Raw genomic sequence first — 72,089 nt, forward strand, 5'->3', positions numbered from 1 at the left:
TTCCATACAAGGTTATTTCGATGAAAAGTGGCTCCCACATGCATGTGCCATTTTCTTAACTTTTGGCCAATAGCCTAAAATAAGTTTGAAAGACTCAGGACCGAACCAAGGGCCCACCAAACCTAAAATCGACATTTTGAAGCTAATGAAACTTTCAAAATTGTCATACAAGGTCGTTTAACTAAAGTTTTCTACCATTAGCCAATTTAAACTAGGGAAGGCTTCAAAATAGGTAATTGGCTCTAAAAACCAAACGAGCTAACCGGTAACCGAACTATTGATTCCAGCAAGCCATAATGTCTTAGGGCAGCTATATAAAAGCTCTAAACAATGAAAATGAGCGTAAATATAGAGAATGACTTGGAGGGTCATTATAATATTTACTACTTGAAAAAATTCCATCCGCAAAATTAAAGGACCGGGATGTACCTGAAGCCTCATACAAGTGAGGATACTGGATTCGTATCTTGCTCTCGATATCCTAAGTATCCTTCTCTACTGGGCGGTGCCTCTACTGAACCTTACTACTGGAATCTCTCTAGTGCGCAACCATCTGACATCGGTATCCAAAATGAGCATAGGCTCCACAACAAAGATCAACTACTCATCCAACTAAACTGAGTCCCATCTAATCACATGAGACGAGTCAGGAATATATCACTGCAATATAGAAATATGGAAAAACAGATGAACAACAGCAAAATTTATGGGTAAGGCTAACTCATAAGCCACCTCACCAATTGTGCGAAGAATCTTAAAGGGTCCAATATATCTTGGTCTGAGTATGCCTTTCCTCCCAAACCTCATCACAACCTTCATGGACGATACATGGAGGAATACCCGATTACCAACTCCAAATGTCAAGGTATAAAGTCTACGATCTGCATAAGGCTTCTGCCTAATATGAGTTGCCCTCAACCTATCGTGAATCACCCTAACTCTATCCAACGACTCCTGAAATAAGTCAGTACCACAAGGTCTAATCTTAAAAGTCTTAAACTATTTAATCGGAGAATAACATCGCCTACCATACAAATCCTCAAAAAGTGTCATATTAATACTCAAATCATAACTATTATTATATGCGATCTCTGCCAAGGCTATGTGGTGCTCCCACGGAGCTCTAAAATCCATAACACGGACTCAAAGTATATCTTTGAGAACCTGAATAGTCCACTTCAACTGTCTGACGGTCTGGGGATGGAAGGATGTAGGAAGATCTACCTGAGTACCCAACTCCTCCTAAAAAGCTTTCCAAAAGTTAGACCTCGGTCTGAAATGATAGATATAGGCACACCATGAAAACAGACTATCTCACTAACATAGACATGGACAGATCTCTAAGCACTGAAGGACATCTGAATAGGAATGAAGTATGTCAACTGGCTCATCAATCCATAATGATCTAAATACCATCGGAACAATAGGAAGTCTGAGGCAACCCACAAACAAAGTCCATGGTAATCTGCTCCCATTTCCACTCGAGAATAGGCAACCTCTAAATTAATCCACCAGGTCTCTAATGCTCGGCCTTCAGCCACTGACAACTTAGACAACAAGGTACAAAATCCACCATATCTCTCTTTATTCCACTCCACTAATAATGTTGCCTCAAATATCTATACATTTTAGCTATACCCGAGTGAATAGAATATCTGAAGCTGTGAGCCTCATACAAAACCAACTAAATCAAGTCATCAATCCTCAAAACATAAATGCGACTTTCAAATCAAGACACGCTTAGAATCTATGGTAGCCCTCTCGGATGCACCAATCAACACTTGATTACAGATGATACAAATCCCCATATCCTCAAACTGACCACTCTGAATCTACTCAAATAGTGAAGACCTCGCCTCAACACTAGAAAGATACTCCTAGTATGAAATATCCAATTGCACCATCAAGTTGGCTAGGGACTAAATGTCCCATGCCATCGGTCTCTGAGAAACAAAAATGAAAGCCAAGTTACCCATACTCATCGCCTTTCGACTCAAGGCATCCACGACCACATTTGCCCTTTCTAGATGATACAAGATAGAGATGTCATAATCCTTAAGCAGCTCCATCCATCTATGCTGTCTAGAATTAAGCTCTCTCTGGGTCATAAAATGCTGGAGACTACGATGATCCATGAATATCTCACATTGCACCCCACAAAGATAATGTCTCTAAATCTTAAGACTGAAAACTATTGCCTCCAACTCCAAATCATGAGTGGTTTAGTTGCGTTCATGCACCTTTAGCTATCTCATCACATAAGTAATAACATGACCCGACAGCATCAATACACAACCTAAACTAACACCAAAAACACCATAATACATTAAGAATCCCTCACCCTCAATAGAAAGAGCTAGAATAGGAGATAAAGTGAGAAATTCCTTGAGCTTTACAAAGCTTGACTCACACTCCTATAACCATCGAAAAGGAACTTTCTTCTGAGTCAATTTGGTCATCGGTGCTGCAATAGTAGCAAAACTCTCAACGAACCATCTATAGTAATCGACCAAACTAATAAAGGTATGAACCTCAGTCGGAGAAGTAGGTTTGGTCTAATCATGAATTGCCTTAATCCTTGCCGAGTCTACCATAATCTCATCCTTAGACACCACATGCCTAAGGAATGTCACCAACTCAAGAAAAAACTCACACTTAGAGAATTTGATAAAAAGCAGATGATTTCTCAATGTCTGGAGCACAATCCTCAAATGCTGCATATGCTCCTCTCTAATGCTCGAATACATAAGGATGTCTTCAATGAACACAATCATAAAAGAATCCAAATAAGATTGAAACACCTGATTCATCAAATCCATAAATGCAGTTGGGCTGTTAGTCAATCCAAATAACATCACCAAAATCTCATAATGACTATAACAGTTCATAAAAGTTGTCTTCAGGATATCCTCAACCTAAATCCTCACCTAATAATAATCGGACCTCAAATAAATCTTAGAGAACACGCTGCTCCCTGAAGTTGGTCAAATAAATCATCAATGCGAGGCATAGGATACCGATTCTTCACCGTTACCTTATTAAGTTGCCTATAATTAATACACATACATATAAAACCATTTTTCTTCTTCACAAACAACACAGGATCTTCCCAAGAAGACACACTCGACCTAATGAAACCATTATTGAAAAGATGCTGAAGTTGTGATTTTAGCTCTTTAAGCTCGACAGAAGCCATGGTAAGGTGTCATAGAAATAGGTTGGTGCCCATCCCGAGATCAATAACAATTATGATCAGGAAGAACACCAAGTAGATCAGTAGGGAAAATATCAAGAAACTCATGAACTACAGGAACAGAGATAAGCGATGAACTTTCCATACTAACATCACAAATATAAGCGAGATAAGACTACAACCCTTTAAAATAAGCCTCCAAGCATGAATATAAGAAATAATCCCCATCGGCTCATGGATAACAACTCTATGCCATATGATCGGGGGTACATCAAACATGGAAAAGAAAATGGCCTTGGCAAATAACCCAGGACCGCATAATAGTAGGATAACCAATTCATGCCTAGAATCACATCAAAATTTATCATGTCTACTATAATAAGATCAACATGAGTATTAAGCTCTAGACAGTCAGAACACATGATCTGAAAAACTCAATCCACTACTAAAGAATCACCCATGAGAGTAGATACACATAATGGCTTAGATAATGAATCTCAAAATAACTCTAACCGTGGAGCATAATGATAAAGCACATAAGAACAACTGTATCCTACATTAAATAAAGCAAAAAACAACTAACGGCACACCAAGATTGTATATATAATAATAATATCTAAAAACTCACCCTCGGATCTAGCAGGTACTGCATACAACTGACTACGCCTATTACCTGGTTGGGCTCCTGCTCGATCTCCTGTCCTACCTGCCTGAGAATCTCCATGAGCATCTTGGAGAACACCCCTACGACCATGAATACCACTTCTAGTTGGGGAAAAACTTCCTAAATCGGTGGAACACTCTAAATTGAAGGAACTATAGCACCACAACTAGGACCAGAAGCTCCACAACCATAACATGTCCCAAGAGTTGAGCTAAAACCAAAAGATCCGGCTAACCTAGAAGAACCACCATGACTAGAATAACCAAAAGATGAACCCCTCAAAAACTAATCACGACCTTGGGAAGTCCACTGAAGATAGATGGGCCTCCACTGATAATCTAAAGTACGACTTGAATGAGTTTACTAGACTGATGTCATAATTTGATTTATGAGTCATGATGGAACCTCCTTTATCCCGCCAGTAGGTAAGCTAAACCGTAACTTAAAGTTAAATACAATCGGTTAGCTTGGTGGAAAATGCCCCAAAAAGGGTAAAATAGACAATATAATTTTAAAATGAGCAACACAATAGAAATAGTCTGACAAGTTGCCACAACATAAAAAACCATCCCACGACCTGGTAGAGTCAGTACAAGAACTACTACAAATACACTATAAGTTCTAGAATAGTCAGTACAATCTATCTCAAAACAAAAGACTAGACCTAGGAAAATAGAAGAAAATTGGGCAACTTTGACTCCAATAGCTCACCCTATCTTCAAATGCAACAGTACACGATCCTCAAATCAACGATGACAACTAGTACTCGAATCTACACCAAAAAGGTGCAGAAGTATAGTATGAGTACCAAAACCATGGGTACTCAGTAGGCATCATCTTGTTAGTTGAACTAAATTATGATATAAATACGATAAAATACAAGATAACATAACTAAATTAAGAAAATGGGTAAACCTATACATAACTCCAGCATTAGTATACACAATGAAAAAAATAAATCAGAACAATAAAGTAAAGGACAAGCAATTATAACTACAAGATTGGCTCCCATAAGCCAATAAGTGCAGAAAAGTAAATAACCTAATGTAAGCCCCATAAGCCTGGAGGGTACAATCAAGTAAAGCATAAGCCGAACCACCATCTTTTATCAACTTCTATGATACAAATAGAATCCATCTATGTCATGCCACACTATAATAATTTTCCCATTTCTAAATTTGAACCAGTATCCATATCAGTAATATCATACTCAATATTTGAACTTAAATCAGTATATGTATCTTCAATATCATAACAATATCCAAACTCAAATCAATATATATATCATCAATATCATAACCAATATCTAAACTTAAACCAATTTATATATCATTAATATCATAATCAATATCCGAACTCAAATTGATATACATATCATTAATATCATAATCAATATCCACACTTGAACCAGTCTATATATCATCAATATCATAATTAATATCCAAACTCAAACCAGTATATAAATCATCAATATCATAATCAATATATGGACTCGAGCCGATATATATACATAAGCAAACATGATCAAAAACTCTAAACCATAAGCTACTATAGCTCCCAATAAACCTACCCTATTACCACAACCTCTTATCGCTGCCTCCTTGGGCCTCGTAATGCATCTCCTCCATAATTTGAGCATGATCAAAAATCTCAAACAAAGATCTACTCGTAGTAACCAAACTCCATGTAGAAATAAAAAGAGAAAGTCTCAATCCTCGGACAAAGAACTAAAACCTCTCATACTCAATAGTCAGAATAAAAGTAGCATACCTGGTTAACTCATAAAATTGAGCCTCATACTCCACAACAGTCATGAAGCCCCTCATACTTTACAACAGTCATGAAGCCCTGCTCTAACATCGAATACTGATCCCTCAAAAAATCCCTAAGACTGTGGGGCATATACTTCTCCAAGATGATCTTGAAGAACTTGGTCTATGTTAAAGAGGGAGATTCAGTTGCCCTGGAATCAAGATGACCTCTCCACCAATGTCGAGCTACCAAGTCCAACTAAAAAGTGGTGTGGGATAGTGTAACCCACACTAAGAGTCCCAACTAGGCCCAAATTACAAAGCCTATCCTCACCGATTTACTAGAAAACCTAAGTCTGCTCCTCCACAAACAAAGTAGACTGGGGAACTACCGGCGCTAAAGGGACCTCAACTCTGAAAGCCGCAGCTATAGGTTGCACCTCTGCCTTAGTACCATATGATCTGCACACTGTGCACCATCAGATAATACACCACCAACCAATCTTAAAAGCTGAACCAAAGCATCCCTGAGCACTAATGAAGAAATAAATTTTGGTAGAGCCTGGGCTGGTCCCTGGCCCACCGCTGGTTGGGGCAGAAAAATCTCTAACTCAGGAGCAAAAAATAGGGTCTAATAAGGGCCCCCTATCCTGGCCCCTAACTAGGGACACATCTCTGGGTTGTCAACGACTCTAGGTCATCCACAAACAACAACGGGATCCCTAGGCGCAATGTTGAGATCCTCATCTCATATAGAGGTAGTGTGTCCTATCCATCTATAAAATAGTGAAACCAAATGAATGGTTTAGAAACTAACTCATACTCTTAGAAAAATGAGTGAAAAAAGTAAAGAACTCCTAAGAATATCCTATAGCCCCCCAAAGAAAAGAAATGAATGTCATTATTTTGATCTTTGAGGCTCTATTAGACACTTACTCTTGTACCAATAATATCGGTGAAACCTAGCCTCCGTCACCAATTTGTCACAATCTGATTTAGATGCAATGGTCTAAATCCGGTGGAAAATTGCCTAAAAGCCCAAAAATTAACAATTAAAGACTTAAGTAGCAATAAAATAATCATGAAGTCTAATAGATAGATAAATAAAAGATCAACAACCATCCTAAGACTTAATAATATCGGTCCAAGAGCTACTTCAAATAAACTATAAGTACTAAATAGTCAAATATAATCTTTCTCAAAGATGAAAGACTAGACATAGATAAATAGAAGAAAAAAGGATAACTCTGACTCCAAGAGCTCACCCAATCTCCAAAATCAAACTTTCATGAGCGTTGAATTAGCGGTGGTAACTAGTACTCAGATCTGCACCAAAAAGATACAGAAGTTCAGTATGAGTACCAAAACCATGGGTACTCAATAGGCATCATCGGTCGGCTGAGCTAAATCAAGATATAAATATGATAACATACAAGATAAAATAAGTTAAGTCAAAGTAAAAGGGGTAAACCTGGAAATAAGCTCCACACCGTTGTACATAAATAATTAGATACATATGAAATAGTAGCATAAAGATCATACAACTATAACTACAAGATTGGACCCCATAAGCCAATAAGTGCAGAAAAATGAATAACCTAACCCAGGATCCCATAAGCCTGGTGGGTACAATCAAGGAAACTGGGTAACCAAATAACCATAAGTTACCAATTATCATGCCATAACCAAGAATCCATCTGAACCATATCTTATCATAATAACTCCCAATGTCAGACTTGAATCAGAACTCAATAACATAATCATCATTATTATTATTTGACAGACTTAAATAAAAACTCATATTATTAATATCATCATCATTATCATTAATTATCAAACTTGAATCGGAAATCATATATATATATATATAAAAAAATTAAACTAATGAACCATTATAATAAGTCATATCGATAAGGTACAACAATAAACTATACTAATAACTCATACCTTTACTCGCATTTATACACCAGACCAAGCATCATATCCATAGGTCATATCAATACCCATGTCCTTCAACCATAGTGATCCCATATGTATTAAGTTATGCAAATAACTATGTTTATGGGCTATGTCAATAGTCATATCCATAAGTAATATCATTAATCATATCTATACGCCATATCATTAGTCATATTTATAAGCCATATCATTAATCATATCTATAGGTCATATCATTAATCATATCTATAAACCATATCATTAATCATATCTATAGGTCATTCATTATCATATCTATGAGCCATATTGTTAATCATATCCATATATCTATAGGCCATATCATTAGTCATATTTATACTCCTTATCATTAATCATATCTATAGGATATATCACTAATATATCTATAAGACACATCATTAATCATATCTATCGGCCACATCATTAATCATATCTATAGGTCATGTCAAAAACTATATCAATAATTATACATATGTATAACATATCATTAGTCATACCCATAATTAACATCAATCTTTCAATATCCAACCAAAATACTCATTAAATATATTCACTCTTCTCAAATCCCAAATCAAACATTAATAATGGTATAACATGCGGAAATAAGTCTACAACGTTATCACGAGTATTGGCCTAAAGTGGGCCCTCATGTTGTAAGAAAATCCTACCTCAGACTAGGCTAAGGTATTTGAGTTCATTTATAGATGTTTAATAAGCCATAATTAGCCCTATAATAGCAACTCCTCCTAACTGTGAGCAACTAAGTCAATCCTACCTAAAGTAATAGCAACAATGGCAATTCCACCTCCATCCTAAAAATGAGTGACTAAGGCAATTTCTCCTAGGTTGAGCAATTAAGGTATTTTTATCCTAAACATGAACCACAAAGCCAACTTTATCGAAGACATAAGTAACTAAGCTAATTATGTCTAATTAGCGATTTTAAGATAGCCTAAATGGTCTAACTAACCCAAATATTTACAAAATTACCTTCAACATCTAAATTCAATTCCATATCTAGCATATTATCATTATCATACTATGAAATAATTCAATCTATGAAGAGGGTAAACCTAGCTATAACACCCCGAAATATCATCCTGAGATGCCACACAGTGCCCAAGGCTACACGTAGCCTCAAGCTAACCCTTTAAGCCAAAACACTACCCTTGGGTTCCAACACAACAACATACACGCTACGTTAAGGATATATATAAGTACATATCATATCACATCGCACATGGCATAGAATATCGTTAGACTGTACATACATGGAAAGTCTATACACAAACCAACCCAACAATACACTAGTCTAACATAGCCTCTATACAGGAAAATCAATGAGCCATTGGGGCAAACCCCCAACTGACTAGACAAACCAAAGGGATCACAAAACAACAGCACTAAAACTAGTAACTTGGTCCTCGATCCATGAGGACTCACCATTGAAGGAACGTAGATGCAGCACTCGAATATCACTATCGCGGCTGCGGTTGAGTACCTGAACCTACATCATGGTAAGAATGTAGCCCATAGAGAAATATGTGGGTCAAGATACGTACTAAGTATGTGGGGGCGCATCAAAATATAAATAATATCATAAATTTCATAAAAATGTACATATGGACCATAATGACACACCTAGCTTGAGTGACATTAAATCATACAACTCATAACATCTTAGATACGAAATGTAGGAGAAAAACCTCATAAATCATTATAGATCATCATAGGCAACTTGACTTAACACATCAAAACTCGGAGTGACTCGATATTTTAATAAACATAACTCTTATGGACAGGGGAGTTTTCTATAACCGACTACCCCACGTAAGCTACATAGAATACCAAAGTTTGAAACCCCCGTTGGCGGGAGCGTCATACTCTTTGCCAGGGAGTAAGACCTTAAAACTGCAATAATCACAATCGGACTCTCTGGCCAATAATATCATCATCAAACAACCCTATTGTGGCACATAGTTTGGGGAAATACCAAAGTTTCCTTTCGGTGCTAAGTATTACTCCCCGACAAGCTCAAAACGGGTTAGGAAATCCACCACAACATCACAAGGGTCTATCATAAAGACCAAATCAAATCTCGTTCTCATTTATCAAATCATATTAATTTGTGGATTCCTAACTCAACACATTTTATCTCAAAATATTTTAATTTTCCTCAACATCAACAAGGTATCAATGCGTTGAATCATAACTGACTCGACATTTGGACAAGGATATAAAGACTCAATACATAATATTTTCAACAATTTAACTCATCAAAACCATCCGAAAAATACCAAGACTCATTGCAACTTCAGTATCAACATTTCTTAATTTGCCATCCAATTGTCATTTGAAGGTACTTGAGACATCAACCCATAGTAAGAATATAGAATTTCCAATATCAATTATAAATTCATAATAAGAAAATAGTGGAATGATAGTATAAATAAAGGCTTAACAAATTAAATCATCATACTCTCATAATCAAATACTTTTTGGACATAATTTCATCTCAACATTATACACATATCGGATGACATAATCCCATAACTCATGGACAATAATATAAGATATAAAACCATATTTCCAATTCATGGTAAAACATGTAAAATCTCATGTCAATGTAATTCAACAAAAATACCGGGCACAAGAATGAAGGATAATCTTGTTCAAAGCCCCACATACCTAAAAATGGAAGATGAATATGAACTTCCGACTCCGGAACTTTATTCACGAAAATAAATGGTGCTTCTCGAAGCCCTTAACATGATCAACTCGAATCCTAAATCAATTTGAAATTTCTACGGTTCAATCAAGAGACATAGAAGGATGAAATTTAGCGTAGTTGGGTTGGGGTTTGAGCTTTAGGAAATTTTGGAGAAAAATGAGTTGTTGAATGCTCTTAATGGACTTAAATTCATGGTTTACCCGGATGGATTGGAGTGGGAATGACCAAAATACTCTTAAAAATCAAATAATGTCAAATCTGTCCTTTGGTGGACTATTTTGATGGGCTGAAGTAGATCGACCATAAATTTTTTCTTCGATGGCCAAATTGGATGAAACCAATTTCATTGGAAAGAGAACTTTCAGAGCTTTCTGTTGATATATAGTAGCTCACCTAGATCATTATGTACAAAGAGTTATGATCGTTTGAAGTTGACCCTAAAATTCGCCTGGCCTCAGTATTTTTTTTCCTGTACATTTACTGTTCACCACTATTCACGGTTAGATTGGAATGATCATAACTCATCGCTCGAGTATCTATTTTGGATGATCCATATATCATTGGAAATCTTATTTGATGCTCTACGCGATCACATATCCATAAATTCTACACAAAAAAATTATTAATCACAATAAAGAATAGAATTCAGAATATTTTCGTCCAAGATCTTAACGGAAAATTTTTTTTGGGCATCACATCATCTCCCCCTTGGAAACATTCGTCCTCGTATGTTGATAGGTAGGTCAAGAAAACTATGAAAATGAGTATATAGAGAAAAATCATCTTGCCCAAGTATATACTCCATTCTAGATTTTTTTGGATATCTTAGAAAACACACAAGCCAAGATAAACGTAGCAATAAGGATTAAATCAAAAGAGAATGATACCTTTGACATGCTCAGGATTCATAGAAAAGAGGTGGGGATATTTGGTGCGCATATCCGCTTTGGCTTCCCAAGTAGCACTCTCCACGAATTGATTTCACCAAAGCACTTTAACCAAAAGAACTTCCTTATTTCTTAGCCTACGAACTTGAAAGTCTAAAACCTCAATCGGAATCTCTTCATATGAAAGACTATTTTGAATACCCGAGCTTTTATAAGGATCAATCACAACAGAATCACCAACAGACTTCTTAAGCATAGAAACATGGAAAACCGGAAGGACGTTAGATAACTCCGCAGGCAATTCAACCTTATATGCTACCTTCTCAATACGATCCACAATCTTATAGGGACAATGTAATGGGGACTTAGTTTTCCTTTCTTCCCAAATCTCTTCACCTCTTTCATGGGTGAAACTTTCAAGTACACTAAATAGCTAACATCAAATTCAAGGTCTTTTCTCCTTACATCTGCGTATGATTTTTGACGACTTAGGGCGGTTTTATACCTTTCCCGAATTAACTTAACCTTCTCCATGGCCTCGAACACCGCATCTGGTCCAGTTGCGGCAGCCTCACCAACTTCAAACCAACCAATGGGTGATCTACACCTTCTACCATACAAAGCTTCAAACGGGGCCATTCCAATAGTAGCATGAAAACAGTTATTGTAAGCAAACTCGATTAATGCCAAGTGTTCATCCCAACTACCTTTAAAATCAAGCACACAATCCCTCAACATATCTTCTAAAGTCTGAATGGTCTGCTCGTCCGGACCATCTATTTGCAGATGGAAAGCAGAACTTAAATGAATTTGGGTACCGAGACCCTTCTGGAAAGATTTCCAAAACTAAGAGGTAAACTGAGTACCTCTGTCAGAAATAATAGCCAAAGGGATTCCATGAAGTCTGACGAGCTCCCGAATATATATTCTAGCATAATCTTCAACTGTATACGATGAATGCACAGGCAAGAAATGAGCTGATTTCGTCAGCCGATCTACGACAACCCAAATCAAATCATAATGTCGATGAGAAGGAGGCAAACTAACTATGAAGTCCATATTCACTTCTTCCCACTTCTAAGTAGGAATGCTAAACTTTTGCATCACGCCACTGGGCCTTTGATGCTCTATTTTAACCTGTTTACACGTGGAACACTTTGCCATAAATTCTTCTATGTTCCTCTTCATACCGTTCCACCAATAGATTTTCTGTAAATCATGGGTACATCTTAGTAGAACCAGGATGGATGGAGTATCGCGTACCATGCGCTTCCATCATAATCCTCTGCTTCAAGTTATCAACATCAGGAACACATAATCTTTCTCGAAGTCTCAAAATGCCATCTCCCCCTTGAGAGAAAACCTCCACCTTTTGGTCTTTAACTGACTCTTTTAACCTAACCAAGGTAAGATCCCTATCTTGCTTCTCTTTCACTTCCGAAACTAAAGAGGATTCGGAACCGCTTTGCACTCCTATACTACCCTCAGCATCACCAAACAACCTAACCCCCAATCTAGCCAAATGATGTACCTCACGGGCCAACTCCTTCTTACCAATCTCCACATGTGCTACGCTACCTATGGATTTCCGACTAAGGGCATCTGCTACTACATTGGCCTTGCCCGAATGATATAGCACTCTCATATCATAATCTTTCAACAGTTCTAACCATCATCTCTGCCTAAGATTCAACTCCTTTTGGGTGAATACATACTACAAGCTCTTATGATCCGTGAAGATGTTGACATAGACACCATACAAATAATGTCTCTAGATTTTCAAAGCAAAAACCATGACAGCTAATTCAAGGTCATGGGTAGGATAATTCTTCTCGTAAGGCTTTAGCTTCCTGGAAGCATAAGCTATAACCTTGCCTTTTTGCATCAATACACAACCCAAACCGACTCTGGAAGCATCACAATACACCATAAAACCATCAGCACCGTCAGGCAAAGTCAACACAGGGGCTGAAGTGAGTCGAGTCTTCAACTCCTGAAAACTCTTCTCGCAAGATTCGAACCAAAGGAACTTCACTTTTTTTTGGGTCAAACGGGTCATAGGAGACGTAATAGATTAAAACCCTTCAACAAAATGATGATAATAACCAACTAGACCCAAGAAAATTCGGATATCAGAAGGATAAATAGTTCTAGGCCAACTCTTTATAGCCTCTATCTTTTGAGGATCAACTCTAATACCTTCGAAAGAAACAACATGACCCAAGAAGGCTACAGAGTTCAGCCAGAACTCACACTTACTGAACTTATCATACAATCGATGAGTTTGAAGAGTTTCCAACATGATTTGGAGATGATCCACATGATCACCCTCACTTCGGGAGTAAATAAGAATATCATCAAGGAACACTATTACAAATAAATCTAAATATGGCTGAAATACATGGTTCATAAGATCCATGAAAGCCGCTGGAGCATTATTTAACCCGAAAGACATCACTAGAAATTCAAAATGACCGTAACAGGTTTGGAAGGCTGTCTTGGGGATATCACATTCCTTAACCTTAAGTTGGTGATTATCGGATCTGAGGTCTATCTTTGAAAAGTAGCTCGCACCTTGCAATTGATCAAATAAATCATCAATTTGAGGAAGTGGATATTTATTCTTGATAGTAACCCTATTAAGCTGCCGGTAATCAATACACATTCGCAAAGAACTATCTTTCTTACGCACAAACAGGACAGGTGCACCTCATGGGGACACACAAAGTCTGATAAAGCTTTTGTCTAAAAGATCTTTCAATTGCTCCTTCAACTCTTTAAGTTCCGCAAGAGCCATGCGATATAAAGGAATGGAAATAGGTTGAGTATCTGGAAGAGGGTCAATCCCGAACTCTATCTCTCTATCAAGAGGTACTCCAGGGAGATCTTCTGAAAAGATATCAAGAAACTCATTAACAACATTAATTGACTGAATGATCGAGGTTTCAGACTTAGTGTCTTTAACCTGAACCAAATGGTGGATACAACCCTTAGAAATCAACTTCCTAGCTTTGTGATAGGATATGAAACGAGCCTTAGGAATCACAGAACTCTCGAACCATTCGAGGATAGGTTCACCAGGAAATTAAAACTTGACCACACTAGCACGACAATCAATAGACACATAGCATAAGTGAAGCTAATCCATACCCAGAATGATATCAAAGTCAACCATATTTAGCTCAATCAAATCAGCATACATAACCCGATGAAAGACAGTAATGGGACATTTCTTATACACTCGCTTAGCAATGACAGACTCTCCTATCGAAGTAGAAACCAAAATAGGCTCAAAAATTAGTTCAGGATCCGTTTTAAAATTTACAGCAACCAGAGGTGTCACATAAGAAAAATCAAATTGGGGTCCATCAACACATAGACATCAAAATAGAAAACACGGAGCATACCAGTGACAACATCGGAAGAGTCCTTCTGCTCCTGACGAGGTGGTATAGCATAGAAATGATTCGGGCGTTGACTGCCAATAGTACTAGATGAAGTACCCTGAGAAGGAACTGGACGAGCTGCGAGAGGTGAAGCATTGGTATCCTGACTCTGGGGATGGGCATCATGACTCTATTGTCTGGTATACGGGTAGTTTCTAAGTATGTGGCCCAACTTTCCACAACCAAAATCGCCTCGCTGCCTCATATAACACTCTCCAAAATGGACTTTACCATACTTAGCACACGAAGGAGGATAAGGCCGATTGCTTACACTGTCCTGAGACCTGGAAGGTACCGACCTATTCCTAAGCTCCTGCCTACCTCGATATACGGGAGCACTAGCTGAGGAAGGCGCAGGTATAAATGGACATCTCTGAAACTAAGGGCGACTCCCTCCGAAGAATCAAGTGTGAACAGACCCCTATTGCTCCAATCTGACTCTCTTAATCCCTCTTAGTCTTTCTCTTTCCTTTATCTTGTCTACGGGTCTTCACCTGCTCTCGACCCATGAAACTCTGGCAGATTCATCCGCATAAAGTCACGAATTTGTGCTGCTACCAAATTATTTTCCTACGGAGGTGGAGCGTTGGCCTGAGTATTGGCGGTAACTTCCTGGGCTAGCGTCTAAAAAGCTGCCCGAAATTTGGCATGGGATACCGTCTATTATAACGAATCAACAGGTTGAGGTTGGTTGTTATTTCTGCGAGCTCGACATAGAGGAATTTTCTATCATAAGAATGCATGAATTAACAGAAGATGGAAACAGTTGTAAGCATGATAGACTCTAGTAGAAATAAAGAAATGACTTTTCCTAGAATACGCCTCAGCCTCTTGATCATAGGTGTGGCGCGCTACACATCGATGCTCAAGACTCTACGTAACATGGCTTGTCAAACTCCTTAGGACTCTTTACAACCTTAGGCTCTGATACCAAGTTTGTAACGCCCCGAAATATCATCCCGAGATGCCAAACGGAGCCCAAGGCTACACGTAGCCTCAAGCTAACCCTTTAAGCCAAAATACTCCCCTTAGGTTCCAACAGAACAACATACACGCTATGCTAAGGATATATATAAGTACATATCATATCACATCGCACATGGCACGGAATATTGTTAGACTGTACATATATGGAATATCTATACACAAACTAATCCAACAATATACTAGTCTGACATAGCCTCTATACAGAAAAATCAACGAGTCATTGGGACAAACCCCCAACTGACTAGACAAACCAAAGGGATCACAAAACTATAGCACCAAAACTATCAACTTGGTCCTTGAACCATGAGGACTCACCACTGAAGGAACGTAAATGCGGCAATCGGATATCACTGTCACGGTTGCGGCTGAGTACCTGAACCTACATCATGGTAAGAATATAGCCCATAGAGAAATATGTGGGTCAGCACACGATACGTACTGAGTATATGGGGGAACATGCAAAATATAAATAATATAATAAATTTTGTAAAAACGTACATAAGGACCATAATGACATACCTGGCTTGAGTGACATTGAATCATACAACTCATAACATCTTAGATACGAAATGTAGGAGAAAAACCTCATAAATCATTATAGATCATTATAGGCAACTTGACTTACCACATCAAAACTCGGAGTGACTCAGTATTTCAATAAACATAACTCTTATGGAAAGGGGAGTTTCCTATAACCGACTACCCCACGTAAGCTACATAGAATACCAAAGTTTGAAACCCCCGTTGGCGGGAGCATCATACTCTTTGCCAGGGAGTACGACCTTAAAACTGCAATAATCATAATCGGGCTCTCTGGCCAATAATATCATCATCAAACAACCCTATGGTGGTACATAGGTTTGGGGAAATACAAAAGTTCCCTTTCGGTGCTAAGTATTACTCCCCGACAAGCTCAAAACGCGTTAGAAAATCCACCACAACATCACAAGGGTCTATCATAAAGACGAAATCAAATCTCTTACTCATTTATCAAATCATATCAATTTGTGGTTTCCTAACTCAACATATTTTAGCTCAAAACATTTTAATCTTCCTCAACATCAACAAGGTATCAATGCATTGAACCATAACCGACTCGATATTTGGACAAGAATATGAAGACGCAATACATAATATTTTCAACAATTTAACTCATCAAAATCATCCAGAAAATACCAAGACTCATTGCAACTTCAATATCAACATTTCTCAGTTTGCCATCCAACTCTCATTTAAAGGTACTTAAGACATCAACCCATAGTAGAGATATAGAATTTCCAATATCAATTATAAATTCATAATAAGGAAATAGTGAAATGATAATATAAATCAAGGCTTACCAAATTAAATCATCATACTCTCATAATCAAATACTTTTTGGACATAATTCCATCTCAACATCTTACACATATCGGATGACATAATCCCATAGCTCATGGACAATAATATAAGATATAAAACCATATTTTCAATTCATGGTAAAACATGTAAAATGTCATGTCAATGTAATTCAACAAAAATATCGGGCACAAGATCGAAAGGATATTCTTGTTCAAACCCCCACATACCTAAAAATGGAAAATAAATATGAACTTCCAACTCTAGAACTTTATTCACGAAAATAAATGGTACTTCTCGAAGCCCTTAACATGATCAACTCGAATCCCAAATCAATTTGAAATTTCTATGGTTCAATTAAGAGATATAGAAGGATGAAATTTGGAGTAGTAGGATTAGGGTTTGAGCCTTACGAAATTTTGGACAAAAATGAGCTATTGTATGCTCTTAATGGACTTAAATCCATGGTTTACCCGGATGGATTGGAGTGAGAATGACCAAAATACCCTTAAAAATTAAATAATGTCAAATCTGTCCTTTGGTGGACTGTTTTGATAGGCTGAAGTAGATCGACTATAAATTTTTGATTCGATGGCCAAATTGGATTAAACCAATTTCATTGGAAAGAGGACTTTCAGCGCTTTTTGTTGATGTATAATAGCTCACCCAAATCATTATGTAAAAGGAGTTATGGTCATTTGAATTTGACCCTAAAATTTGCCTGGCCTCAGTATTTTTTTCCTGCACATTTACTGTTCACCACTATTTACGGTTAGATCAGAATGATCATAACTCATCGCTCGAGTGTCCGTTTTCGATGATCCACATATTATTAGAAAGCTTATTCAATGCTCTACGCGATAGTGGGTTGCATATTCAGAAATTCCACACAGAAAAATTATTAATCATGACAAAGAACAGAATTCAACACATTTTTATTCGAGATCTTAACATCGAAGAAAAGCCCAAAGAATCTACTAAACTACTGATTTTCTTTTTTGAGAAGCTTCTATAAAATGCCACACTATCAAAATCATAATCTACTTATCAGGACGAGAACAATGATACCCATATTGCACTACCGTCCTTTGGATCTAAAATTATGTAAAAATCTCATATGGGGCCCATTTACAAAATCACTCATTCAAAACCAACACAACGTTCCTCTATGCCCAAGGAATATTTACCTTAAAAATGGGTAAATTTAAAGCTCTAATGGTGTTATAATTAAGCCACCAAGATTTTAGGAACTTTAGAAAAATATAGAGGAATTAACCATGAAATTAATTGAAATTTACCATAAATTCAAAAGAGAAATGCATAATTTAATGTTACCAAAGCTCCAAAATCACCTACAATTTGTTCTCCCAAGAATTTCCACTTTTACGGTTCAAAAATCTAGAGAATGGAAGAAAATTAGTGAAAACCAAGCTAAGAAGTGGTATTTATACCCTTCCCAGATATATAGATGTCGTTTAAGTGAACATTGGGTCGCTTAAGTGGCCTAGTGTCGTTTTAGAGGCACTTTTCTATCTGCATAAGAACCGCTTAGGCGGTCATTTGTCACTTTAGTGGCTATCGCTTAAGCGATATCTCGCTGGGCCAGCCTAACAGCTTAAGCTAAGTTGGGCGCTTTATCGAACCTCCAATTAAGCAAGCTAAATTACCGCTTAAGCAGTACACCAGCTGAAGTATCAAGTTTTATCTGAGTTTTTGCCAATACCTGGGGATTCATACAAAATTTCATTCATGCAAACAAACTATGCTACCCTATCAAATTTGATGTTTTGGACTCAATGGCACAGTCAAAATTTTCATTTGAAGTCATTTCAATGAAAAGTGGGTTCCATACCCATGTGTAATTTTCTTAACTTTTGACCAATAACCCGAAATAAGTTCAGAAGTCTAAGACCCAAACCAAGGGTTCAGCTAACCTAAAATCAATGTTTTGGAGTTGTTAGAACTGTCAGAATTGACATACGAGGTCATTTAATTGAAGTTTTCACCCGATAGACAATTTGAACCAACAAAGGCTTCAAAATAGGAAATTGGCTCTAAAAATTAAACGATTTGCCCAGTAATCGAACTGTCAGTTCCAGCAGGTCATAAATGACTTAGGACAACTGTAGGAAAGGTCTAAATGGCAAAAATAAGCAAAAATATAGAAAATAACCTAGAAGATCATTACATATGCCACCCATTCTCGTAAGTCAAAGGCAACGCAATGAAACTATGAAAAAGTTCAAACTAGAGGAACAAATTCAAAAGAACAAAATGATATATATATATATCTATCTATATATATATATATATATATATATATATATATATATATATATTGTTATATGTATTATATTTATCTCCATGATGAAAATGAGAGGTGATGATTAGCTCTTTCCGAAGATATATTTAGTTATTTATTTGTGGCAGGGTAGGATTTTTGGAATAAGATTCTACTTTAAGAAGTAATTAAATGTTGACTAAGATTGTATTTCTAATTTAAAACAATCTTATAAATAGGGCTTTTAAAAATATAATCATTCATTTAAATTAGGGCTTCTCTTTCTTAGTTTTGAACTCTAGTGACATAATAATTCCTTAATTAAAACTAAAGTTACTAATAAATGGCGTGCTTGTGATATATTATTGGTTTTTTTATAATGATATAATTGTTAGATTCTCATATCAAAGTAATATATTTTAAAAATGACAAACTAATCTATTGCTAATATGCAGGATACATATGAAGTATAATCAAGGCGAGAAAGATCATCATGGAGATATACTTGGAAGCCAAAACTAATCCTTGATATGACATCAATAAAAGATCTCTCAAAATCTTCTCAAATCTCAAAATACAAAGAAGATAATCAATAAGATCATAGAGCAACATGGAAAGAAAATTACACCCTTTTCATGGACATATATGATATGGATATGAATGATAGTGATGAAAGGCAAGCAGCGTTGTATATACAGACATATCTGATATGGACGCATTACCCTCAATTAAGGAGCCAAATCAAATCCTTGATTGAGAAGAAATCCCTAGGATTTTCTTTTTATGCAAAGCAACAGAATCAATCAAATGATATAAAAAGAGACGACTGAAGACTCGAAGACTCATGCAACATCATAAGAAATTTTTAGTATGTCTCAATCTTAATCTCAATAAAGCTTTGTAGTTCTCAGTTTACAATAGTTAGAAAATAGTAAAATCGAGTCAACTAAGTCATACCAATTGAGGTTGTATCACATGATCTAAAAATTAGAATAAGCTTCAAAACTTTTTCACTAGATTTGTACTCCGACTCTACTATGAAGGGTCTAAAGGAAACTCTTGAAATCTAAGGGGACTGGAAGTAGGCACTACATTGGTGTTCTGAACCCGGATAAATCTTTGTGTTGTTACTTTATTTACTTATTTATTTACCTACACTTTTAATTTGAAATTTATTCTATTTAAGTATACTTGTTTGCATGTGAGTTGACTATCAATCCTGACTAGTTAACTCGAGAAAATTTTAATTCACCCCCTTCTTAAATTTCAATTGGTATCAGAATGGGTCTCACTAATAGTGTTGCTTAACCATACATGAGCAAATATCCAATAGCAAACTATCAGATTCTAGGATCTCTCCTTCAAGACGATCACTCTTCCACAAGACCACCATACTTTAATGGATAGCACTACTCTCATTAGAAGAAAAGATTCAAAATCTTTGTTCAGTTAAATGACTTCCAAGCGTGGATTGTCATTAAGAAGAGACTAAATCCCATTCCAGGACTCAAAGAAAAATAGAAGGACAAGGATCAAGCAGTGTTTACTTGGATGACTTTGAAAACTTCAAAGTTACCAAAAAACAACAAGAGGTAATTCAAACTAATGGAAAAGCTATAAGTTTACTCCTTCGTGCAGTTAGCGGTGAAGAATACAATAAGATATCAACTTGTAAACCGCAAAAGAAATATGGGATAAATTAGAAGTAACCTACGAAGGAACTATAAAAGTCAAAAAGGTAAAAATCAGTGCTATAGTCAATGAGTACAAGCTTTTCAAGATGGAAGAAAATAAAGGTGTGGAATCAATATTTGCTAGATTCAGTAAAATTTTATGTGAACTAAAGTCCTTGGGAATGATCTATCCACATAGTCTACAAGTCCAAAATTTTGTAAGAAGCCTCACAAAACCATGGGAAACTAAATCTGCCATTCTAGAAGATGAGGATTTCCATAATATGGCCTATGATGAATTAAGATGAAATTTCATTGCTTATGAACAAAATTATATCAACAAGTACAATAAGGAAGAAAAGAAGAAATCAGTGGCCTTCAATGTTGTAACAACTAGAGAAGAAGAAACCCTGGATAAGGACAACAATGAAGAAATGAATCTCATTAATCGCAAAGTAAGGCAGCTTCTGAAACAAAGGCAGTACAGACCACAAGGAATCAAAAATAATGAATTCACAAGGAATGATGATCGTTGTTATTACTGTGGAAAGTCGGGTCACATTAAATAGAATTATCAAGAATTGAGGAGAATGTCATCTAGAAGAAAAAAAACTTTTAGGCATAGAGTGATAAAGATGAAACTGAAAAAGATATAAAAGCAACCAATATGTGCTTCATGGCAAAAGGTGAACGAAGTGAGGTAAGACCCTACAATTGTCATAATTGCAATATTATTCAAATAAATCTTGACATGATTATTGACAAGTTTTAAAAAGTTATTCATGAATACGATAAACTTGCTCAAAAAAAGAAAAACTAGGAAACTCGATTAAAATGAAAGCTTGAAGAGGAACAAAAGAACTGGCAAGTTAAGCTCGAAGCGTGTCATTAGAGTTGGCTCAGTGAAGCTCAAATCTTCCTGCAAAATCATTGAAGTATATCTCGTGGATGGACTTAAACATAACCTATTGAGTATCAGTCAACTATGTGATGCAGGATTCAGAGTCTTCTTTAAAGCTGAGAGTAGCTCCATCAAACATGAAACAAGAAATATTTCTCTTATCGGTGAACGTGTTGATAATATTTATGTTCTTAATGTTCCCAACTTTTCTACTCTGACTTGTCTCACTATGCAAACTAATAGCACCTGGTTATGGCATAGAAAGCTTGGGCATGCCAACTGCATGACATCGAGAAACACTCTAGACTTGAACTGGTGAAATATCTTCCAAAGCTAAAGTTTGTAAAGGACCACCTCTGTGATGCTTGTCAAGTTGGCAACCAGACTCAATATCATTTAAAGTAAAAGATATTGTCACTACAACCAAACCTCTTCAAACTATCCGCATGGATTTATTTTTCCCTGCCAAGACTGCAACTATTAGTGGAAAAAATGTGTATTTTTTATTGTTGATGATTATTCTCATTTTACTTGGGTAATCTTTCTTACTTATAAGCATGAAACATTCACCGATTTTGAGATCTTTTGTAGAAGAGTACAAAGAGAAGAAGGACATTTTATCACCTATGTTCATATTGATCATGGAGGAGAATTTAAAAATAAAGTTTTTGAGGAATACTGTGCTCAAAACGGTTACTCTAAAAAATTTCCATCTCCTCAATAAAATGGTGTGGTGGAATGAAAGAACTGATCTTTTTAAGAAACTGCAAAAACCATGCTTCTAAAACAGAACTTACCAGTTTATTTTTAGGTAGAGATAATAAGCACAGTATGTCACATGCTCAATAGATATCTCATCAGACCAATTCTAAAGAAAACTCCTTGTGAGTTGTAGAGAGGAAAAAAGCCTAATATTAGTTATTTTAATCTTTTTGGATGTAAGTGCTTCATCCATAACAATGGTAAGAATAACTTAAGAAAGCTTGACCCACGAAGTGAAGAAGGAATTTTTCTTCAGTACTCTTTCACTAGTCGTGTTTATTGAGTCGATAATAAACAGACTCTATGTGTTGAAGAATCTATACATATCATATTTGATAAAACTAGTCACTTTCCTATAAGTTCAAGTTTGATGAAGAACAAGTAAATGATTTATAGCCAGGAGTCAAACCAAACATAACTCCTGAACCATCAATCTCTGAGTCGACTACAGTCAATCCTTAGTCAGCTCCCACTGATGAAATAACTAAAACCAAAGTTCCCAGATATTGGAGACATAATGGAAGTTTTCAAATGAATTTATCATCAGAATTAAGATGATAAGATACAGACAAGAGCCTCATTAAGAGAACAAGCATTTGTTGCACTTGTGTCTCAAATTGAGCCCAAAAAGGTTGATGAAGCCCTCCAAGACGATTCTTGGGTTGATGCTCTAAAGGAATAATTATAATAATTTGAACGAAATCAAGTATGGAATCTCATTAAAAGATGCAAGAACTATACTGTTATCAAACCAGATGGGTGTACAAGAATAAACTAAGCGAGGAAGGTAAGGTTATCTAGAATAAAGCTAGACTAGTATCTCAAGCCTACTCCCAATAAGAAGGTATAGACTATGATGACAAATTTACTCCCGTAGCAAGGTTAGAATCAATTCAAAATTTATTAGTTTTTGCTGCTTTCAAACACTTTAAACTATATCAAATGGATGTAAAAAGTGCTTTCCTAAATGGTTAGATTCATGAAGAGGTTTATGTTAAACAACCTCCTGGGTTTGAAAATTCATCTTATCCAAACCATGTTCTTAAATTTTTAAAAGCACTTTACGGTCTCAAACAAGCTCCAAAAGCTTGGTATGAGAGATTCAGTACTCTTTTTCTAAAATATAATTTTCAAAGATGAAAGATTGATACTACTCCGTGCAATCAAAAATTGGACTCTAACTTACTTATTGTGCAAATCTATATTAATGATATTATTTTTGGAAGCTCTAACATTTCTTTGTATGAGAATCTTGCAAATCTAATGAAAGAAGAGTTTGAAACGAGCCTCATGGGAGAACTCACGTTCTTCTTAGGGTTATAAATTAAACAAACCTCCAAAGATACTTTCATCAGTCAAGCTAAGTACACCAGGGAGATTATCAAAAATATGAAATGAAAAAATAAAAGGTTTTTGGAACTCTAATGAGTCCTTTAACAAGCCTGGATTTCGATATATCCGAAAAGGATGTTGATAAAAAGACTTACAAAGAAATAATTGGATCTCTACTCTTCTTAACTGCGAGTCGACCAGACAGTATGTTCAACGTTTGCAAATGCATAAGGTTTCATTCGCCACCCAAAGGATCCCACTTAACACCGTCAAAAAAATTATTCGTTATCTCATCGGGACACAAGACGTCGGACTTTGGTATCCTCACGCCTTAAACTTTAACTTAGTTTGATATTCTGATGTTGATTTTACAAGTGACAAAAGTGATAGAAAGAGCATTAGTGGAATATGTCAAATTTTTGGTGATGCCCTAATTTCATGGCATAGCAAGAAACAAACTTCAGTTGCTCTATCAACTACCGAAGTTGAATACACAACCATTGGAAATTGTGGTACTCAAATCTTATGGATCATGCATCAATTACTTGATTTAAATTTAGAGAAAAGGCATAAATACCCCCCTGAACTTGTCACCAAAACAACTTAACTTGTAATTATTTACCCTCCTTAATAACTTTCAAGTGAATTTTATACCTCCTAATAGGCTGACGTGGAAAAAAATGTAAAATAGGCAAGTTAAGGTAAAGAAAAAGTGGGAAAAAATTATAAAAAAAAAAATAGGCCCCACTTCTTATTTCTAGCCACCACCTTCATCTTTCTCATATCCCACCACCCCCTCTTCTCCTTACTCTGTTCTCACCATTTTCAATCAAATATATACTAAAATATTTTTTCATCCCTAATCAAATACATAAAATATTTTTTTCAAGCAATTTGGTGAATACACACTACTATCCAAATATTTTTTAATTTCACAAATGAGATTTGATGAATATACATGTAAAAAAAAATTCAAGAAATTTGGTAAATACATATCAAATTTGACATTTTCTGAATCGCCAAATTACTTATAAAAATCATTCACAAAAATTGAACCGAACAACACATTTTTTTTAAATGACAACCACTTCAAATTTGACAAAAAAAGTTTCACTTTTTCTCTATCTCTAATTCCTTTTACCCTCAAATTAAAACTCAAAATCATTCGAATTACAATTTTAATTTTTAAATAATTAAATACCAATGATTTGAATGTAGAATTAAGTTAACGAAACTAAAAAATAGTGATTACGGATTTCGGTGGTGGGGTGGGGAGGAAAATAAAAAATTTCAAATGAAGAAAAATAAAGGGATGGGGTAGAGCTAAAAAAGAAGATTGGGGTTTTAGAGGTGTTAAAGGATGCGAGGGAGTCGTGGAAGTTGCAGATTTAGGAGAGGGGGAAGGGGGCGAGAGGGAGAGGGAGGGGGAGGGTTGTGGAGAAGAAAGAATAATAGTATATCATTTTTTATGATATATATATATATATATATATATATATATATGACTTTTAAAAAAAGGGAATTATTTACGTGGTGATGACGTGGCTCAAACGTGGCTCGTATATACTGCACTCTCTGTAGTGAGAGTGGTATAATATTTTTGGGGTGGTACAAAATTCACTTGAAAGTTTTTAAGGGAAGTAAATAATTATAAGTTTAAGTGCTAAAGTAAGTTTTGGTAACAAGTTTTGGGGGGTAATTATGCCCTTTTCCTTTAATTTATCATTTGAGTATGTGCCTATCATATGTGATAATACAAATGCAATTAGTTTGTCAAAATATATGATGCATCATTCTAGGGCCAAGCACATAGACATTAAGCATCATTTCATTCGTGATCACATAGAAAGTGGAGATTTTTTCTTATAATTTGTTGATTCTGAAAATTAGCTTGTTGATATCTTTACTAAGCCCTTGCTTGAATAAAGGTTTTATTTTTAAGGAAAAAACTTGGTGTATTATGCATTAATGACCTTTAAATGCTTAAACCCATTTATTTTGGTGTAAAAATCTTTTGTATAATTTTGTGTCCATAATTTTACCCCTCCAACTCTCGTCTTTTCCTTTCTTATCCAACTCTTTTCACGCCTTCTTTTTCTCTTCCGTCATAATTACAATCTTTTCACCTTTTCAACTTCCCAACACATATACTGCCTTTTCATCTCTATAGTCACCTCAGTTCACCGCACTCATTTTAACTTTTATCTCTTCGTCTTCACTCTCTCCTTTTTATACCCTTCTCACTCTATCTCTTCCATTCATGACTAGAACTCGTTCAATGGTAAATCTCTCTAAACCTATTTCATACTGTCTCTCTGACAATTGCGACCCAGTTCTCATCTCTGGGTCCTTCGACTAAGCCTCCTCATATTCCATTTAGTTAACTACCAATAAAAAATGATTCGACTCCAGCCATCTGGGTCCTCCAACTAAGCCTCCTCATATTCCATTTAGTTGACTATCAATAAAAAATGATCCGACTCCAGCCCTAACTCCTCTATAAAGAAAATTCACCCTCTCCTCTAGACTCCCTTCCACTAGAAGACATACATAAATTCTAGACTTGCACTCAAAGGGAGAAGTTTATCACCTTTAAAATCCGCTCTATTATGCCTGGAAGAATCATAAATCTCTCTCAGTTAAAGAAATCGTGTTGCAATGTAAGTGCCTTCTTTAAAGCCTAAGATTTGCCTATGGTTTTTCGTCTCTGTGGTATAGAAGTCTTTGAAGATCCTGTTCGTATGTTCTAGGCAAATCTTCTGCATGTCCCAAGATAGTGGCAAATTGGAAACTCTGGTACTGGGAGCAAGAATCATTCTAAATAACTTCTTGTTTGAAAATTTTTTTGACAATAAGTTTTCTAGAGTTATTTTATTTATGAATAGATCTTGGCCTGATAATTTCGAGGTTAGTTTCGAAGAAGCCAAGAAGGTTATTTCAGACCACGATGTAAATGCTTCTAACTTTGGTCCTCTGTCTCTCAGTTTTAAGTATAGAATTTTGGCTCACATCGTTGCCACCACTCTAATTCCTCGAAAAGGTTCTCTCAGCAACGTGACTTGTCAGGATGTCTGCATGCTATATTGTTTGGTAAAAGGTACAAAATCAATTGGTCTACCTGAATTCGTGAATACATGTTAGAAAGTGTTATCGATGCTTACGCCTCAGCTAGCTTGCCCTATTGACTGCTTATCACCAAAATCCTCTTTCACTATTCAATTGATCTCTCTTCTTACCCCGTGATAGAAGTTTCGGCCACCTATGATTCCAAGACCTTTGCAAGCATGGGATATGTCCTGGTCGATAGTGAATAGTGCAAGACAAAAATCGCCAAAACTCGGTCTAACACTCTCAAGGTAAGCAAATCTATGTTTCAACCATGTGCTCTCTACAGCTAAAGAGATTGAGCAGCTTAAAGATCGGCTCAAGGCTATTGAAGAAGGCTGGTGAGTCTCCACGAGTCGACTACTAGGTTACAATAACTGAGTAAGGAAACAAGCACTGGCATGTTGCTACAGGAAGTGTCAAAAAATCCTATGAATGTTTATGCACCAATATGCACAACACCTTAACCTATTTCTTATCCCAACGATAAACTTCTAGACTACTATTCAAAAGGGGTTTGTGCCTTTCCGTGTTTTTGGGTTGTAAACTGATATTTTTAACTTGTCCTACTATAATTTTTTAATATTTTGAAACACTGCATGGTTATCTGCATATATCTTGTCTCGTGTGTCCTGTTTGTTTTGTGTTTTGGTCTTTTTGATTATGTCAAAAGGGGCAGAAAGAGACTCACATCAAATGAGGCTACAACTAAAGGGGAGCCAGTCGACTACCGAAGGCATTGAGCTAGAAAAATATGGAGTCAGCAAGATAGAGGGATCTAGTCGACTACATTGATAGGGAAATCAACTGATGTTTAATATTTATCATTATCAAAAGGAGGGAGATTGCTAGCTTCCCATATCAAAGTAATATATTTTAATAATAACAAACTAATTATTGCTAATATGCAGGATACACCAAAAGGATAATCAAGGCAAGAAAGATCATCATGGAGATATACTTGAAAGGCAAAACTAATCCTTGATACGACATAAAAGATAAGATCTTCTTAGATCCCAAAATGCAGGAAAGATAATCAACAAGATCGCAAACCAACATGGAAAGGAAACCACACCCTCTTCATGGACATATCTGATATGGACATGAATGACAGTAATAAAAGACAAGCAACCTCATATATATGGACATATCTGATATGGACGTATTACCCTCAATCAAGAAGCTAAATCAAATCCTTGATTGAGAAGAAATCCCTTGAGTTTGTTTTTGAAGCAAAGCAACAACATTAACTGAATGATATAAAGAGAGAAGACTGAAGACACGAAGACTCACACAACTTCACAAGAAATTCTTAGTGTGTCTCAAACTTAGTCTCAATAAAGATTTGTACTTCTTAGTTTACAATAGTTACAAAAGAGTAAGATCGAGTCAACTTAGACATACCAGTTGCGACTATATAACAAGATCTGAAAATCAAAATAAGCTTCAGAACTTGGTCACTACATTTGTACTCTGACTCTACTTTGAAGGATCTAAAGGAAACTTTTGAAAACCAAGGGGACTGGAAGTAGGCACCACATTGGTGTTCCGAACCAGGATAAATCTTTGTGTCGTTACTTTATTTACGTATTTGTTTACCTGCATTTTTAATCTTAAATTTGTTCTATTTAAGTATACTTGTTTGCAGATGAGTTGACTGTCAAGCTTGACTAGTCGACTCAGGAAAATTTCAATTCAACCCCCCCTCTTGATTAAAACTAAAGTTACAAATAAATGACGTGCTTGTGATATATTATTGATTTTTTTGACAATGATATAGTAGTTATGTAGTGCCAAAATAAGTCGGTAATTTATATGAAACTACAATTTTATGCTAAATACTTAAAGCTCATAAAATTATTTTGATAAAAAGTATATCTTAAAATCATTAATGAAAGTTCATACAAAGAGAAGAAGTTCATATGAACTTGAAACATCAAACAACAATGGATAGGTCATTCGTTTAAAAGGATTTCAATTTGAAAGTACATCCAAATTCTCTGATCATTGTCATTGCTTATTCAAATTAATTTAAAAATTATAAATATTAGAAAATTATTAATGACATTTTTTTTCTAAAGTGAAATCAATTTTTAAAGGATAAATAGACTTTGTACAAAGGATTAGAAATAGGAAAATGACATATTAATGTAATGAGTCATGTTTAAATAATGTACTTTAAAAAAAAACATAGATAAAATAGAATAACTATGACGCCAAAAATTTATACGGACAATTATTGTCGACTCTGAATACCTATGTGAGTACTAAGATATGAATTAGAATGAGGACTCAAGTTTTAACAAGCTCACAAATACGAGTAAAGTAATTTTGATTATTGATAAATTATCGTACACAAATGTTCTAACATAAAATATACATGCAATACACATGTTAGACACTCATATAAAAGTGGATAATCAACTTTTATCTTTTAATCAAAAGTTATTTTTTTCTTTTTAATTTGTTTGATCTAATTTGACTTGACATAAATTTTTCAAAAGAAAAAAATGAAAGTATTTATTTATTAGATTGATGGCAGAAAAGGAAAAGATCTTAAATACTACTTAAAAAATAACAAAAATACCCGATTTGAGTGCTTTAATTAAGGAAAAAGGGATCAAATATACCCCTCTACTTTGATTAATTGGTTAACTTTGTCCTTCGTTATACTATGAGGCCAAATATGCCCCTACCATTAGCAAACTTCACAAATATACCCCCTGATTTAACAGATTTTTTCAAATAGACTGAATTTCCCCAATTCACAAAAAATTACCCAATTTTCTATTTAATTCGATCCTAACCCATTAAATTAATCTAATCCACATCCATTAAACCTCCCAAACTTGTCTTCTTCAACTTGCAGAAGTTAAGATAATGGACACACGAAGCTTGGAATGATTGAGACAATCAAAGTTGGAACTTGGAACCATGTAGATTCACATCTTTACAACATTTGCATACAAACTGATCCATCTATCAAAATCGCACCATTAATGGGTGTTTTAAGAGATCGATTTATTCTGATGAAGATAACTCAACATTCGTCGTCGACACTTATCCCTGCTCCCCGCCGATCACTTGCTCATGCTTTACATGATGACCATTAAATTTTTCTCTTATATATCTCGCATTATTGTTTACAGTCGTTTAATCATTTTTATATATTTTTTTACATGATATTTAAAAATTGACGAGAAAATGAATATTCTAGTTATCTTTGAGATTCTTGATAAATGTTATTCATTATTGGATACATATAATGTTGAAAAGAAAAATTGATGGAACTGAGATTTAAGGAATTTAAAGTTGGGTCAAAATTTTATGTTCTTACAAGAAAACATTCTTTAATGGTGATTACAGATAGAAAGTTATGGAAAAAACTTGTGATTGTTGTTGATGGGAAAAACATGTTTACAAATTATAAGGAAATTTTCGTTTGAACCCTTTGATGGAAATGACAGAATTCATTAGAGTAAATAAAATGAAAAAATTTATTTTGGATTTAATTGGTAGTGGGTTAAAGTTAGTTTCAAAGACAAAATGGATAATTTAAAGTGAAATTGGAAAAATTCAGTCAATGTAGAGAGATTCCTTAAATTAGAGGGCATGCTTAATTAATTAATCAAAGTAGAAGGGAATATTAGGCCCTTTTTCCTTTTGATTAATCTCTTAATTAGCAGTAAAATAGTTTCCACCTACCAGTATATAAATGAAAATGAAAATACAGAGCAGCGATAAACACCAATATCCTGCCGCTCCTTGAAGTTGTCGGAGGGCAGCATCGATTGAATGAATAGGAAGAGTTTTGAAAATGAATACACCTCCGATAGAGAAGAAGGTAAAAATAGAGAAGGAAGAAGAAGTGAATGGAATGGAAGAGCAGAATAGAATGGAACAAGAAGAAGCACTTGTCGCTCTCATTGAGCATCGCACCAAAGAAGTCGAACATCTTCGCCAACGCATCACTTATTACAAATCTCAGGTTTTTCTTTTTTCTACTTCTGCTTTTACTCATTTCAAGTGTTGTTCATTGATCCCCCAGGCCGATCCAGAATTTTAAGTCGGTCATTTCGATAAATGAATTGCAGTTGTTGCTATTTTGAGACAGTCGGCGAGAACTTACTATAGAGTATAGGCACCCTTTTTTATTTTAAATAACCTTGCCACCTTCCACCAGCAACAGGAGGCTAGAATAGAGTAAAGGGGGAGAAATCACCTAGTGTGCATAGACACGCATCAACAACAATCACAAGTTTTTGAAGGACACGCATTCTTGGGTGCATACCCATTTCATTGACCACTAGTCTCACACCCTTGGGTGCATAGACAAGCGTTCTTTTCTTATCAAGGTTTACACACATGTGTAGTAATTGGAATTTTGGTTTCCAAGGTTGTCATTCCAGTTTTTCAACCATTAGGCCACTCCCTTGGAAACACAAACATAGACACATATTTATATATGTTTGAGATTAATTAGTTGTAAATTATAGTCGAATCAAGAGCAATGTTATTTGTGAGAAAGGGTGTAAAACATGTACCTTTTACTGTTTCTTGAAGTTAAATACTGCCATAGTGGCCTGTTGAACTTTCATCAAGTGTTCTTATTTGCAAATAAATGTGCTTCGGAAGAAATTTTCCCTTCTCGATTTGATTGCAAATATTGGGAATGCTGTGAGTTGGATTGTGGGCATGTTGGCCCATTAAGTTGCTTGATTCCTACTAACTTCTCAAATCCGAGTTGGTGTAGTATTCATTGGATTGCCTTCATGATCTAATATCAAGAAACCCTGCTTAACAGAGTTTTGAATTTATTGTCGTGAAAATTTCATAATGGCATGGAGGACACGGATTAGGGTAGACGGCTAGTAGGTAGGAGTGCTTTGTTTTGTTGTTTGTACTAGTAGGTGTCGTGCTACGCTGCTAGTTTCTTGTTCTGTTTTGGTGATGCCTATTGTGTTTGGGTAGATTGATTGTCGTATTATTCTGTGGTAGCCTTGTTTCTGATACTATCTGTTGTTTTGGTACTACTTCTTGTTTCTTGTACTTCTATTACACCCTTATCCACACTGTTGTTGTCTTGAGCTGGGTGTCTATCGAAAACCACCTCTCTACCTCACCTCTAAGGTAGAGGTACGGACTATGTATACTCTACCCTCCTCAGACCCCACCTTGGTGTGAATACACTGGGTGTGTTGTTGTTGTTGATAATTTCGAAAAGGTGGAGAGCATATATTCGATAAGTTCTATAATTAGGGTATTTGGTTGTCGTTTTTGTTGGTGTCTTCTCCTTCTGGGGTTAAGAGACATGCTAATACACTCATTAGTTGGACTCTCGTTCTCCCTTGGTAACAAGTGGTTCAGTAAAATAGGTCTAATTTTGAGATGCTATTTTTGCAAATGGGAACTTTCCTGACATTTTTATTGGTTTCTCGGTGTAAGGTTTTTGAGGATAAAGAATCAAGGTACTGTTAAGTAGTAACGATATGTAACAGTCTCTATGACAATCAGATGAAACAAACTACAGTTCATGTCAGCGATATTATGTGAATCAATGCACTTTCAAGGCAAATGATGACATGTTGAGGACGTAAACTTGAAATTGAGATGGCTGTTATTTGGGATACTTAAGTCATTAATTGACGTAGTAACGATGCTGGCGCATCAAATAGTTTTGCTGACAAAGATACTACAACAACGACAAACCCCGTGTAATCCCTCCGGTGTGTTGCCGGGTCTGGGGATGACAGTGTGTATGCAATCCTTACCCCTTCCTCAAGAAGGTAGAGAGGCAGTTCCCGATAGATCCTCCACTTGAGGTTGCAGACAAAGATACATCAATGTGAATTGTGGAATCTTTGTTCTTTCTTTCCCCATTTTTGGCAGTTGCAAGTTTCCCTCTTGCTGAAAAGGATCCGTGATACCTTGTCATACTAGTACGCTGTACACATTGAAATACATATGTAAGCATTTAATTAAATGATTACTGAGGAAAGAACTTTTATTTATCTAGTTCCTGTGACAGTTCCATCTTGAAACCTAGGTATTGGACCTCAGAATTGCTTTTTGAATGATATAGTAATAGCTTTATACTTTCTTATAATTTCCCTTGACTTACACTAGCTAACATTTTACTCGCCAAAGGATGTGTGTTGAATGTGGACTGCAACTGCGAGAGGTTTATGTTTTTATGTATACGTGCTTGATTTATGACAAAGTCTTTCTCTTTAATCCATAGCATTAATGACATTCCCCATCTTTACCTTATTTTAAAATTTTCTGTCTCCTTAAGTTCAAAGAGAGAGTTTAAAGTGTATACCTTTTAATTTTTCTTGAAGCTGCCTACTTCCCATGCCAGCCTATTGCTAGATGTTATATTAGTAAAACCTAAAAACTGTCCATACACTTCCTTTCATTGCCAAGTTCAAGTAGATATTTGGAGAGAATTGAGGTATCATTTAGCGGTTGTCAGATATAGTGTCTCAACTTTTTTAAGAATGTCAATATTAGGAAATTATAAGTATAGCAAGATTCTGTACCTTGTAAATATTGGAAAGGTTTAAACTTCCTGTAGGCTGTGATTGTGTAATTAAGAAAAAAAAAAAAATTTCTTACAATTACCAATTTAAAAAAAAAAATACTTTCTTTCCCTTTTTGAAATTTCTTGGGAACATTATTTAGATCACAGTCTACTCGATGGAATAATTAAGGAATTCATTCCAAGGTCATTTCTTCTTCCTGTATTTACGAACTTCTTGATTGAAAATTTAAAAACCAGGCTCTTCAACTTTATGTTGATGTCAGTTGTAAACATGTGACCTAATGCAACCTTCAAGGAAGATGGTGACTTTTTGAGGATTTTTGATGGACTATGAGCTGACTGTTTTGAATACTATAGTCGTTGATGTGTCCGGTAGCTGTGGTGGCATATCTAACAACTGCATTGACTCTTTATACGTGAATGTGATGTTACTGGGGTCTTTCACTCCTCTTTTTGGCAGTTGCATGCTTCTTTCTTGCATGGACCTTTTTGGTACTGTTTTCTTACATGCATTGACACACATATCTAAGCATAAATTGGATGAGTAAAAAGATTTCATTTATCTTGTGCCTTCCGCAAGAGATCCAAATAGGAGCTAAAGTTATTATAGTGATAGAGAGTTACTTGTAGATTGGCAGTTCATTTTCCTATTTAATTTGCAGTTCACTGAAGCAGTAAATTCAGCAGGATGTATGGAATATTGGCTGCAACCTGGAGGATGATTTACTTTTCATATTACATGGAATACATTTTTGTTTCTTTAAAGAGTCATTCCTGTACTTCTTTGGAGTAAAATTGACATCCCCATTTTCTCCTTTTTGGATGATTTGTACAGTTTGATGAAGCAGAGAATAGGCTAAAGGAGACACAACTGAAATTAGCTCGTCTTCAGGGCCGGGAGAACATAGCAGCATCCACAACTTCTTGTGGAAATAGGGCAAGTCCAATGACATCCAAAAGAAGATCCTCAAGTCCCATTCAGATAAGTGAGGGCTCTTTTCATAGCTTGTCTGAATCTAAACCACAACGTAGACAAGACAGCAATCCACCTCTTGGGAAATCTCCAGCGCCAGATTGGAAAATGGCAAGCCCTTTCCAGAAAAATGAATATAGTTCTCGCAGTGTGCCCCGGGGGAAACAACCACTTGTCATTCCCGATGTGAAACCAAGAGTATCTCAACCTTTGAAGATGACAGAATCTGGTCCTAAATTCTCAAATACTTCTGATTCTCAGGCTGGTGGATCAGGGTTTGCTCATGTTACTAGTACGGCAAGGTTAAAAGCAGATAAAAGTCACAGAATGCCTGAGAAGGAAGCTTCAGAAATTCAGCCTAAAGGAACAAAGAGGAAGTTTGGTAATATTGTAGTTATGTCATGAAATATTCTGGTAGTTATATTTGGTTTCTGGTAGTAGCACGTAGGGCTAAAGCCTTTAGGATGTGAAAGTTACCAACACATGTATTTATGATGTTTGCTTTCTAAGTACAGAGCAGAAAGAGCATAGAGAGCTGATACCCTTGATAGGTAGTTACTCTTCAGCAAGCATGATACGTTGCCAGACGTCCTGTGTCATATCTAGTCAACACAAGAGAAAGCTGAGAACTATTATTTCGTGTCCTACAAATGATCAACTTTTTGCAAGCAGGTAATTTTTTTTAATTAAGACTTACACACTGCTTTAAGAGTCTGTATGAAATGCGCTCATGCTAAATGACAATTTTGATTATGGATGCATTTCATTCCTTGTTTCTAGAGTTGTCAGTGATTTGGCAATGGACACCCTTAGGGATCGTTGGTAGGGTGTATAAGAATAGTGTTGAATAGGGTGTATTAGTAATGCCGATATCTGTTATTCGGAGATTATCTTCTTATGCACTGTTTGGTTTGGTCTATTAAAAATTACATGCACTGCACTGTGTAATTTCTAACAAAAAATATTTATTTACAAAAATATCCCCCACAAATACAATGGAAAGGATGTGTTAAAGGTTTTGAAAGGGAATTGTGTGTCTAACCATGCTAATGCATGCATTAAGTACCCTTGCATTGCTAATACCATGGTTTGCCATGTATTAGTTGGACATAGCATGATACAGAATAGAGTCTATAATCAATACTTGCATTAGTTATACATAGCTTGAAAATGTGTACTGTTAGAATCTAAGTAGTATTCTACATACTATTCCTTCTCCTACGCGTATCTACTTTCTCATGTTGAATTCGGGTAGCACCGTGCATCTTTCCGGACTACTTTCTCATATTTAATTTGCATAGCACCTTGCATTTTTCTTGTGTAGCACTGTGTGTCTTTCCGGTGACTCCTCATATCTGATTTGTGTAGTTACATGTATCTTTCCGACGACTCCTCAGATTTGATTTGCATAGGTCATGCCATCATTCCAACCTTACCCACATAGTTCTCTTTTTTCAATAGGGTCGTGCCATCATTCCGACCCTATCCATATAATTTCTCTTTTCCGGTAGGATGGCGCCATAATTCTGACCCTACCCATATAATTTTCTTAGCTTTTGTTTCAGTAGTCAAATCTAATAATTCGGCGACTTTAGTACCGTCCTGGCTATTCCAGGTTGTTCCAACCAGTTTTTCGAGCAATTCTTTTTCTATAGGTTCGCCCAGTCCTTGCGAGCCTTTCCATTAGTTTTGTTTTGGACTTAGAACACTAGAACACTAATCCAATGACCTTTGTCAGTTTTTGACGAGATCTTTCAGACCCCTTTCGATTTTTCCGACGGTTCAGTAAAATTTCTGCAAACGTGTATCACTAATTTCGGTTTAGTCCTAGGATAAGTCTGAACCCTTAATGACGAGATCATTGTGTCATGAGATGGGCAAAGAGTCCAAATCACTGATTATCCAAGTTCAACACGAGAGGACTAAGCACATTGAGATTGGTTATCACTTTGTTAGAGAAAAGATGCTCCCAGGAGATACTGTTACACAATTTTTGAAGTCGAGTGATCAACTTGCAATATGTCTTCATCAAGTCCCTCACCGGTCCTCGTATTAGTTATTAATTATATAACAAGCTTGGTACATATGACTTCTATGCACTAGCTTGAGGGGGAGGGTTAGAATCTGAGTAGGAGAAGGAATAATATATAGAATCCTACTTAGAAAAGGATTGTAATGTACTGCCCTACTTAGAAAAGGAATGGAATGTAGAGTCTATAAATAGGGTCTTAGCGTAATAATGTGGCTACAACAATTCAATAATATTCTTCTCTTATATTTCTCACTTGTACCAAACAAAGTATTAGTAATACATAAAGCTAATGCATGCATTATTTTTCGAATGCATTCTACCATACGACCCCTTAGTGAAAAAGCTTGTCTGTTTCCTTCTCCTGCCCTTTCTATGGGGAATTGTGCTTGAGCTTAACTGTAGTTCTCGACATAGCATTTTTAGGGAAGCAAGATGTTATCATGTAGATTCAATGATGATTGCAGCTTTATCCTAGTAGAGCTTCCACTTTCAAGGTACATAATTTAGATGCGGTCAATCTGAAGTGTTCATCCTAAGCTGTTATTTTGAGTTCCTCAATTGCAGTCTGCAGTCATTAGCTGTTGATAGTATCTTTTAATTTGTTTAGACATTAGCTGATTTCTTTTCCTTGCCATAATAACCACTGCACTTCATTTCTCTTGATTAAGTCCCTGTTTAGTTGTACTTTTTGTTCTCTCTTTGGCATTTTTGAGCATCTGGTATAGAATGAAGCAAATTTAGCTGAATGCTAATTTAGATTACCCAAATATGCAGTGCGTTGGATGGGCTTGTCAACTTATGGAAAATACATGGCAGAGGGTACGTTAGAACTTTGAAAGTCAATTTCCTTGGCCGTATTGGTATCTCTTTCCTTTGTGAGACTATATTTTGGAAGGCAATCCTACTTCAGTCGGCAATAATTTTTAAATGCTAATTGTATTGTTTTACCATATATTTGTGGTTTGATGATTATGAGTTACCTTTTTTTCTTTTTTGTGCATAATCAGGTCAACTGCTGATCTTCTTAGTTCCACTGATTGCCTTTCATCCAAGCATAGGAGATGGCCAGAAGATGTAGCCTGGCATCCGGAAGGCGATAGTCTCTTTTCAGTTTATAGTGCCGATGGCGGGGATTCTCAAATTTCAATCTTGAATCTTAACAAAGGAAAAGAGGTAAATATCCAAAGTTCATAGGACTGTGAAACCTACTTGAATGAAACAACGTCTACATGTGTGTGACATGTGCTAAGTCCTCTGCGTTGAGTTGCATTATGATTTCATTATAGACAGATCAGTATATTAGTCCACTTTCACATTATGAATTTTGGCATAGTAAGTTATGCAAACGTTTATCATAGTAGTTTAATAGACATATGAGACCCAGATCACTGGTCTTTCTGATGGAGAGCCATAGGATAGGATGAGGAAGTCCCCTGATTGAATTATGATCCTTAAGCTGATAAATTAAATTACTTATTTTGTTTTTCATTTGAGCCGTATTACTTAAATTGTTACTTATTAAAGAGAATCGAAGTACTTATATTGTTGGTTGTTCGCTTATTATGTGCTTGTCCATAATATTCTGTATGCATGGAAGTACCTTTTATTGAGCTTAACTTGTAAATTTATATGGATTTAATAATCATGATCCTATGAGGCTCATATCCTTTTTTTCTTTTTCATTTTCTGTAGATAACCGTCATATTAGAGGCTTCAAATAACTATCATACTCATAGGTTCCCCCTGACTAAACTAAACTAAGGTCTATTAACTACATGTGCATTGATTTCCTGTCGTCTCCACTATAAAAATCAATCTCTCATAAATAAAATCTGGGTCCAGCTTCTTAAGTAGTTGAGAAGGCTTAGGTATGTAGTATTTCAAAGAGCATCAGGCATCCTATCACATAAAATATTACTTTGATTTTATCCCTGTTATGCTCTCATGTTCTTTTATCAACAGAAGATGCGTGTAAGTTTCTTGGAGGAGAAGCCTCATGTTAAAGGGATAATCAACAATATAATCTTCATGCCGTGGGAAGATATCCAGTTTGTTACTGGTGGTAGTGATCATGCAGTTATCATGTGGAACAATAGGGATGGAGAAAATTCATGGAAGCCTAAAGCATTGCATAGAAGTTTGCATTCTTCTGCAGTGATGGGAGTTGCCGGTTTGCAGCATAAGAAAGTTGTGATGTCTGCTGGAGCTGACAAGCGGATCATTGGATTTGATTTGATATCTCAAAGAGCAGAATACAAGCATCAAATAGAAACTAAATGCATGAGTGTTCTACCTAATCCGTGCGACTTCAATCTCTTTATGGTTCAGACAGGGTAAAGTTTACGATGCTCTTTCGATGATCTTTAGTTGCATTTCTTACATACTGATTTCTAGCTATCTTACCAGTCCTTTCTCCTGCAAAAGTCCTTGTTTTCTTATAATAATGCAATTACTTTTATATAGAATAATGTGCATTCCGCAAAAATATTATTCTGGTGAGATATATAGCATCACAATACTTACCCAGAATCTCTTGTAAACTCTATTGAATTATTCCTTAAGTACTTGAAAAGATATAGCACTTATGAACGGCAATGATTTGGATTATAATTTATAAGAGTATCTAATATTGTAGTGTATGTTAGAATATAAGTAGGATTCTGTTCTCCTACTCATATTCTAACAGTGTATTTGGTTGTTTTGAGAACTGACTCCAACTTGCTTGGGATTGAGGTGTAACAGTAGTAGTAGTTGTCGTACTGTCTTTGGTTGTTTTGAGTCATTGCATAAATGTGTAATTCAAGATCCTTGCGGCAGTGTGCCCTGAATTGTGTCAAGGAACATAAGTTCCAATGCCAAAAGTCTTATATCTCTGAATTATAGAGGGGAAATTTTCCATGTAATGCCAATGCTGAGACTTGAAATGGATATAAGAACCAGTTCTCTGTTTGCTGCTAAGCTATTCTATTAAGCATAGAAATAAAGCATGCTTCTGGCTTTTATGTATTAACATGAATGAGTTCATATTTAGACGTTTGTGGTTTTCTCAGAACCAAACTACATAGCAATATTGTTTTCCTTATCTGTTTTTGTGTGACACTTCCCCAATTTGTAATGAATAGTAAGAACCAATCCAGACAAAAAATTTCATCAGATAGTAGCCTTGACAGTGAAAATATCTTCAGTGTCTGGGGTTTAAGAGATCAGATGGTAGAATGAGGGTGGCCATAGTAGTCTATGTGGATGGTTCTATCATCTTAATGGCTGAGTTGCGATCTTTTAGTTGAAGCAGGATCAGAAGTCCAAACATCATTTAAATGGATTCTATGCAAAGCAACAAAAGAATGTGATACTATGGACTAAATTAAGAGCCAGATTCTTCTGGAATGGAAGTGGTCTGAGGAGAAATTGGCTTCAATCCTCTAGACAAGCCTTTTATCTTAGATCTATTGGTGCAAATGCGTATATTAAGTACTGTGAATTCTCGCATTTAATATGGATCTGTACTTAGTCAAGAGAAGCAGGACAAATGATCAAAACCGTGATAAGTCCCTGATTGATTTAGGAATGCTATGAAGCCTCCGAAAAGCAGGGGGATCTTTCTATGGAGAAAACATGGTGACATTAGTGCAGGTTCTCAAGGTTCATTCTTGTATGTTGATGATCTCTCTTTCCTTTTATGTTTCTTCTAAAAATATACCAGTTCTAAACCTCTTTAATCTTGAATTCTTGATTAGTTCTGCTTGTGATATTAGTACACTTATAACACCACCTTGCACTAGGTAAAGTTTAAGCATGAATGCGTCTTTTGCGGGATTATACTTACATAGTCGCATTTTGCTTAATCTAATTCTATGACTGCATGTTTTTAATGCAGGACCATAGAGAGGCAGCTTCGCTTGTTTGATTTTAGATTGAGGCAGACAGAGGTTCATGCCTTTGGGTGGAAGCAAGAAAGTAGTGACTCACAGTCGGCTCTCATAAACCAGGCTTGGTCACCTGATGGCTTGTACATAACATCTGGGTCAGTTGATCCAGTCATCCACATTTTTGACATAAGGTACAATTCACACAAACCTTCTCAGTCCATCAAAGTCCATCAAAAGCGAGTCTTCAAAGCTGTTTGGCATCATGCGGTCCCGCTCCTCATTTCTATATCTTCTGATTTGAACATCGGGCTGCACAAAATCATTTGAGGTGCTGAGAGAAGCATTACTATTCCCAGTCATTTCCCCCATATGTCTGGGGAATTTTATCACGAAGAAGCATGTCTCAATGCCTTCAACCAAAAGAAACTCATGGATATGTCTGTGGTACTAAAAGATGGTAATGAGACGAAATCAGAAGGGAAATGCTGATGAGTATCAGCTTTGCAATTGGCATAATTCTGCATTCAGGCAGCTGAAGCAATTTTTGAGTCGGAGTGGAATATGTAAAGTTTGTCTACAATGAAAAGCTTGGAGACATCCAACTCTCCTAGGACATAGGATTGTCTTCAATAGACTCCAAAGTTTTGACCTTCAGTGTATTTAGTGATACATTTCCTGTGTCAGTCTGTGATTTGATGGCAATGGATTAGAGACTGCGGCGTTCACATAGCTGCCATTCTGTCCTTGGTCTTCACATCACATTTGACCTAATATTTCATGGAGTCTTATTTTAAGAATCCATTTTCGCATGCATAAACTGTTCTCTCTTCAGTTGCTTCTGTCTGAATTGAGGGAGGTTTTGGTAGTCAAGTTTCTATGCTTTCAGGGTTCGAGGGAAATTGCTCCGCTCCCTTTTATCCTTTATTTTTTTTCCTGTACAAAACACAGTGAAGGAAGGACTTTTTTTGTGCTACTCATCATGATATGAGAATATTGTAATGGTTAAGTGGTTGTTAGTTAGCGGGAAAGTTGGTTACTACAAATATTTGTATGCACTATGGAAATGATCAACAATTGAATAATAATACAATTTTTCCCAATTGAATTCTATTTTCATCTTCTCTAATCAAGCCCATAGTTGATTACTCTGCGTTTTCCAGCTGCTAAAACCTCAGATTCTCCTCGAGTCTCTGCATTTTGGCTATCATTAGAATCATAGCTTGCTGATTCTAGGCATTAATGGCGAAAAGAACTAGGTCAACTGGTGAACCACTAAGAGAACCCACTTCTGAAGTTGGAGAATTGCGTGAGTTGATGCAAAAATTGGTTTAAAAAATGGGGATCCTTACTGGTGAGGAAGCGTCATTGAAGAAATTGGATCGAACGGTATTGGAATTGAAGGAACAACTTGAAGGGATGATTCTCCTATAGAAGATGGAGTTCAGGCTTTTGGGGCTAGACAGGCAAGAGAGAGATAACCAATGGAAGAGGAACCCAACCAATGGAAGAGGAATCCAGAAACAGGATCCCTATGAGGTACAAACAGTATTGCTCGTTACTTTGAACTATATTTTTTGAAATTCTCAGGAGAAGTGAAATCCTGGTTGTTTAGAGTCGAACAATTCTTTAAATTTGATGAAATTGCGATGGACCAAAGAGTGGGATTAACATCAATACATCTGGACGGTGACGCTATTCGATGGCACCAATCTTTAATGAGGTATAGACAGCACACCCACCCGCCTACTTGGAATGATTGCAATGGCATTGGTGGAACGATTTGGGGTTGAGTAAGATGATCTTATGAAGGAGATCAAGAAGATTAAACAAACAAGTTCAGTGAAAGAATATCAAGCTATCTTTGAGAGCAAATTGTCAAGAGTAAATCTATCTCAGGAAAATGCAATTAGTTGTTTTTAAGGATGACTTACAGATGAGTTAAATCTAGCTATGAAACTGACCAATCCTACTAGTTTATCTCAATTGTTTAAAACTACTAGAATGCAAGAAGCCTATTTGACTGCTCAAGCTTAAGCCACGAGACATAATTCTTTTGCTAATACTTAGAATTTTTCATCTAAGAGATCAAATGATTCAAGGTTTCAGAATAAACCTTTATTATCAACACCAAATTCTGGTATTCCGGTAGCTTAGAAGGGGTTGAACAGGAGGTGATTAAGCATTGAAGAGATGAATCAAAAAAGGGCATAGGGGTTATGTTACTTCTGTTTTGAGAAGGATAACCCTGGTCATTAATGCAAGAATTTTAAACAATTGTATATCTTGGCGATTGAAGAGCAAGAAAAATTGATGGATTAAGAGTTAGATTACTGTGAAAGTCAAGAGCTGGGACAAGAACCAGTTATGGAGCAGATAGAAATCTCTATTGATGCCCTGAATGGGTCATTGGGATATAGGACATTGAGAGTAACTGGTTATCACTCAGAAATCATTGCATATATTGGTGGATACTGGGAGTTCCATAATTTTACTGACCCTGGCAAAACTTTTGGGATGTTGTGTCAAGGAAACTAGTCCTCAATTGGTAGCTGCTGCTAATGGAATAGTATGAAGGTAAATCAAGTCTGTAGAATTTCACAGTTACTGCAGGGTGCTGAATTCACAACTGATTTCTTACTCTTACCTTTGGGATCTTGAGGAGTAGTACTTGGAGTCCAATGGTTGCTGATACTTGGTGATATTAAAATGAACTTTAGGGAACTCAATATGGAGTTCTGGTACAAAGAAAAGAAACACTTGCTAAGAGGTGCGGGAAAACAAATCACAACTTCTAGTGCTGGTAAATGGGAAAAGCTCACAGGTATTGAATTCCAATTGTGTATGATTCAGGTGGTGTCTATGAGGTGTAACAAATTACAGTGGTACTCCTTGTAGGTACAAGGTGCATCTGATAAAGATCCTCAAATTTTAAACTTGTTGAATGAGTTCAAAGAAGTATTTGATGAGCCTAAGCAGTTTCCACCTTCAAGAGGTGTTTTTGATCACACCATAGTATTACAACATGGAACGGAACCCATCAATAAGAGGCCATATAGGTACCTAGCAGTTAAGAAAGATATTATTGAGGAAATGGTCCAACAAATGTTAGATCAAGGACTACTACAACCTAGTAACAACCCTTTTTCATCACCTATTGTGTTGGTGGGAAGAAAGATGGGACATGGAGACTATGTGTTGATTATAGAGATCTGAATAAACATATAGTGAAGAATAAATTTCCCATCCCTATGGTTGAAGATTTGTTGGATGATCTTTTGTGTTTAAGCAGTTTCTTAGGAAGTTTGTACCAATGTTTTTTAAAGACATTCTGATATACAGTCAGAATTTATATGATCATCTTGCACATCTTAAATGTGTATTTCTTGAAATGAGTAAACATTAGCTGTTTTCTAAGCAGAGCAAGTACTTCTTTGGGGTTCCTAGAATTGAATATTTAAGCCATTTAAAAAAAAGGGGTAACAACTGATCCTCAAAAGATCACGACTATACAGAATTGGCCAGTACCAATATCTCTTAAACAACTAAAGGACTTCTTAGGATTAACTGATTATTACAGGAGATTCATTAAAAATTTTGGGGTGATATGCAGACCAATTAATGATCTTCTCAAAAAGGACAATTTCAAATGGCCTACTGAAGCTGATTCTGCTTTTGTTCAACTGAAGGAAGCATTAACAAGAGCTCTTGTATTGGCACTACCTGATGCTAGTAAAACTTTTGTGATGGACATAGATGCTAGTGGATATGGTATTGGAGCAGTCCTTATGCTACAACGTCATTCCATTGCTTTCATTAGCAAGGGCCTCTCTAGCAGACATGCTTCCATATATGTGTATGATAAAGAGCTTTTAGCAATTGTGCATTCTATGACAAAATGATCATAGTATCTAAAGTTCAAGAGGGGGGAGTGGTGAATTGAAAACTTTTCCTGAGTCGACTGATCCATATTGAAAGGCAACTCACCTGTAGATTAGTATACTAAACAAGATTGATTAAACTTAAATGCGTAAACAAATAAACAAGTAAGTAAGAGAATGACAAAGAGATTTATCCTGGTCCGAAACACCAATGTGGTGCCTACTTTCAGTCCCCTTGGGTTACAAGGGTTTCCTTAGAGCTTTCAAAGTATGAGTTGGAGTACAGATAAAGTGAACAATTTCTGAATCTTATTTTGTTATTCATATCTCGTGACATAGCCTCAACTGCTATGACCAAGTTGACTCAAACTTTCTCTTTTGTAACTGTTGTAAACTTGAAATTACATAGCTTTATGGAGACTAAGACTAAGACACACTAAGAGTTTTCTGTGAAGTTGCGTGATGTCTTTCTTCTTCTTCAGTCTTCTCTTTTATAATCTTCAGCTGATTCGGCTTCTTTGTTCTATAAGGAAAACCCAAGGGATTTCTTCTCAATCAAGGATTTGGATTGATTTCTTCATTGAGGAATTACACCATATGGTACATCCATATCAGATATGTTCGTACATGTGGTGTAACCTTCCTTTCTAGAATATAGACTCATAACCATACATGTCCATATCAGATATATGTCCATGTAGAGGATGTGATCTTTCTTCCTTTTGCGATTACTTGTGAGATACTGTTACAATTGATTGCTAATTTTCTTTCTTATAATTTGGGATCCAATGAGATTTTTTTTGATGCGATTCCAAATCCAGCGTTGACTTTCTTGTAGTTAGGGATCACACGAGACGCTCCTCCATATTTAGCTTCTAAAAGATCTTCATTGCCTTGACTGCATCTTCAGTGTATTCTACATATATTCGTTTAGTAGTTTGTCATTATTAAAACATATTATGTCAATATGGGGCTAACAATCTCCCCCTTTTTGATAATGACAAATAATAAACATCAGTTGACTTTTCTGTTCTTGTAGTCAGCTTGGTCCTCTTTTCTTGCTGACTTTTTTGCCTTTGTCGTCAGTTGACTTCTAAGCATTAGTAGTTGACTGGCTCTCCCTTACTTGGAGACCTATCTGATGTTTCATCTTCTCCCTTTTTTGACATAATCAAAAAGATCAAAGCACACAAAAAAAAGACAATGCAGTTACTAACAGTAGAAAAAAACACCACAACAAATAAGCAACCAATGTATCATGCAAAAAAAAAAGAAAAAAGAAATGTGGCACGACAAGTTAAAATATCAGTTATAGATCCCCCAAAATAGAAGAGACAGGACCCCTTTTTGAATAGCAATCATCATCTCAACATTTGTCCAGAAAATAGGTAAGAGTGTTGTGCATATTGTGGCAGAATCGCTTATAGGACTTCTCTACATTTTTGGAGAAGCTGAAGTAGGGATTCTGGACTAATATGGTAAGCTCATTGTTAGAAGAGTTGGTCTCAGATTGGATGGATTCAACATGAGCAAACTATTGAACAACTTGACAACTTCCTACTTAAATCCATCAATAGTTAGTCGTACCTTGCCTACATCAATACTGGTTTCCTTACCCAACTGTAGTAGTTTGGTAGTTGACTCCTGAAGAAGCAACAAACCTTCTTTGATCGCCTTGAGCTGATCCTTGATTTCCTCAATTTCCTTCATCATAGGGAACACAGGATTAGACAAAGATTTGATTACCTTAAGGATATTCGTTCATGATTTAGCAGAGTTCTTATTACACCATTCATTGTCGAGCAAGACATATCCCATGCTGGCAAAGATCTTAGAATCATAAGTTGCTGAGACATTCACAACAGGGTATGCAGAAAGATCAATGAAATAATAAAGGAGGATTCTGGTGATCAACAGTCCATAGGGCAGGCTAGCAGTGACATGAACATCTACAACGCTTTCCAACATATATGCTCGGAACAAGAAGACCCTCTTGATTTTATACTTTTCACCATGCAGTACAACACAAACACATCACGACACGTCACATTACTAAGAGAACCTTTTCGAGGAATGAGTATGGTGGCGATAATATGAGCTAGAATTCGTTACTTGAATCACAGAGACAAAGGACCAAAGTTAGATAAATTAACATCGGGGTCAGAAACAACCTTTTTAGCTTCCTCGAAGCTAACCTCAAAATTTTCAGGCTATTTACTACTCATGAATAGAATGAACCCAGAGAACTTAGTGTCAAAATTTTTTTCAAATAGGAAATCATTTAGAATTACTCTTGTTCCAACCACCAAGGTTTTTAATTCATGGCTATATTGAGAAAGACGAAGGTTTGGATAGAACATACGTACAAGATCCGCATGCACTTACATGCCGCAAAATACCAGAGATAATTCTTGAGATTTGAAGAAGGAACTTACATTGCTGTGAGATTTTTTCAACTGAGAGAGATTAACAATCCAATCGGGTACGAATGAATGATTTTTAAAAGTGATAAACTTCTCCCATTATGAGCTAGTTCAAAATTTATGTATGTTCTCTGGTGGAAGGGAATCTAAAGCGGAGGGATGAGTCTTTTTGACAGATGAATTTGGGCGGGCTCGAGGTAGAGCATTTTTTAGGAGCAGTTGAGTGCAAAAAGTGTGAAGAGTCTTCCTCAGAGGAGTCGGAGATGAAGACAGGATCATGATTGTCAGAGTGGAAATCTGGAGGGGTTTTTGTAATATTAGCCATTCATCTTATTCTGGTCATTGAGAAAAGATAGGTTTGGAGAGAGTTTAAAAAGTCAGAGAGGGAGATAAAAAGGTGGGAAGTTGAACAGGGGTGAAGTAAATAGAGACGACTTATGAAGTAAAAGGATGACAGAGGTCTGGGGAAAAGTGAAAGGTAAAGTGACAATAATTAAGGAGAGAGAGAAAAGCGTGAAAGGGTGGATAAAAAGAGGTGATGATGCTGAGTCAGAGGGGGGTAAAAAAAATAAAACTGTGTAGAAGAGTTTTTACCAAATAAAAAGGTTGTATAATCAAATATCATTAATGCAGGTTATGCCAAGGCTTTTCCTTAAGGGACAAAATCTTTCTTCCAATAAGGGTTTAGTAAAAGTATCAGCCAACTGGTTTTCCGAATCAACAAATTTTAAGGAAAAATCTCCATTTTCTACATGATCTCAAATAAAATGATGCTTGAGATCTATATGCTTAGCTATAGAATGATGCACAATATATTTTTATAAACTAATTGCACTAGTGTTGTCACACATAATAGGCACAAATTCAAAAGATATATCAAAATCATGTAATTGATGCATAATCCATAAAATTTGAGCATCACAATTTCCAATGGCTATGTATGCAACTTCAGTAGTTGATAGAGCAACTGAGGTTTTTTTTTTCATGCCATGAAATTAGCGCATCGCCAAGAATAAACATGTTTCACTAGTGCTTTTTCTATCATTTTTGTCACCTGCAAAATTAGCATCTAAATAGCAAACTAAATGAAAATGTGAGGAGTGAGGGTACCATAGTCCAATATCGTGTATCCCAATGAGATGCAAAATGATTCTTTTGACGACAGTCTTCTTGGACTCTTAGGAGCCGACTGAAACCTTGCAAATTTGCATATGTTGAACATAATATTTGGTCAATTTGCAGTTAAGTACAGTAGCGATCCAATCATCCCTCTATATGTCTTTTCATCAACATCCTTTTCGGATATATCTGAATCAAGATTTTGGGAGGGGGACACATCCAAAAGCCTTTCCTTTTTTTCATACCAAATTTCTTGATGAGTTCTTTTGTATATTTTACTGGACTGATAAATGTACCTTTAGGAATTTGCTTGATTTGTAATCCCAAGGAAAATGTGATCTTTCCTATGAGACTCATTTCAAGTTCTCCTTTTATTAGATTTGCAAAATTCTCACACAAGAAAATGTTAGGACTATAATAAATAGTATCATCAACATAAATTTGCACAATGATTAGATTAGAATCTAACTTTTGAGTAAAAAGAGTAGTGTCTATTTTACCTCTTTAAAAATTATTGTTTAACATAAAAGTAGTCAACCTCTCATACTCGGTTTTTGGGGCCTGCTTGAGACTATTGAGTGTTTTAATAGCTTGAAAACATGGTTTGGATGTATTTTTGAAACTACGAGGTTGTTTTACATAAACTTCCTAATGAATCAACCCATTTAGAAAATCACTTTTAACATCCATTTAATATAATTTAAAATGGTTAAAGGCGACAAAAGCTAACAAAATTTGAATTAATTCTAACCTTACTATAGGAGCAAAGGTTTCATCATAATCAATACCTTCCTGCTGGAAGTATCCTTGAGCTACAAGTCTGGCCTTATTTTGGATGACCTTACCTTCTTTGTTTTGTTTGTTCCATCGACCCATCTAGTTCCTATAATTGAGCAACTCTTGGGTCTTTCAACTAGATTCCAGACTTGATTACATTCAAATTATTCTAATTCTTCCTTCACGGCCTCAACCCAAGACTCATCTTTGAGGGCCTCATCAACTTTTTTGGGCTCAATTTGAGACACAAGAGTAGCAGACACCTATTTTCTTAATGATGCTCTTGTCTGCATCTTATCATCTGGGGTTTCAATGATAAATTCATTTTGAAAACTTACATTGTGTATCCATTTTTTTGGAATATTAATTTTCATTGTTTTATCAATAAGAGCTGACCCTGGATGGGCTATTGTCGACTCAGAGGTTGTTGCTTTAGGAGTTATGTCTGCTTTGGCTTTTTACTATAGATAATTTACCTGTTCTTCATCAAAACTCAATCTTATAGAAGAGTGGTTAGTTTCATCATATACAATATGAATAGATTCTTTGACACATGGAGTTCATTTGTTATAAGCTCTATAGGCGCGATTAGTGAAGAAGTACCCAAGAAAAATACCTTTGTCACTTTGTGGGTTAAACTTCCTTAAGTTATTCTTACCATTGTCGTGTATAAAGAATTTGCATCCAAAAAGATGAAAATAGCTTATTCAGGCTTCTTTTCTCTCTGCAACTCATAAGGAGACTTTTTTAGAATTGGTCTGATGAGACATCTGTTGAAAATGTGACATGCTATGCTCACCGCCCCTGTCCAAAAGTGATCTAGTAGATTTTGTTCCAGAAGCATGGTTTTTGCGGTCTCTTAAAGAGATCTGTTCTTTCATACCAAAACCATTTTATTGAGGAGATCAAGGAGATGAAAAGTTCTGAGAGTAGCCATTTTGGGCAGAGTATTCCTCGAAAATTTTGTTTCTGAATTTTCCTCCATGATCACTATGAACGCAAGTGATGAAAGGTCCTGCTTCTCTTTGTTCTCTTTTACAAAAGATCTCAAAATTAGTGAATGCTTCATGCTTGTGAGTAAGAAACATTACCCAAGTAAAATTAGAATAATCATCAACAATAACAAATACGTATCTTTTTCCACCAATACTTGCAGTCTTGGTGGGGCCAAATAAATCCATGTGGATTTTTTAAGGGGGCTTGGTGGTAGTGACAATATCTTTGAATTTAAATAATGTCCGAGTCTATTTACCAAGTTGAAAAGTATCACAGATGTGATCCTTCTCAAACTTTAGTTTTGGCAAACCTCTTACCAATTCAAGTCTAGAAAGTTTTGTTGACATGCATGCTGGCATATCTAAGTTTTCTGTGCCACAACCACGTGTCATTGGTTTGCACAGTAATACATGTCAGAGTAGCAAAATTAGGATTATTTAAAACATAAATATTGGAAATACGTTCACTGATAAAAGAAATATTGTTTTTTATGTTTGATGGAGAAAATCTGATCTTTGAAGGATACTCCGAATCCTGCATTACATAGTTGACTAATAGTCAATAGGTTATGTTTGAGTCCATCTACAAGATGCACTTTAATGAGTTTACAGGAGGAGTTGAGCTTCACTGAGCCGACTCCGATGACATCACCTTTGGAATTATCCCTAAATATGACTGATCCTCCTTTAATTTTCTTTAGAGAAAAAATGTTTTCTTCTTTTTTTTTGGTCATATGTCTGGAATATCTGTTGTCAATGACCCACATTCCTTTCCTATATCTTTTGTAGATATGTTACTGTAAAATAAGAAATTAATTTTATTTAGGTACCCAAGTGGTCTTGGATCCTTGAGGGTTAGATGTGCTTCCTTTGGGTCGCCAACCCCACACTCCCTTAGACCTTTGTCTGCAATTATGTGATTTATGCCTTTTTTTACCACAGGTATAATAGACTAGTCCTTTAAAATAAAAAGAAGTTTTAGAAGACTTAAATAAACTTGATGAGGAGCTTGATTTAGCTTTAAGAGAATTTAATTTTATAGAACTATGACTTGGTGATTTTTTAATGCTGTTTAACTGCATTTTACATTATCAAGTTCTTCTTGAAGTAGGTCAGTTCTGATTTGACATGCTTCACGTTTAATTTGCCAGTTTTTTCTTTCCTCTTCAAGATTTCATTTTAACTAAGTTTGCCAATTTTTCTTTTCTTGAGCAAGTTTATTTAATTCATTAATAATTTTTTGAAACTCATCAGTAATCATATCAAGATTTGTTTGAAGAAGGTTACAATTATGACAATTGAAGGGTTTTACCTCACTAGGTTTACCCTTTGCCATGAAGCACATATTGGCTGTTTTTGCATTATCTTCATCACTCCATGCCCTAATGTTTTTATTTTTCTTAGATAATCTTCTCCTTAACTCTATATAGTTCTGTTTAATGTGTCTATGTTTACCATAATAATAACAATGATCATCTTTGTTTGTGAATTTATTATTCTTGTAGCCTTGTGGTCTCTTCTCCCTTTGTCTTAAGATTTGCCTTACTCTGTGATTTATGAAAGCCATTCCCTCACTGTTGTCTTCATCTAGGGATTCTTCTTCTCCAGTTTTTATGGCATTGAAAGCCAAAGCTTTCTTCCGTTCTTCTTTTTTGTACCTGTTTATATGATTTTGTTCATAGTCAATGAGGTTACCTCTCAGTTCATCATAGGTCATGTTGTGGAGATCCCCATCTTTTAGAATGGCAGCTATAGTTTTTCATGCTTTTGGAAGACTTTTTACAAGCTTTTGGACTTGCAAAATTTTTGGATAGATCATTCCTAAGGACTTTAGTTCACATTCAATATTCCTAAATCATGCAAACATTGATTCCACACTTTCATCTTCTTCCATTTTGAAGAGCTCATAGTTATTGATCAGGGCGTTGATTCTTGCATTCTTTACTTTAGTAGTTCCTTCGTAGGTTAGTTCTAATTTGTCCTACATCTCTTTTTCTATTTTGTAGGTTGAGATCTTGTCATATTTGGCTCCGTTAACTGCACATTAAAGTAGGATTAATGCTATTGCTTTAGTTTCAATTACCTCTTATTGTTCCTTTATGACTTCAAAATATTTGAAGTCATCCAAGTCAACATTTCTTTATTCCTTGTCCTTTTCCTTGATTCCTGGAATAGGTTTTGGTCCCTTCCTAATGACAACCCAAGAATAGAAGGCCTTTGACTAAACAAAAATCTTGAATCTATTCTTCCAAAATAGTGCTATCCATTAAAGTATGGTGGTCTGGTTGATAAGTGACCATCTTGAAAAAGTTCTCCTATAATTTGATAGTTTGCCATTAGATCTTTGCTCATGTACGGTCAAGTAACTGATACCAAGTGAAATTCAAGAGGGAGTGGGGGGGGGGAGGGGGGGGGAGGGGTTGAATTGAAAACTTTTTCTAAGTTGACTGATCAATCTTGACAATCAACTCACCTGCATATTAGTATACGGAAAAAATAGATTAAACTTAAATTCGTAAGTAAGAGAATAACACAGAGACTTATCCTGGTTTGAAACAATGATATGGTGCCTACTTTCAGTCCTCTTGGGTTACAAGGGTTTCCTTAGAGTTTTCAAAGTATGAGTTGGAGTGCAGATGGAGTGAATAATTTTTGAATCTTATTTTGTTATTCAGATCTCGTGACACAACTCAACTGGGTATGATTTAGTTGAGTCCACCTTTCTCTTTTGTAACTATTATAAACTTGAAATTACAAAGCTTTATAGGGACTAAGAATGAGACACACAAAGAATTTCCTGTGAAGTAGCATGATGTCTTTCTTCTTCAGTCTTCTTTTTTATAAGCTTCAGCTGATCCGGCTTTGCTCTATGTAATACCCCGTACCTTCTTAACTTAAATTCATTCCTAGAATGTTAAGGGATAGCTTCTGAAATGAATACTATCTATTTCGTGTGGAATTCTTTAGATTTAGACTTCCCATTTCATGTGAAAATGAATAAGCTTTCCATCGATACTAAATTTCTCTAAATCCGACACTTGGTGAAGGAGTTATCGCTATTTTAAGTTCCAGCCATAAAACACCATCATTTTGGTCATTAGCGCATCGCGGAGAAGGTTTAAATGACTATTGTCAAATTTCAGTGGACCTCCGTGATATTGATGCATCGCCGAGAGGGCCAATTTCCTGGTTGTCAATTTCCAGTTGGACTAAGCAACACTGGCGCGTCACGCCAATGGTCAAAATGGCAAACCAAAGGGCTCCGTAATGGTGGTACATCATGGTGAAAGCCCAGTTCCCATTCATCTATTTTCCAGTGAGCCACCACGATAGTGGCGCATTGCGGTGGATACCAAGTTCGGAAAAATATGCATTTTCAATTCCATTTAAAAGGTTAAAGGGGGTATTTTGGTCATTCTCCCTGCCCCTAATCCGTCTTAAACAATGAATTAAACCCCTCCAAAGCACTTTACCTTCATTTTTCATCAAATCTCTCTCAAGCAAAACCCTGGCTCATCAAATATTTTCCCCATGGAATCCAAATTCCTCCATTAATTTTTTAAAGAAATTCAAGATTAAGGATCCCCAACGCAAGGGCTCTAAGAATTCATCTCCAAAGAATCAATAGGAATCCAAGATTCAAGCTTTTCATTAAAGATCATCAATTAAGGTATGTGGGGTTATGAATAAGGACAATCCTTTTCTCCTTGTGTCTAAAACTTATTTTAAATTTAAATTTACTGAATTTTATATGATTTCCCATGAAATTCAAGTTAGGGTTTATACCCATTATTGTTATTTACAAGCTTGTGATATTTCTAATGATTTAGAAGTTGAATTCCATGCTTATGTTCATATTGTCATGTATATTGCTGAAATTTCTAGATTTTGAGTTGTTTTATGAACATTTACATTATCAAGCATGATTATTATAATGATTTACCATGAGATTGATGGATGGGTTACTACCCAAAGATTGAATATTATTATTTCAAGGAAGATGATGTTTTAAGCATCTTATGAATAGATTATTTTCTATTTTTCAGAAAAGCTTTGATCTTTTGATCATTGGATTAGCTTTGAAATCCACTCTACAGATTAGTACAGTTACAGAACTCAAAATTAGCTTTATTTATAGATTTTCTCATATAAATGCATGATTGGTTTTCCATATGAACCCTTATGTTAATTTTAAAAGTGGATTTCCAAATGGTTTGAGCATATAGATTTAAAAGGGAGTAGTATTTAGCATCGAGTGGAAGTGTGGGATTAGCGTGCCCTATATTCCATAGAACTACATAGCCAACACAGGTACAAATTATCAGATTTTCCCATTTCTATATGGATGACAATTTTAGCTGGTGATCGATCTCTTGGATTAGGTTATACTCCTTGGCAAGAGTATGAAACATCTCCCCAATGTCAGGTTTCTTTCTTAGGGGGTCAAGACGTTAGACTTCATATAGCTCATATGGTTTATGTTGGTTAAGAGAACCTCCCTAACTGTAAAGATTTTTTCAGAACAAGTTTTCAGATTTCACTTAGTCTATATGATTTGAGATTAAGAACAAAATGCATATTTCAGAACTAAGCGTAATGGCTTACAAGATTTATAGTATATGCTTTATTATTTATGATTTATGATCTTCAGATTTTAGATTTTACTCAAGCCTATGTGAGTCATTTATACTTAGCATGCATGATTTTATAAACTGTGATGATATTGCTCACTTATTGCATTCACCTCCATATACTCAGTACATCATCAAAGTACTGATTCACATATATGTCTATGTGCTACATTGTCTCATAATGTAGGTTCAGGTGCTCAGCCTTAGCAACGCGAGTGATTTCTGAGCATCTCATCTACATCTTTGCAGTTAGTGAGTCCTCATAATTTGGGGACTTAGCTATTCATATTTTTAGTTTATTAATAGATGTTTCTGTATTCATTTCAGACAGTTTGAGTCAGCTAGGGGCTGTCCTAGTGACTCTCTAGATTTAGTTAGTAGAGGCTTGTTGGACTACTAGATTCAATTTTAGATCTTAGTTACAGTTTTTAGTTTTTTAGTGTTTGCTTTACTAGACTTTTGAGATTACTATGATTCAGATATACCCAGATAATTTAGGTAGTTTCTGGATTTATTATGATTTTTCATTCATACCTTCTTGAATTCGAGATTCAGATTTAGAAAAAGGCAGTCAGGGTTAGCTCAGAACTACTTGTAGTTTGGAGCATTGTGTGGCATCTCGAGAATCAGATTTTAGGGCGTTACAAACTTGGTATTAGAGCCTAAGGTTTAGAGAGTCCTAGGGAATCAGACAAGCTGCATTACGTAGAGTCTTGATCATCGGTGTAAAGTGCACCACATTTATGAGCAAGAGGTTACGAAGTGTTTTAAGAAAAACATCTCTTCTTTCATGATCTATCATGCATTCAATATCTCTATTTGCTGCTAACTCATGCTTTAACATGACAAAAAATACCTCCTCATCGAGCTAACATACGCAGAAACAATAACCAGCCACCTCAGCCCACAGATCCATTGAATGAGAATGTGTTATATGTAGAGTTTCTGGATGCCTTTTAGGTGTTAGCCCAAGCTGTGACAGCTAACGTTCAGGGAAATCGCTAGGATGCAACCCTACCTCAATAATATGGGGACTTAGCGCAGCTAGAATTTGAGATTTTATGAGGATGAATCCACTAGAGTTCTTTGGGTTGAAGGTAGGTGAGGACCCACAACTCTATCTAGATGAGGTGAAGAAGATCACCCAAATTATGTATGTTTCTAAAGAGGAAAGTGTAGAATTGGCATCCTATTAGATGAAGGATGTTGCTTATGATTGGGTAGTGATGTTGAAGAAGAGTAGAGGGGAGAATGCAGCTCCCATGACTTGACAGATTTTTTAGGATGCGTTCCTAGACAAGTTCTTCCCATGTGAGATAAGGGAAGCTAAGATAGAAGAGTTCATGAAACTAATGCAAGGATCAATGAAAGTGAAAGAGTATTTCCTTAAGTTCAACTAGTTGTCTAAGTATGCCTTTGATCAGATGGCTGACCTTAGGTCAAGCAAGAGTAAGTTTGTGATCGGTGTGTCTGGGTTGGTAGTTAAGGAGTGTAGGATGCTATGTTCATTGGAGACATGGATCTCCCTAGATTTATGATGCATGCCAGCAGATTGAGGCAGAGAAGATGAGGGAGAGAGAGAGAGAGTAAATAAGAAGGCTAGAACATGGCAGTTTGATGATGGTCAGAATAGGTCTGGAGAAGTAAATCATTCGTAGTTTTAGAATCGTTCATCTATGGATGCACCTTCTTCAGCCAGTTCTCCAGCACCTAGAAACAAACAAGAACAGTGGAGTAAGTCCTCTATATCCAGATCTCAAAATAGTGTAAGTGGCAAGCCCAATTATCCTTAGTATGCTAGGTGTGGTAAGAATCATCCTGGTGAGTGTTTAGTTGGACGGAGGGGTTACTATATTTGTGGCCATCTGGGTCATGGAATCAAAGAGTACCCATATTCTAGACAGGGAAATAATAATGTTTGTACTCGGACTCAGGCTACTAGTGCACCAGCTCCTCTAGGTCGCCCAACTCTTCTTCAGGATGCATCATCCAGTATCGATGGCGATCAGCACCTGAATCGGTTTTATGCCTTACCATTCTTCCAGGAGCAGGAGGATTTACCAGACGTTGTTACTGGTATGCTTCGTGTCTTCCATTTTGATGTTTATGTGTTGTTAGATCTTAGTTTGAGTTTCTCTTATGTGACTCTACTAGTTTCTGTGAATTTTGAGATAAATCCTGAAAAAATCCCCGAGCCCTTCTTAGTTTCTACTCATATAGGTAAGTTAGTTATTGCTAAGCAAATCTATAAAAAGTGTCCTATCACTGTCCTTTATAAAGTCAGTTAGCAGACTTGATAGAGTTAGATATGGTTGATTTTGATCTTATCCTTGGTACGGATTGGCTCCATTCCCGTTATGTCTCTATAGATTGTTGCACCTGTGAGGTGAAGTTTCAGTTCCCAGATAAGCCAGTCTTTAAGTGGTCAGGTAATTTAGTGTCTCCCAAAAGTCATTTCATATCTTATCTTAAGGCCAAAAATTTGATATCCAAAGGTTGCATTTATCACCTAGTTCGAGTCAAAAACACAAAGTATGAGACTCTAACACTTTAGTCAGTTTGAGTGGTCAATGAATTTCCTGAAGTTTTTTAAAAAAATATCCCAGGGATACCTCCCGAAAGGGAAATAGAATTTGGTATTGACCTTCTCCCAGATACTTAGCCTATTTCTATCCCTCTACATCGTATGGCTCCCGTAGAGATTAAGAAGTTGAAAGAGAAACTGAAAGATCTTTTAGATAAAGGTTTCATAAGGACTAGTGTTTCTCCATGGGGCGCTCTTGTCCTATTTGTGCAAAAGAAAGATGGTTCTTTGCGAATGTGCATTAACTATCATCAGCTAAATAAGGTCACATTCAAGAACAAATACCTTCTTCCTAGAATTGATGACTTGTTTGACCAACTCCAAGGTGCAAGTTATTTCTCAAATATAGACCTTAGATCCGACTATCATCAGCTTAAAGTAAGGGAGTGTGACATTTCAAAGATAATTTTTAGAACCCCTTATGGTCATTTTAAGTTTCTAGTCATGTCCTTCAGGCTAACCAATGCTCCAACAGCTTTTATGGCCCTCATGAACCCAGTGTTCAAATAGTATCTAGACATGTTTGTCATAGTATTCATAGATAATATCCTTGTATACTCCCGTAGTGAGGATGACTAGGTAGATCATCTTAGAATTGTCTTGTAAACTCTTAGAGATTATCAATTATTTTACATATTCAGCAAGTGTGAATTCTGGGTAAGATCAGTAGCCTTTCTCGGTCATATTATTTTCATCGATGGCATTAGAGTTGATCCCCAAAAGATTGAAGCCATAAGAAATTGGCCTAGACCTATCTCTTCGTCAAATATTAGAAGATTCTTCGGTCTAGCTAGTTATTGCAGACATTTTGTTGAGGGTTTCTCGTCTATAGCATCCCCTATGTATATATTGACCCAAAAGAAAGTTAAGTTCCAGTGGTTAGATTTCTGCGAGAAGAGTTTTCAGGAGTTAAAGACTCGACTCACTATAACCTCAGTCCTAGCATTACCTGATGGTACAGACGGTTTTGTCGTGTATTATGATGCCTCTAGAGTTGGTTTAGGTTATGTGTTGATGTAGAGAGGTGAGGTCATAGCCTATGCCTCTAGACAGCTTAAGCCTCATGAAAAGAATTACCCAACCCATGATCTTAAATTAGCTGCTGTGGTGTTTGCATTGAAATATGGAAACACTATCTATATGGCGTATATGTTGATGTGTTCATGGACCACAAAAGTTTGCAGTGTGTGTTTACCCAAAGGGAGTTGAATCTTCGTCAGAGGAAATGGCTAAAATTGTCGAAGGATTATGACATGAGCGTGTTGTTTCATCAGAGCAAGGCCAATGTAGTGGCAGACACCCTTAGTAGATTATCTATGGGTAGTGTTGCTCATGTGGAGAATGATAAGAAAGAGTTATCTCGATAAGTTCATCATTTTGCTAGATTGGGCGTTAGGTTAGTTGATTCAGCTAAGGCAATGTATAGGTTCAGAGAAGTTTTGAATCTTTCCTAATTTTAGAATTGAAGGAGAAGCAAGATATGAGTTCTAGTTTGTTCAAACTAAAGGCATCGGTAAAGGACTAAAGAGTAGAGGTTTTCTCCTAAAGGGGAGATGGCATGTTGAGATACCAAAGTAGATTGTGTGTATCATGTGTTGATAGGTTGAGACAGTGGATTATGGCTGAAGTGCATGGTGCACGTTATTCTATTTATCTAGGTGCTACCAAGATATACTGCGACTTGAGGGAAATATATTGGTGGAGTAGTATGAAGAGAGATATAGTGGCGTTCGTAGCTAAGTGTGCAACTTGTCAATAGGTTAAGGTAGAACACCAATGACCTGGTGGTCCATTGCAAGAGTTTGGAATACCTACTTGGAAGTGGGAAGAGGTGGATATGGACTTTATGACTGGTTTACCCCATTCGAGTCATCATCATGATTTGGTTTGGGTTATCATCGATAGATTGACTAGGTCAGTGCATTTTTTGCCAGTTCATACATCCCATACAACTAAGGATTATGCTAAGTTGTATATTCGAGAGTTAGTTAGATTGCATGGATTTCCCTTGTCTATCATCTCAGATAGGGGTACTCAGTTCACTTCCCAGTTTTGGAGAGCTTTTTAGAAGGGTCTTGGTACCCAAGTTCATCTTAGTTTAGCTTTCCACCCTTAGACAGATGGTTAGGCATAGAGGACCATTCAGACTCTAGAGGATATGTTGAGAGCATGTGCTCTTGATTTCAAAAGTAGTTGGGATGATCATTTGCCATTGATTGAGTTCGCTTATAATACCAGTTACTATTGTAGCATATAAATGGCCCTATTTGAGGCTCTTTATGGGAGGACATATAGATCACCCATAGGTTGGTTTGAAGTGGGTGAGGCAGCTTTGCTTGGGCCTGATGTAGTGTTTGAAGCTATGGAGAAAGTTAAGTTGATTAGAGTAAGATTGAAAACAGCTCAGAGTCATCAGAAATCCTATGCAGAAATAAGAAGAAGGGACCTTAAGTTTGATGTTGGTGATTTAGTGTACCTGAAGATTTCACCCATGAAAGGGGTGAAGAGATTTGGCAAGAAAGGGAAACTTAGTCCCCGGTATATTGTCCTTTATAGAATTGTGAGTCGTGTTGGAAAAGTAGCTTATGAGCTTGATATGCCGGCAGACTTGTCAGCCGTTCATCCTATATTCCATGTCTCTATGCTTAAGAAGTGCATCAGTGACTCCACTATTGTAGTTCCTTTAGAAAGCTCAGATATTCAGAATTGCCTTTTATATGAAGAGATTCCAGTTGAGATTTTAGATCATCAGATCCCTAGACTAAGGAACAAAGAAGTTCCCTTGGTCAAAGTTCTTTAGAGGAATCAGTCTGTGGAGGGTTCCACTTAGGAAGCAGAAGTAGCTGTGAGCAAGTACCCTAACCTATTCTCTGCAAACTCAAATTTAGTGAAAGGTAATACTCTTCCTTGATTCAATTCTTTTCTAATCATATATTTAGCTATATAGTTGTCCTCATGTAAGTTCATGCACTCACAGAATTACTCTGAAGCTTAGAATGATTTAGATTCAGTTACTCAATTTATTTCAGTTGTGCATGATGCTTATAGTCTCATATTTCCTCAGTATTCTCAGTCTAACTAGAAACATTTGAGGACGAATGTTTTCAAGGGGGAGATATTGTAATACCCCATACCTTCATAGCTTAAATTCATCCCTAGAATGTTAAGGGATAGTTTCCAAAATGAATACTATATATTTCATATGGAATTCTTCAAATTTAGACTACCCATTTCATGGAAAATTGAATAAACTTTCCATTAATACCAAATTCGCCTAAATTCGACACTGGGTGAAGGAGTTATGGCTATTTTAAGTTTCAATCATAAAACACCTTCATTTTGGTCATTAGTGCATTGCGGAGAAGGTTTAAATGGTGATTGTCAAATTTCAGTGGACCTCTACGATATTGGTGCATTGCGGAGATGGCTAGTTTCCCGATTGTAAATTTCTAGTGGGACTACGCGATAATGGTACTTTGCGCCAGTGGTTAAAATGGCAAACCGAAGGGGTCCGCGATGGTGGCGCGTCACGGTGAAAGCCCAGTTCCCATTCGTCCATTTTTTAGTGAGCCACCGCAATAGTGGTGCATTGCGGTGTCCACCCAGTTCAAAAAAATATACATTTTTTAGTTCTGTTTAAAATATTAAAAGGGGTATTTTGGTCATTCTCTTAGCCCCTAATCCGTCTTAAACAATGAATTAAACCCCTCCAAAGCACTTTACCTCCACTTTTTATCAAATCTCTCTCAAGTGAAACCCTACCTCATCAAACTTTTTCCCCAAGGAATCTAAATTCCTCCTCTAATTCTTCAAAGAAATTCATGATTGAGGATCCCCAATGTAAGGGCTCTAAGAATTCATCTCCAAAGCATCAATAGGAATCCAAGATTCAAGCTTTTCATCAAAGATCATCAATTAAGGTATGTGGGGTTATGAACAAGGACAATCCTTTCCTCCTTGTGCCCAAAACTTATTTTAAATTAAAATTTACTGAATTATATATGATTTCCCATTAAATTCAAGTCAGGGTTTATACCCATTATTGTTATTTACAAGATTATGATATTTCCAATGATTTAGAAGTTGAATTTCTTGCTTATGTTCATATTATCATGCATATTGCTGAAATTTCCAGATTTTGATTTGTTTTATGAATATTGCTGAAATTGCCTAGAAGATCTTTCCTTTCAGTAAAGAAAGAAATTCATTCATGAGGTAAAGAAATTTTTCTGGGATGAGCCTTATTTATTCAGAATATGTGAAAATGGGATTTTTTGTAGATATATACCTGAGGTAGATATGATGAGGTTACTTGCGGATTGTTATTCTTCGTTAGTTGGGGGTCATCATGGTTGAACCTGCACTTCCCACAAAATCCTCCAAAGTAGGTATTATTGGCCAACAATCTAAAAAGATGCACATGATATTTCTTCTGTGTGTGAGCAATATCAATGCCAAGGTAATATCTCTAGACGCCATGAACTGGCTATGACTCCTATTTTAGAATTATAATTGTTTGAGGTATGGGCTATAGATTTCATGGGACCTTTTGTGAGTTCATTTGGCATGAAGTATATACTTGTGGTTGTGGATTATGTATCCAAATGGGTGGAAGCAGTTGCGCTCCCCAACAATGAAGCATGTAGTTTCATTGCATTCTTGAGAAAGCACATCTTTTCTTATATTGGCACCCCACGTACTATCATTAGTGGTGGTGGGTCACATTTTTGTAATTGCCTATTCAAAAGTCTGCTTGAGAAGTATGGAGTGAAACACAAGGTGGAAACACCTTATCATCCACAGACTAGTAGACAGGTTGAAGTATCCAATAGAGAAATCAAGTCTATCTTGGTGAAGACAGTGAATGCCAATTGGACTGATTGGTAATGAAAGTTAGATAATACATTATGGGCTTACCGAACAACATTCAAGACCCCAATAGGTATTTTACCTTATCAGCTAGTGTATGGTGAGGCTTTTCACTTACCTATTGAGCATGAGCATAAAGCACTGTAGGCCTTAACGAAGTTGAATTTTGATTGTCAAGATGCAGCCAAGTCAAGGCTGAAAAAGATGAATGAGTTAGATAAATACTGACTTTGGGATTATGACAGTTCTGCATTTTACAAGGAAAATATGAAGCTACATCATGATCATAAAATTTAGAAAAGAATCTTTGAAAAAGGTGGCCAGGTATTGCTATATAACTCAAGACTTCAATTTTTTCTAGGTAAGTTAAAGTCTAGATGGTATGGTCCCTTTACTGTGCTAAGAGTGTTCCTGTAGGGTAATATAGTTGTTTAGTGTGGAGGGCTAAACATTGCAGAAAAGAGCCAAAAAATTCAAGTAAAAAGGTCATATAAACTCTTTACAAGTCATATATTATGGGAATGACTCGTGAGTAAGCGTCATAAGGACCTGGGAGACTAGCCAATTCCAGGTAAAATTTTCTGGAGTGGATACAACTCTCATAATAAGTCATACCCTCAAGGTACAACTCATCACATTGAGTAGTATCGACTCTAGAACCACATAATGTTCTAGGTCTTTACGAGTTAAGGAAATGACCCGTAAGTATGGGTATGAGTCATATACATAACTCATACCCAAGCTTACCAGGATAGGGGTCATGGGTCAACCCGGCCTAGCACTTTATTAAAATAATAAGGGCACCCAAAGATGGGTACTCGATACCCAAAATTGAACCCATCTTTATTTTTGAGTGATTTTTGAGCTACCAACACATGAAATCAATAAAAAACACTTTGAATCATACACCAACTTGTTTGAATTCATCTCATTGCACGAACTAGGCACAAATTTAGGGAAAACACAAGTGAAAACTCAAGTAACCTAATATCTCACTCATTCAAGTGTTTGAACTAAATTGATTTATATTTTGAATTTCAATCGTAAATGTGAGATATACTAAACTTTCTTTGAGTTAAATTTATGTATATGTTGCAATGTGGACTCCTAATTCTTATGTTTAGGTTGAAAGTGGAAATTGGGGGTTTAACCTGTTTGTATGTGTTTAAATGGTGTGTTTTTAACTGATTTGGGGGTGGTAATTCTATACATTGTAGAGGGTAGTTTGGAAATTTTGAATTAAAGTTAACTCTAAAGTTGAACTTCTATTTGCAGTGGATATGAGACTCCTTATGACTTATACCCACAAGTAACAAGGTCATAACGAGACTCATACCCATTGAGAACATAGATGTTTAACTAAGTGTAGGTTCTGGTTTGGGTACGACTTACTTAAATGAGCCGTATCCAACCCATACGACTCATACACAGAAGTCGTAAGGACCTGGGTAGATACTATATATCATGAGATATTTCTGATATGCTTACGACTGTTGGTACCAAGTCATACATTATACAACTGGTTAGGAGGACTCGTAAGCATTCCAGTGAATACATTCCCACACCCCTTTTAGTATATGACTATCATATGAGTCGTACCCAGATGATACAACTCATACCCCCCACTCGTACCTTATCCAGAACATCTACACTGCCAGTTATTTTCTTATTTTTGCTTTCTTTTACTTATTTAATTATTAATGTATGCTTGTGTTCAGGTATAATGCCTCCCAAATGTGCATCTTCTTCCAAACAAGTGGCCAAAAAATAAAACAAAAAGGCACAATCTAAGTTTTGAGGCTACTGTGTCATCTAATAGTAGTAGTGACCTGTATGAATATCCAGTGAAGGGAAAGTTTAACACAAATGAAAAAAAGGATACAAAAAAAAGAAAGTACCAACCCCAGAGAACAAAAAACTCCATGGTGAATAAGGAGAAAGAACTCGAGTACCTACATTCATCACTCACCTCAACCTTCAGAGACGGAAGAAGAAGTTAAATCTAGTTCTGAGGTAGTGAATTCAGAAAATGTTGTAGAAAAAGTTGACTTGCCTCTAATTGATGTGCAACACCCTTCACTAGCCATCACACCTGCTCCGATTCCCACCATCGAATGGTGGGGGTACCCCTAAATACAGGCAATATATAATGATGTCCTGAGTAGACTCAGGACCTATAAAATAAAAAAGAACCTATTCCTTGAGAGATGCTTGATAACGACTAGGATGACATAGTTGGCAAGGTTCGAGAAGCAGTTCTGATAGTACGAGTTTAAGTGGATGACTAGAGCACTCGACAGATACAGTCTTGCACTAGTACAGGAGTTCTATGCAACATACAAGGGAGCGCAATAGAGACAGTATCCATAGGGTCTGTTATGGAAAGGTGGTAACCCCATTACCTCATTGATAATTCTAGAGATATGGGTCAATATCTCACCATATTCTATTTTTAGGTTCCTGTATGGACTGAATTAACAACCTCAGGTTAATATAGGTGAGATAAAGTACTATATGGATGAGATACAAAATATCATGAGGAAGCAGTTAGGATCTGATACAAGATGAGTCATTTTAGATGTATTGCCATTAGGATAGATTCAAATGGGCAAGATGTTGTCTGGGTAGTTGGTGGCCGGGATATGACTTCTCAGAAGATAGAGAAACATACCCTTAATTTTGAGGCCAAGGCATGGTGGATGCTGGAATGACACAGGCTTTGTTCCAACGCTGGGGACAATGTGTTGAGTCTATTATGAGCAACTATGATAGTAGGATTCATATTTGTTTATGAGTTTGATGTTGAAGAGTTCCTAGCTTAGGACATAAGAGATCGAGTTGTAAAGAGTGAGAAGTCGCTGCTGGCATACCCGTGTATGATTACACAACTGTATTTGGCATGGGGGTGTAGTTAATCCTTAGTATTGATGAGATAATAGAGGCCAGAAACAACTTAGACTTGGGCCTGATAAGAGACAACCAGCCCAATGGCCAGGCAAGCGATGTAGGAAATAGATATGCTTGTAGAGATATTTAGATAGAGCACTCAGACTAAGGCTGTTGAGACTGTTGAGGCTATAGAGATAGGTGGATAGACTGACACCACATAGACTTTTGATGTAGCATGTACATCTAGTGCCCCACCACTGGTGCAGTCTGTAATAACACACCAAAGAGGTATGCCTTTTGGCTTTATTATGATTCCACAGGCAATATGGACTCAGGACATAAAGAGACTGGGCATATTGGAAACCAAGGTTTGAATCATAAAATAGGGCGTAAATCCCTGGGTTGATATGTAGTTGGCAAACCAGGATAGTAAGGTGCAACTGAGGTTAGAAATATTTAAGATAAAGATGACCCAATAGTTGGGTAGTGGCCAGACTCTGGATATTATGGAGGTGAAAGTCGAGGTGGTAGAGATTAAAAGGATAGTTACAGAGTTATATGATAGATCAATTATCTTAGAGCCCGTGGTCACAACAGCTGTGCCCGACATTCACATTGATAATATATGGGTTATTTCAAACTTGGTAGAGGAGATCTAAGAGAAAAGAATAGAGAGATAGAAAACAAAGCAAGCTGAGAAGGATACAACAAAAAGGCTAAGGCATATATCCCTAGGATGAGTTGGACTGATATGTGAGGGTGCAAAAGATGTTTGATAAAGACGGTGGTTCTATACTACCAGTTGATGATGCTGAGGGAGGTGGTATTGTAGACCCACCCATTGCCATTATTGCAGACTCAGTCCCAGTAGTTGATGGGATTTATCATGATGTTAGTGGGACCCCAACTGAGGGCCCACATATTGAAGTAGTTTGAGTTAGCGCCTTGAGTGCCTAGGTATGTTACCATTCCCTTGAATTTTATTTTTACATGCACTGGGTATAGTTTATAAGATTTTAGTTAGGAGTGGGGGTGTACCAAGTCGCCACGAGCTATACTTTCCATGATTTTGAAGCCCGTGTCCATAATCTGAAAAATTTATATGAACTGGCTTGTTTTAGTTTTATCAATGTTTCTGTGTAGCTAGTGTTTTTGTTGTGTATTATGTGCGGGAAATAGCAGCAATAGTTGGATAATTAGTACAAGTGGCAGTAGACCTTATTTTGAATGATTATGTTGAAAAATGGTTTGATTTGAAAAATTTGTGTGAAAAATTGACACCCCTCCTAAAATTTTATGTTAACTGTGTGATCAGTATATGTGTGAGACAACTGAGAATTTAATAATGGCATTAGGATTAGGGATAAAACAACTAAGGTAAAATTTTGTATAGCTGGATAAGTGGTGTCTAACAGTATAATCCCGTGCAGAATGTGTGAGGTATTACTAAGTTTCCCATGTATTGGAACCTAGAACTTGCCCAGTTGCTTTTACCTAGGCCTAGGATAGTCGAGTACGAGATGATCATAGGCTATTTTTGTTATAAGTACACTTAAGCCTAAATGCCCAACCAAATAAATTATAAATCTCTTTGATCCAAATATTTGTGCCTTGGTTGACCAATTTTGTTGTTTATACCTATTTCACCTGTTCGTTTCTACAATGAACCTATATTGGCCCTGGTCCTCCTTAGACACTGTGCACCTCAACTCAGGCAAATCGCATAAGTTAAGGGTGGCTATTATAGGGGTGCGTAGGGAAAATGAGTATGAAGTAAAAGTGTGCAAGAAAAAAATGAAAGAAAGACAGGTGCAGTGAAAATAAAAGAAAAGAAACAGAAAAGTAAAAAAAGAGGAGTGAGAAAAAAAACCCGCAACTGGTCTAAGATGTATATGCTTTAAAATTAAAAAAAAGAAGACATAAGGGCGAAGATTAAATAAAAATATATAGTGGAAAATAAGTGGAATCCGAAACATACATAGTGTCAAGGAGTCTTAGTCACTAAATAAATCCCCAAAAGATACCTTACCAGCCCCTAACCTATGTTACAAGACAAAGAAAGTACTTTAGTGATCCTGCCTCGACTGTCCAAAAACTTAGGAAGAGAGCATATGGGCAAGTGTTTGTATTCTGTATACACCAGTGTTACTTTTTTTGGAGAAACAACGTTGTTTTCTGTATCCTTGAGAAATTAATTATGCCATATTGAGTGAAAAAGGATTTCTTTGATAGCGAGCGTACATAGGATATATTGTTAGGTTGCTAGACTGTCTTGTTAATGTGGTTAGTGTCTTTACCCAATTGTCTGTTACTAATTTAATGTTATCACCAAATTCCTTATTGTCATTCTATGTACCATATCGTATACACAGTTTGAACTTGAAAAGTTGAAATAGGATGGGGAATATAAAAGGTTGAAATTGATTCAAAAAGTCATTGTCATAGGTATCTTATGATCTTCCTGTTTAAGCATCATGTTGTTTTGTGATAGTTTTTGATTTTTGTTTTGCCTGAGGACACACAAACTTCTAAGTTGAGGGTGTTGATATGTCATGGAAACATAACACTTTTGACGCTTAAAACCATGCAATTATGTTTGAACTTACGCCATTTTAGTAGATATGATATTCTTTTATGGTTATTACAGGTAAAATAGGTCTAACATAGTGTTGGAATGAAACTGGAAGAAAAAGTCCTGAAAAGACCAAAGTTGTAGAAGGTAAGAGTCTTCTCATGAGTCTTTAATACATCATAAGACTCGTAAGCACAACAAAACCCAAAGCCAAACTGAGAAGCTAAGTATGGAGAAGATACGACTGGAGCATCCGAGTCATAAGATGGGATACAGATCGTACAATGAAGTCGTCAAAATAATAGAATCCAAGGAAGAAACTTAGAGTTGAAGTGTCAAAATAATACTAGTTGGAAGTCTGATTATGACTCGTACGATCCAACCGTAAGCAGACCAGTGTTCAAAAGAAGAAAAGAAAAAGTCCCAGGTGGATACAAGTGAAGGACATAAGCTGTATGATCAGGTAAGACTCATGCAAATGAGTCGTAAGCTGAACAAAATATTGAAGCCTAGAATATCAGACATTGGAGTGGATATTTGAGGCATAGTATGACTCGTATGATGATGGTACGATTTGATTGGTGAGTCATACCTTGTCCCGACATTACTTTACCTTTCCATTTTTATTTGGATTTCTAAGTACTTTTGAGATACTATATATATCTTAGGGGTTATCTTTTATTAGGTTACATACTTTAACTTACTTCTGACACGCTTTTACATACTTTATGATTATTCCTGAGATTTTGGGTTTTTATTCAATTGAAGACTTGGGATTTTGTTCATCTTATTCTTGTGCAACCAATTACATATTTTCTTCATTGATAATCATGGTTTCTTGCATGAACATGAGTGGCTAATCTTCCTGACTAAGGTTGTGAGAACCCTGGAGGATTAGCTAGTAAAAGAAGTAGGAGATTCATCTATTTTAGGGTTTATGCATACATCTTAATCTTTTTCACAATAGCTAGTATCGGAGCTACTGCAGAAGCTTGAGGATAGCCCCTGTATTTGCAAATATCTTCACAAGGGAGTTTGTGATTAGGAAAAGAAGATTAAGACAATAATTTGAGATCCACATTGATCATATTATTCCATTATCTTATCTAATCAACTTGAGACTCAAAAGGTAAAAGTTGAACTGAAGTCATAACAAGGAGCAATAAGGTGGCACCCCGAGACTCATAAGGTAAAGGGTGAGATTTATCAACATGTTTACAAGATGATTAATAATACGTAACTTGTTGACTTTGCATGTAGAGTAGCAGAATAGGTGGGTTGACCACAAGAAATTTATGGATTTGAGAAACCAGAGGGAACACAAGCCTAGTGTTTGTCTTCTATTATTTACAACTCAAAGCTTTCAAGATTTGGTTAGTAGTTACTGATATTTCAAAATTGCCCCCATTTACTTTCTGCACTGCTCATGAATTACATCAAGTTAGGAAACTCTTCAAATTTTTCCCTGTGGGATCGGCCCAAACCTAGTTGGGTTACTAAATTTGGCATCTTATCATCCACAGTCTGATGGCCATACTAAAGTCCTGAATAGGTGCTTAAAGACGTATTTGAGGTGCTCTTGTAATGAACATGCCACTGATTGGTATTCTTGTTTATCATGGCTGCGTACTGGTACAATACTTCTTTCCGCTCAGCCATTCAGAGCACTCCATTTGAAGCTTTATATGGAAATCCTTCTTCTCTACACCTCCCATACTTATGTGGTGAATCAACTTTCTCAGAGGTTCACAATACTTAACAAAAAATTAAGCTACAACTACTTAAGAAACACCTTGAGAGGTCTCAACTAAGATTGAAACACAAATAGATACTCAGAGGAGTGACAGGGTCTTGGTAGTAGCGGATTGGGTCTATTTTAAGGTGAAACCTTATAGACAAGTCACTATTGCTCAAAATTCATTCAATAAAATTGCAATAAAATACCATGGCTCATTTCAAGTCATTAAAAGAGTTGGACCTGTTGCGTACACTTTTTTGTTCCCCTTATTTAATCAGATCAATCCTACTGTCCATGTATCTCTCACTTAAAATTGTCATGCTATTCCAGACCAAATTTCTTATCACCCTAACACTGGTATTGCTTATTCCCATTGCCTAAATCCTGAGTCTGTGTTACAGGGGAGAATGGTTAAGAAAGTTAATAAGGTTGTTTCCCAGGTTTTGGTCAAGTGGCAAGGTTTATTTACATATTATGCTACTTGGGAGTTTGCAACCATCCTTAAGACTAGGTTCCCTCAGTTTGATCCTTGAGGTCAAGGATCTCTTATTACAAGGGAGTACTAAGATGAGAATATTGTAATACAATAATTAGTAGTTAGCTGAGTCATCATTAGTCAGCTGAGTCATAGATGAGTCATCATAACTGATTAGTTGATCAGTTAGGCTGTTAGTTAGTTAACTGGTTGTTAGTTAGCAAAGGAAAGTTGGTTACTACAAATACTTCCATGCACTATAGAAAAGATCAACAATTAAATAATAATAAAGTTTTCCTAATTGAATTCTATTTTCATCTTCTTCCTTAATCTAACCCCATAGCTGATTACTCAAGTTTTCTCTATAAAACTCCTGTACAACTGCTAAAACCTCAGATTCTTCTGTGAATCCCTGTATTTTGGCTATCACATTAGTTCAATCAAACTGTTATTGCTTTGCATTTTCAAAGTTCTGGAAGTATATTATTTTGAAGGGTTGGGTAGGATGCTCATCAACTCAGGGAACTATTCCCTGATGCACTCACACAATAAGAACTAGGAGATATATGTAAAGCAAGAAGTGCAGGAATACAGTAAGATAAAGGACATAAGGTTTTACATGGAAATTTCTTGCTCAAGAGAGAAAAACTATGACCTGCCTACAGGATTTCAAAGCTCCAATATACTCAAGCTAATTTTGTGGATACGGACTCTCAGGATTAACCTCCTAATCCTTTGTTCCCTAGCAATAAATCTATTACAAGAAAACCCAATTAGTGATTCTACTGCTTCTCATATTTAGCTAACTTTAACTGGGCTTCAATAAGCTAACTGTAGCTTGGACAATCACCTAGCTCTAGATGATTACAAAGAAAAGGTTACACCTCAAAACCTACTGATAATCATAAGCAAATGTAGGAAAGCATTTAAGAACAATATTACAAAGACTCAATTACAACAAGGAAATAAATATACAACTTGAAATATATTCCCAGCTACAACAACAACCTTTGAATTACAACTTTAGAAAGATATTTTGTTGTAAAAATATGAAAGTGATCATTTTATTGTTGAGAAAAATGAGAAATATATATTGTGACACAAGAAAACCTAGAAGAGATTCCATTGGTTGAGGCAAAAAGGTGGCAGGTAAATTTTCACCAACTTTTGTACTCTATGTCAGTTGGACTGTTGACTGTGATAGCGATAGGTAAGACCAACCTGTTCCCTAATGCCTAGTAGATTTTGTCATAAAAAAATCTAGGGAATAAGTCCCAAACTATGAGTTTTTCAATCATCAAAAGTAAGGACTTAATAATTGCCCCCCTTTTTATGATGACAAACCCATACAAGCAATTCAACATACTCAACATCTCCAATCTACTTCTACACAACACAGCCTACACCTTAGCAACACAACATAAGCCACAAGACCACATGCCAGACCAATTTGCCCAACCAATTCCACCATCACGTATGCCTATAAATATATAAGCATTCTACACCTTATTCCCCTTATCAATTAGACTCAAGTCCCTTCTGAATGAGAGAACTCCTATCTTTATCCCCTATCTTCATCAGCTCAACACATATCACATATACAATAGTTTTAACCCAGTTGCATCAAAACCTCAACATATACCTATCATATCTATCTGCATATCATATTTACACAAACATACTACACATCAATATTAATTTCCCCCTTTTGGCATCATCAAAGAGGTTAAGTAGTAAACCATACATGAATAAGCATATATGTTAATTCATGGCCATTGAGGCAATACTTACATGAGCAAGGAAGAATTAGACAGAAGCAAGAAAAGTGATAGCACAGAAGGAAATCTCATTTATTCATGCATAAATTAGTACCATATACTATTCACAACCATAATAAGCACTAAATATTCAAACGACTATGCCAAAAGACATTTCTAAGAAAGGAATAAAGTCAGCTACATAAAACTTTAGAAGAATAAAAGTTGATAGGACTCAAGAGATGTCTTAAGAAAAAAAGAAGAGGAAACCAGGTAGGATTAGATTCTAGGAAGGGGCTTTTAGCAAACATTCTTAATTTCAGGCTCCTCCACCCTTTTGGACAGGGTAGCAATTACAGTGCACATATCTTTTTTTGAGTTTGTTTTTATTTCACTTTTTTTTTGCAGAAGCATCTTTGAACATAGCTATTTTTGCATCCCTTATAGTAGGAAGAGCAGTTAGAGTCTCTATTTTTTTCTTCAACCGGATCTATTCATCCATAAGGTCAAACACCAGAGACTTGGTCTCTCTAGCACTCATCCTAAAATGTAATCACTTTTTTCACGAGTTGAGATGACAAACATTCCCTTTACTGAATTAGCTTTCACTTTTCCACACTCAATGTTGAAGGAAGAAAACACCCTATTTATCCAAAGACCATAGGGTATCCCATGCCTTCCATCTTTGACATTAATGATAGTGTTTATATGCTCAATAATAATGGCTATTAGGTTAACCCTTTTGTACTTCAATAATATTTCCATCAGTAATAGATCAACACCTATTAGAGTAGTTTCCTTGTTATACCTAGGAAGTAGTGCACATTTTATAAGCTCAAGTAACAATTGGAATTCTTCCTTGAGAGCCCTTTTGTCAGAGTTTATAGTGAGTAATCCATCAAGTGCACCACATAATTTTAAGAACTTAATAGACCCCTTCTTCGATTTTACGAACCT

General features: G+C 36.2%; 1 protein-coding gene across 3 annotated transcripts; it reads left to right on the forward strand.

Annotated features, from left to right (window-relative positions):
- Positions 1-29,837: 29,837 nt before the first annotated feature.
- Positions 29,838-41,525, forward strand: LOC107850764. 3 transcript variants are annotated; one of them, XR_001668709.2, is made up of 8 exons: positions 29,838-30,995; positions 34,387-34,906; positions 35,040-35,196; positions 37,331-37,375; positions 37,564-37,729; positions 38,519-38,889; positions 39,849-40,208; positions 40,434-40,847. XR_001668709.2 is itself a non-coding variant. In XM_016695507.2 (7 exons), the coding sequence occupies exons 1-7, from the start codon at positions 30,825-30,827 to the stop codon at positions 40,750-40,752; spliced, it is 1,749 nt and encodes a 582-aa protein (XP_016550993.1). In that variant the 5' UTR covers positions 29,838-30,824; the 3' UTR covers positions 40,753-41,525. The 3 variants fall into 3 exon arrangements, 2 of the variants coding, with proteins under 2 accessions (XP_016550993.1, XP_016550995.1); XM_016695507.2 differs by lacking the exon at positions 39,849-40,208 and having other exon boundaries at positions 40,434-41,525; XM_016695509.2 differs by lacking the exon at positions 39,849-40,208 and having other exon boundaries at positions 38,522-38,889; positions 40,434-41,525.
- The last annotated feature ends 30,564 nt before the right edge of the window (positions 41,526-72,089 follow it).

The sequence above is a fragment of the Capsicum annuum genome, chromosome 12 (assembly GCF_002878395.1).
Source record: "Capsicum annuum cultivar UCD-10X-F1 chromosome 12, UCD10Xv1.1, whole genome shotgun sequence".
Taxonomy (NCBI): Eukaryota; Viridiplantae; Streptophyta; class Magnoliopsida; order Solanales; family Solanaceae; genus Capsicum; species Capsicum annuum.

Coding starts and splice junctions, on each gene's coding strand:
- LOC107850764 (XM_016695507.2), top strand. CDS start 30,825: ATGAATACACCTCCGATAGAGAAGAAGGTAAAAATAGAGAAGGAAGAA. Junction 35,197..37,330: donor GATCAACTTTTTGCAAGCAG/GTAATTTTTTTT, acceptor CCAAATATGCAG/TGCGTTGGATGGGCTTGTCA. Junction 38,890..40,433: donor CTCTTTATGGTTCAGACAGG/GTAAAGTTTACG, acceptor TTTTTAATGCAG/GACCATAGAGAGGCAGCTTC.